This window comes from Arvicanthis niloticus, chromosome 2, assembly GCF_011762505.2.
Source record: "Arvicanthis niloticus isolate mArvNil1 chromosome 2, mArvNil1.pat.X, whole genome shotgun sequence".
NCBI classification, from domain to species: domain Eukaryota; kingdom Metazoa; phylum Chordata; class Mammalia; order Rodentia; family Muridae; genus Arvicanthis; species Arvicanthis niloticus.
In genome coordinates, this window is record NC_047659.1 from 100,364,824 (window position 1) to 100,427,861 (window position 63,038).

A 63,038-nucleotide genomic window follows, 5' to 3' on the forward strand; every position below is an offset into this window, starting at 1 on the left:
TTTAGGATTTTCTTAAATCCTAAACAACTTAAGCTTCTTTGTAGTAAGACTATAACTATCTAGTCTCCAACCCCAGCAGAGGTCTGTGAAGGATGAATAGTACCCAAGTAACCAGGAAGCACAGAGCAAGCAGCTTCCAAAACTATAGAAATGACAGAGACTGCTGGCTGCCTGGACAGTCACCCAAGATTCCTCTGTCACACTGGGACATCCATTTTTGACCTACAGGTCCAGAGCATCTGACAGACTTATCTGTGAAATAAGAATTATGAAGGACTGACTGGCCTACCTTGTCTTAGCAAAATTGGTCAATTGACTTCCCAGTGTCCTGCTTGTCTAGTTTGGACAGCATGCTGTCAGCAGTCAAGACAAGGATAGGTTGGTTTTGTTGTTTTTTTCCCCCGGTGGCAGCTTTTCCACATTTGAAGTAAGCTCCTTATGGAAGTTCTATGGTGCCCATGAACATCTTTGGAATAAAATTGCTGTGCTGCCAGGGGCTGACGTGTCTCACAGTCAGAAAACCTTATTTTAAAAAATCTTAAATGTTGTATTCTGTAGATCTCTGAAGTGTTTGGAGACCATCTTTCTATCTAAAGTATATCTAAATAGACACATGTTATTTGTTTCTGGCTACTTACTGTTTAATTTTAAAAAAACATAGACAGGAGGCTAAATAAAGCTTGTTTCTGTAATTACCTAAACTAATACCTAACAAGACTGCAAGTTTTACTATTATAGGTGATTGATTACTGACTTGCATTTCTTAATTATCTTAAATAGTTTGCAATAGTAGCTTCCGTAAGGACAGAACTTTACATTACATTTTAAAATGAGCTGCATATGTGCAATGTCTTAAACAAGAGTTGAAACACACCTACAGTATGTTACAACAAAAGTATAATTTTTTATCAATATATAATAATCCATCAAATAAAATATTTGAGACTTATAATTGCTTTTTAGTAGAAAAGTAGATTTAACAATCTACCTTTTCATGCTATTATCCCTATAACACCCCTTTTTCTTTTCATCCTCTCTCCCCATGTCCTCCTAACACTAGGTAGAAGAGAAAGAGAGGAGAAAGAGAGAAAGAGATTCCTAAATCTGATTTTCTTTACTTTGTTTCCTCCCTAACCATGACCAATAACAACTTGTGACTGACCCTCCCCCCAAACAATGAAAAATATTCATCCCATCACCCATCAAATGACCAAAACCCACCCACCCCACCTCTTGGGAATGGGGACATCATATTCTTAGAATTGCTTCCTGTTGCCTGGAGGTGATGCCATCTTTGGGGGACCCTAAGAAAATTGGGATATTGGACAAATCCTGGGAGAGCCAGCTGTATTATTTGATGCTCAGTCTCTGTAGGATGGATGGGGCAGGGCTTAAGTGAAGTCCTGGCTGGAATAGTTTGTGAGGCTGGGCCACTTTGAGGTTGTCTTGAATGCAAGTTTTGAGGAAATAGAAATTAAGACAGTCTGTGAGGCTGGATCACCTGGGCTACTTGTCTTGTCTTCATTGGTGTCTGGTCCTTTTGCTCTGAAGGCACATAAACTTTTAAAGGTAACACACACTTTTGCATTACTATGGGCATGGAATATGTAGTATGTACAATCAGCTAATGATGATTCTCTGCTCTGTGTTTGGGGAGGTGAAAGACACCAAACTTTATAAGTCCATTTGGACTGTATAAGAAAAGTGTAATATAAATCTCCATCCATGTCATATGAAAGTATGACGTGTAATAGTAAGTCATAAGTATTTTGAAGCTAACAAGATTCATGGGCTACTGCAGAGACATTCATGTCTCAGCCAGTCTCAGAGTTGATCCCATGTAGGTGGATCAGCATGCCACCTGTCTTGATATTCTTCTTCTGGTCTATTTCTCTGTGTCTGCAGCCAAATGGTCAGGCTAATCTTTATTAATTTTTAAGGAACCCATAGATTTTCATTTCCTGTGAAAATAAAGACAAATTCTCTAATCCAACTCAATATATTTCCTGACCTTTATTCTAAAGTTATCACATATATAGACTGATTTAATTTAGCAGTCCTTTCTAAAATCTAATGTTTTTCAGCATCTGTGCTTCCTGTCTTGTTGACATTAAAAAATTTAAAGTCAATAAAGCATTATTTATTCTATTTTTGGGAGATCCCATACCCTCCTTTTGTTTTATGAGCATTTCCTTTAAAGTGTAGTTAGACCTTTTTATGATTGTTTGACCTGTAGGATTATAAGATATATCTGTAGCATGTTTTATGTCATAATGTCTAAAACATTGTTGTGTTCTATTGGATAATATGCTGGAGCATCACTGGCTCCAATCTGCAAAGGCATCTCCAAGATAGATAGCTACCACCTTTAATAAATGTGCAGTCTCAGACTGGCATCTCCAAGATAGATAGCTACCACCTTTAATAAATGTGCAGTCTCAGACTGGCATCTCCAAGATAGCTACCACCTTTAATAAATGTGCAGTCTCAGACTCAGCCTTTCTAGAATTTAAGGCAGAAGCCTGTTGGAACTTTAAATAGGTATCAGTTGTATGATGTATCAATGTATGTATATACTCAAATTTCCCAAATTTGACAAAATGAAGCACCTAAGCTATTTATGGCATTGCTCTACCATTGCATCATCAAACAGAATTCGCATTTACTCCGCATACAGCATCTCTATGGGTTGCCATTCTGCAATCTTGTCACAAAGTGGCACTGCAGGGTTTAGATTTGAGTCCGCTAAAGCTATTTTTATTCAAAGGATTGTCTATCTCTTGTAACCTCACATTTAATTCCTCAGTCCTCTCCTCTCCTTATCTAAGTTTGTTTTATTTTTATTTTTCTCAAAGAGGATATATAAAATTGCAAGCATGACAGAAAATATAATTATTATATGCTGATAACTGAAACAAAATTATATGGGGTCCAAGTACCCTCTGCCATTGTATTCCCGTTTTTTTTTTTTTTTTTTTAACACACAATATTTTCTTTTTAATCTCTCTAACTCTCCCTTTCCTTTGGAGACTTTACTTATCATTTTTAAATTACATACTTCTTTCTATGACTGTCTATACTCAATTTGTTCTCTTTCTTCAGCACCCAAGCACAATTCAAAACATACATTGGCCCATCAGAGGCTCATCTGTACACAGGACTCCGGTTTCTCAGTCACTCGTGGGTTTGACTTCTGCTGCTTGCAGTCACTCCTTTTGCAGCTCCACTTAGCAAGGATGATGGCCACTGGCTCCGCCCCTGGTCATAGAGAAGGGGCAATTCCACCGCTCTGCACCCACAACAACCAACCAGAGAAACTGAGGCTTCTGTGCACTGGGGACTATTCCACTCACTTTACGGCCAGTTCAGGGCTTTGTCTTCCACCCAACTCTGGCTGCAACCATTGTCTGACTGTCCAAGCAGCAGCAGCGGCAGCAGCAGCAGCAGCAGCAGCCGCAGTCCTTAGGCTGTTGAGCATTCCCAAGGTCCAACAACTGAGCCAGTACCTCTAACCTCTGTTTACTCCGACCCACAACAGCCCCGCCTCCCACCTGAGCAGTGCAGACTGGAAGGGGCGATGACACCTCTACACCATGGGTGCTCACAAGCCCAGCAAGTCGCAAATGGGCTTTCCTGCCGTGCCATGCTTGAGAGAATTTGTGGCGGCTGTGTTTGGGGCTCCACTCTACTGGCCTCCTGAATGGCTCTGTTGCTAGGGAAACATCTCCCACACTTTCCACTGGAGATGTTTCTCAGGCCCTAAGCTTGGATATACATACCCTCATGTTGGACGCCAATTATTGCCAGACTTTTTGGACCCGCCAGCTCCTGAATAATGACACAGAGACTTATTATTATTTACGAAAGCTCCAAGCTAGCTCTAACCCGACTAATTCTCGTTCACATCCTGCCACATGGCCCTTTATTTCTCATTCAGTCCCCGGTACCTGTTCCTTCCACTTCCGTGTCACACTGGCAAATCCCCCACCTCTTGATTCTTTCCCAAAGACCTTCTCTCTGTCCAGAAGCCCCGTCTATTCGCTCCTGCCTCAGCGATTGGCCATTAGATCTTTAGTAAACCAATCAGAAGGTTAGAGAGGTGTATGTTTACAAAATACTAAGGCAGGTGATGATCCATAAAAATAACAATACCAAAATCTGGCCAGTATTTCCTTCTCTCTCTCTCTCTCTCTCTCTCTCTCTCTCTCTCTCTCTCTCTCTCTCTCTCTCTCCCTCTTTCTCTCAGTACAGAAACCAACATTTGAATAATACACAGACAAACTTCACACAGTGCACAAAAAGATTACCCCAACATAATCTTACATTCATTCTGGATGACACAGAAACTGTGAGGGTATTCCAGGGATGACATGATCTAGTTTGCATTTTCAAGAAAGTCTCCTCCTGACTGTCATATGAAAGTAGACTGGATGGAAGATGATCAGGTAAGAGTGTCATCAACTGGGACATGTAGCTCAGGGTGGCCCAGGGAGAGTGGACAGATTGAGAAAAATAAGCTTCAAGCCAGGGAATGACTGGGCAAATGAATGAGCCTTTGATGTCATCAATTTGAGTCTGGTCGTTATTTGATCACCAAGTAACAGTGGAAAAATCCATCTCCCTTTCTGGGCCTCAGTTTCCCTGTTTGTGACATAAGGTGGAGCAGCTGGTGCCAAGGTCTTCTGCAGCAGGCACAGGCAGCCCTATATTTAGGGCCTTGGCTCTGAGGCTATGATCCAGTTACTAATCCCAGCAGGCCTGAATGCCCCATGGCAGCTGCAGAAACCTGGGGATGATGCTGCAGCTCAGGCACACTTGCCTGTTGTCTGCAGAAACTGGGACAACCAGAGGACTTGAGACTTGCCTGCCCACACCACAGGCTGGGAATGGCTGGTCTGATGTCACCGTTCAACTGGAGGAAAAGTGCAGGCCACCAGCCAGGGGCTTCCTGAGCCCTTCAGGGGACTGATGTCCCAGGCAAAATGTCTTTTCAAATGGTCGAGCTTCAGCTCGGGGGCTGTGCCCAGTCTCTGTGGATGACCCTCAGTGTACTTATTCAAACTTCTCTCCTGGGCTCTTGACAAAGTAGAAATCACTACCCCTGGTTTATTGAGTAGAAAACTGAGAACCAAAAAAGTCATGGGCAGCAGAGCTAGGAGTTGAACCTGGGTTAAATAGTACTTCCATCATTCTTTGCTGCCTCTCAAGGATGTAATGGATGGGTGGAAAAGAGAAATAAAAGCTAAATATGTTTTAATAAATATAGATATTCACACCCTCCTGCTTTACCAGGGATGAGGACTTTCAAACAAAAGCTGCTTTATGCAGCTGAAGTAAAACTTGTGTGTGTGTGTGTGTGTGTGTGTGTGTGTGTGTGTGTGTGTCTGTGTGTGTGTGTCTGTGTGTGTGTGTCTATGTGTGTAGTGGATAAGCCCCCTGGTCATTGTTTACAGCTTTTTTGCCGCTCATTTATTCCTTTGAAATTGCCGCAGATTTTTTTTTTCGAGGCATATACATGCTGGGGACTGTGTGAGGCTCCAGGGAGGGAACCATAATAATTAACAGAAAATGACTTAGTTCCTGAACCCACTGGTTTGCACTGCAGTTGAAAGATGTCCTCTTTTGGATGTCATTTCTGCTCCAATCTCCACAAAGAGAAACCCAGGGGCTTTGCGAGGTGCTGTGATTTCACCAGGGGGAGAGACCTGATCAGAATTCTAACCTGGACCTTATGGTTCAAAGCAGCAGGAGCAGCTGGCCCTGCAGAAGCAGCCAGCCCTGCGTCTGGCAATTTGATTAGGGTTTAATAGAGGGATTAGTCACAAAGGAAGACATGGCTACAGGAGACCACAAAGCACTCGTCAGGACCCTCGCTCACAGTAAGAGGAAAGAGAAGTTAGTCTGCAGCTGATAGATGAGGACCCCCAACAGAACCGGGGTTTCATCTCAGGGCCTGGTGATTGCAAGATGACCCTGGATCAGTAGACTAGGAATACGGACTCCAAGTTCACAGTCCTCTGTCTTCCCATATGCTTCTAGGGCTCTCCACAGCTCAGATCATTGCCGTGATTTCTGTAGACATTTGGGTTAGATGCTGAAGAAAGAAGGGGACAAAGAGGGCCTGAGGGAAAACCACATGGTCTTCAGCCAAAGTTAAGATACTTCTGAATCAAGTGCACCTCATTGGGCCAGGGGAGGTCCAGACTCAGGATCAAGCAGGTCATAAGAAATGGGCATTGTGACTCAGCTCCCATCCTCCAGCCTGCTGGGCTGGCAGACTTGGCCTGCAGCCTGGCTTCTTCTTCTGGTAAGTCAACTTTCATCAGGATACAGCCAACCATATGACTAGCTGGCACCTTCTAGACTCTAGATTCTTACAGTAGAACTTAATAGTGATGGCAAGTCTGAAATACTCACTCTCTGGCAAGGAAAGTTCACCAAGAAAAGTGATGTTTGGTTCCTGATCGTGGTACATGTCCACACCTCCAGCTGGCAGAACCTTTGCTGCATTATCAGAGTCACTGTGAACAATCCCTCCTGCAAAGAATGCACCATCCTGCCCTTGGGGATGAGAGATCGTGAGTTGCCCACCAGTTCTCAGGCAGACACATGCCTCAGTTCTGCTCACACACCTTGTCTCATGCACTTCAAGCTCCGTGGCACTCTTCACTTCAGGCCAACAGAAATGGGAATGTGTATGCATTAATACTTGCCCATGTATGTTCCTGAATGTGTGTGGTAATCACATGATTGGTGTGTGTGTGTGTACTGTATGTAGCTGTAGAGCTGGGTGACTCTTGGTCATGTAATCTTGCATTGACACTTGTCCATGAATGTTTCTACATGTGTGTGGTGATCACATGATTGTACACCTGAGCATGTGTGTGTATATTTGTGTGTGTGTGTGTGTGTGTGTGTGTGTGTGTCTGTGTGTCTGTGGGCCTGGGTGGCTCCTGGTCATGTGATCATTCTGGATGTCCCAGAAGCTCTAAGAGTGTTCCAGGGTGAGTTAATCTAATTTGCAGTTTTGAGAGTTTCCTCCTTGTGTGAAAGTAGACTGGATGGAGGCTTATGTGACTGTCATTGGGTAAGAGTGTCAACAAGTGGGACAAGTTCAGGGTGGGCCAAGATAGTGGACAGATTGAGGGAAGTAAGCTTCAAGCCAGGGAATGACTGGTCAGATGAATGAGCCCTTGATGCGAGAAATGTAGGTCTGGTCTGTGTTTGTTCCCATCATCTGCCTCCTGTGAGACAACCAGGGCACAAACACTGATGGCTGGCTGCTCTGCTGACAGTCATGAGTATGAACTTGGCTAACATCTACCAAACAAAGAATAAAGGTGCTATCTAACTTGGAGCAGACTTCTGTGGCCTCCCACACTGCCCAGGCTGTCTCAAGGGAGCTGGGCAGACAGAAAAGTCAAAAAACAGGGAGAAGCCTTGTCAGTTTTAAGGGGACTGGTAGGGGGATAATCCAGAACAGACTGGGTGCCAGCATCCTAGAGTCAGGACTTTGATTTGTTAGAGGCTTGTTTGAGTTCATTGGGAACTAGATACCCTTCCTGAGGCAGTTGGCTATAGAGGGAGGCTAAGGGAAGTGGTGGCTTTTCCTGACAAACAGAAACCTGATTGACAAGGTTCCTGAGGAATGCTGAGTTTAGGGTTTGTTTATCCGCTAGCAATCCTTCTTGTTTGCCCAGTCAGAGTCCAGCCTGTGCTGAGCCGAGACTGTTTGTCATTCAGGACCTTGTCAGCCTCTCTGCCAGTTAGAGAGCCTGCTTTGGACCCAACAGTGCCTTCATCTGAAAAAGGGAACAATTAGTTGTAAGGGTGAAATAAATGCCTTTTATTTAGGTGAGGGCTTCGTAGAGTAAGCACCACTGTTGCAGGTGACTATTGTGACTACACACAACCTCACCCAGACCTCAGAGCACACGCCATACTGAGTTCACCCAGACATCAGAGCAGGCACCATATCGAGTAGACTACAAACTGGACTTGTTTCTCACAAAAACAAAACAAATAAACCTATGACATTTCTGTCTCCATTTCAGAGCTGAGTTTGGCTCAGAGACTTCAACCATTTTTCAAGGTCGCACAGCCTATAAATGAAGATGGGTTTGCATCCCGTTCTCAATCCAGCCTGGATCTTTACACATACTGCTGTTTCTCCAGAGCTATTTGACAATGAGGGCAACAGAGCCCCTGAGAACTCACACCAGTCTTGAATCCTGCTTGGTGGGGGGCTGGGGGTTGGGCCTTATCACAGGTATTCCTGAATCCAGTCTGCATCATTCCTGGGGCAGAACCATGGAACTATTTCTGTTCCCATTCTCGGAGAAGGAAACCGAGGCTCAGAGAGACAAAGGAACTCTCCCAAGACTATCCAATACACGAGCAGAGGCAGCACAAGCATAGTTTCCTCCAGAGAGAAAGCAGGCCTCTAGGACCCCAGCACCACCTGGCAATACCCCATTACTAAGCCCAGCAACACCCGCTCCCTACTCCCTGCTTTATGACCTGTTTATGAGCCAGAGGCCTGCCAGCTTCTATGTTGTCATGGAAACAAACCCAGCACAGACATTCTGGTGGCTCATTTTGGGCTTGTTGATTTTGTTGTTGATTTTGTTGCCTGTGCGTATATGTGTGTGCATGGAGGTGGGGCACAGGTGTGTGCAGATGCATGTGGAGCCCAGACAGAGTTTGAGTCTGGTATCTTTCTCGATCCCTTTTCACTTTATATACTGAGGTAAGATCTCTCACTGAACCAACAGCTCACATGTGGCTAGCCTAGATAACCAGCTTGCTACCCAGATCCAACAATCAGGTATTTCTACCTCCCAAGAGCTAAGATTATAGGTGGGCCATCAGTTCTGCCTGGCATTTGAATGTGATCTGTTAATCTAAATTCTGGCCCTCATACTTGTGTGGCAAGTGTTTTATCCAACAAGTCATCTCATTACCTTACGGGCTTGGCAATTTTAAGTCAGGAGCAAAACCAGGAGCCCAGTGTTGGAGCTGAGGATTAGAATATGTGCATTCCAGGGCCACACAAAGCCTGTCTGTGTCTCCATGCCCTGGTTCATTCTGTGCCAAAAGAGCTCAGGGACTGCACATCTGGGAGATCAAGGAGCTATGCAAGGTTTGGAAGACTTTGGAACATACAAGAAAATACAATGGGTCACTAAGCAGGGCTTGGAGAACCCACGGAGTTGGGCTGTGAACCCACAAGGTCCAGGACATGCAAAAACAAAAGGACAGACAATATGAAAGGTATCACAGTGGTTTATGAAGACACACAGATGCACACTCAGAAATAGTGGGTACATAGCAGCTGCAGGGGAAAATGCTTACAAGCACAAACAAATCCAGAGAGATGCCCAGGTGCCCAGGAGCACAGACATCCAAGACACATAAAGGACATTTGGATTGTTCACAGGTACTTGCTCGCTCTCTCTCTCTCTCTCTCTCTCTCTCTCTCCTCTCTCATCATACAGACACATGTTACTTACCATCTGTGTGACCCAGGCACCTTCTCCCACCTCCCTAAGCCTCAGTCTTACCCTATGTCATATGGGTATCATGGTTGTGATTCACGAGGACAGAAGAACTGTGCTGGTGCACCTCAGACACCTCTCTTTAGCCACTCATCCAATACGCACTAAGTGCCTTCTCTGTGCCAGGAAAGAAGTGCACTAGCAAGGACTCCCTCAGCTTCTAGACCTGTCTGCTTTCTTGGGGATACTCCAGCCCAGGGGTTCGGATTCTCCTGCTCTCACCCCATTCCACCAGCCAGAAAGTGAAAGTAAAATGTAAAGAAATTGTCTCCGGGAGAGGTGGGCTACTGAGATTGTGGGCTGTGTCAGGACAGACCCTGCCTTAGTGAGATAGAATAGCTTCCCAGTGCTGTCAGAATCCCTCCTGCATCCCTGGACTCGAGGCCCCAAAAGGATGCACAGCCAAAAGGAGGGCTCTAGTGCTCTATCCATAACTAGAGATCCCCAGCCTTTGTGCAGCGTGGCCACAGCCCAGGACTATGGTTGCCAGGGAACTGAATGATTTTCCAGACAACAGGCAGTGTATGAGGATGCAGCCTCCCTCACACTGCAAGTTCTCGGGTAGAGGTGCTCTGGGGTTCCACTCTGAATTTCCACCCAGGGTAGGCTGCATATTTATTGATAACTTGGCACAGGAGGGCAGAGCTGCTCGGGATCTTGCTTTCTATGGATGCTCAGCCCTGCCTACTAGGAAAAAGACACGAGGGACGATTACAGTGCTGTTATTGTCCCCAAGGTCATACCCAAGGCAGGCTCAGGGTTCAAGACAGTCCTGGAGGATCAGACACATCTCAACCAGTGACCTTGACTGAGAGACACTCCTCTGACTCCTTACCCCACACCCCACTCTCCATGAATCAAATGTCTTTGCCTGATCTAGGGAGATTGCAGGCTTCTTCCTGCCTGACTCCCAGAATTGGGGAGAACCTGAGTTAAGGATGTGAGCAGAAGTATTCTGAATAATTAAAGAGGTAGACGAGCTTCTATCTGTCACCTTGAAGGGAGCCACAGGGCTGGTCAGCAGTACTGTGCAAGGCTAGTCTCCTGATTGCACTGCATAAAACACTAAGTCAGAAAAGTGCATGAGATCCAGCACCTCTAACTTCAGGCCTACACCCAGAACACTTTGTTGGGGCTTAGATGGTGCTTACTTGATAGAGTGCTTGTCTATCACTCACAAAGCCTGTTTGACCCCTGTACCACCTAAAGTGGTATGACAAATCCTATGCATAATCCTAGCACTTGGAAGGAGGAGACAGGAGGATCAGAAATTCAAGGTCATCAGGAGGAGGCCAGCTTAGCATATATGAGACCTTGTCTCCAAACAAACACACACACACACACACACACACACACACACACACACACACACACAAAGCAAAACAAAACAAGACAAAACCATCTGTGTCCATAGCCACAGAAGTCACAATGTGGAAGCAACCTATGTCTATTGATGAAGGAACAGATAAAATATACCGTGCACACACAGGGATAGTAGTCAGCCACAAAAAAGAATGAACCTCTGCCTGTGCTACAATGTGGGTAGACCTTGAGTACATTATACTAAGTGAATAAGCCAGCCATAGAAGAACAAATACCGTGTGATTCCACTTACATGAGGTTTCTAGAATAGTCAAATCCATAGCAACAGAAGGAACGGTGGTTGCCGGGGGTTGAGAGACTGTGCTTAATGGATACAGAGTTTCATTTTTAAAAGGTAAGGGAGTTCTGAAGATGGTCCTGTAACAATGATTACACAACAGTATAAATGCACTTGTTGCAAATGGGCCATTCTAAAAGCAGCTAAAATGGTATTAGGTGATGGATACATTATATCATATTTTAGAAAACACTGCAGCTGTGCACAGTGGCACTCAGTATGTATTCTGTAAGCTATGGTTAGATGAATGGAGGGATGACCTCAGCCATGCCCAGAATATACTCATGACATTCCTGTGGTGTTGTATCTTCAAAGATGTCAGTGTGAGAAGACACCCCATGCTCACAGTATTGAGGCAAAGAGATGGGATTTCATCTTTTGCTAGCTGTGGACTGTCGTGGACTGCTCCATTCACTCCATGTTTCAGAAGACTCTTCCAGTAGAGACATAGTTGCACGGTATCTGATGATATTCAAAAGGATTTCTGAGATGACAACCTTCGGGTGCCCATGATGATTCTCTCAAACCTCCCAAAACAGGCCAGCAAGGGCACCTAGTCACAGTGAGGACGACTTCTGCCATACCTTAGACCCGTTCTGGGCTCAGAAGACACCAGAATGGACAAGCAACCCCACCTCCATGGCACTTATGCTGGTGCAGAGAGTAACAGCAAATAAGAAAACTTAAGGGACCGCTGGGGAGACAGGAATAGAGTCGTGGGGGAGGGGAGAGCAAGAGCAAGGCTAGAGAGTTACTTCAGCAGGAGACCAAGAAAGTCTTGCTGGGGAGCTACATTTAAGCAAATATCTGAAAGAGGTGTGGAAAAGAGCTGTGTGAACCCATCCATCCAGGCAAAGTACAAAGCAGGCACAAAGGCCTGGGGTGGGAACATGCCTACTGTGTTAGCATAACAGTCTGGAGACCACTGGAGCTGGAAGGCATGCTCATTGGAAGAGCAGAGCTTTAGAACAGGAAGTCACCTGCCTCGAAGTGAACTCACAGGCCTATCTTCCTAAGCCAGGGCTCTTATCAGCAAAGAGATGGACTTTTCCCAGGCAGGAAGCCACAGAGCATGAGCTGAGCATGTTAGTGTCAGGCATGGTAGGAATCGCAGAACATCTGCCCTCCTGGAGCTGCCTCTCTAATGGAGACAGTAGAGGAAAGTATGGCATCAGCTAAGCACTAGTGGACTCCTTGGAATCCGAGTGATTGTGTACACGTGGCAGTGGAGGCAAGGGGCCATCTTAGACTATGTGCACACGCGTGTATCTGTCTCTGAGTGTATATGTGCCTGGGTATATAGAATTATTATGATCTGGCTCCCATAAAGCAGTGATTTCTTAGCCAGCCCCACTGGTAAGTGTAGGTATCCTTGTCCTACCTTGTACATCCATAAGATGGTCTTTATGTTCATCGGGGGCATCATCTGCATCCAAATGTCTCAAACTGACTGAGTGTGTGTCATTGCAAATGTACACCACGATCACACAGGGTTCTGTCCAGGTAGTGTGATTCCCTGTGTAGGCTGCCACTGACCTGATATGACCTTGAGCAAACCTAACCCCCCCTTTTTTTCTCATGCACCATACCAGTAAAATGGGAATAATTTTTAAAAATCTACCTTATCAAGTTGTTACATGAAGCACTTGATCAGAGGATTACATGTGACCCAGAAATTCCAATTCTGGAATCATATCAATTAATATATGTGAAATAAATCCTGAGGACAGCAAGTGGGCCATTGTCACATGGCATTCTGTCTGTGTGTGTGGCTGCCCGGGTATCTGTCCTTCTGCCTTCTCCATTCTTTTGGGAGTTAAGTGCCTTTATTCAAGCAAACCCTGTGTCTATCATTTGTGGCCTGTCTCTGGTGATAAAATCAAATGTGGCTGGCATGGAGACAAGGGGAGGGATTGCAGGAGAACTCATGCCACAGCTTGGCCAGCTGGACTCTGACCTGATCAGTCAAGCAGCTAAATAGGCAGGCAGGCAAAAGGTTGTTCATCCTGGGGTCTGGGCCATCTCTAGCTTTGGCCATAGGAATTCCTTTCACATTCCTCTTGCATCTCAGCTGGAAGGGGGTATCCCAGAGAAGTGTTGGGTCTGTTCCACTGCTGTGTCACAGCTGCCTTTCTTGTGACAGCTGCCACTTACTGAACGAGCTGTTCTATATTGACTCTCCATCTAGTTTGCAGAGTCTTTGTGTGGACTTCCTGAGATGGGTCCTTTCATTATCCTCCCTTTAGAAATGAGCAAAGACACAAAGAGGCAAGTTGCTTATATAAGTCATACAACTGGTAAGTGGAAAGACCAGAACTCAACCATATCAAGTGTATGCCAAGCGAGTAGGCCCAATGAATGGGAGAGTTAAATGAGATGAGAGGTGGTATAAGGAGAACAAGAAGACAGAACAAACACCATGGGGACTGGTGTGGTATCCTCCTGGCAATGGCTGGGACCAGCTTGGCACCCTGCTGGAGAGGAAGGGAGTGGCAGATGGGGCCAGGTGGCAAGAACTGGAAGAGAATGGAGGTGCTTGAATTTGAGCCACAGGGAGGTGCCATGGGGATGAGCCACCTGGATCCTTTGGTGTGGATAAATTGGTGAGTTGAGTGCAGGACAGCAAATAGCTGGAAAGAGCCCAGCAGCCCAGGAGAGCCAATCATAACAAAGGCTCTGCAGTCAGTCTGCCAGAGGGCTCGGACACTTTTGGCCAGACAAGTAATCTATACTTACTGAGCCTCAATTTTCTCATCTACATTCCTGGTTTGAAAGCTTAAAATTATTGTTTCAGTGCTTGACTCATGACACTCAATAAATAGCCATGTATTATTAAACCAGAAGTTCAAACTACTGGTTTACATTAGATTATGTATGTATGCACATGGTATACGTGCATATACAATAAAAATCATGACAAAATAATTCAAAGACCTAATTGAAAATATGGACAGCATGCACAAACAGACGGGAAGTTTCAGAAGAGGAACAGCTGGCCAGCCAGGCCAACCCCATGCTAACGAGACATGATACTACAGAGGAGGAATTCTGTAGATGTGATTAGAATCAGATTGGACATAGGAGAAAAAAATCTAACAACAATGACCTGGTGATGGTTTCATAGGAAACTTCTAACCCCAGAAAGAAACAGACAGCCCTGCTGTAGCCCCAGCTTCCTGGGTGTTGCAAAGGTGGCTGCACAATGCTTAGTGGTATAGTACCTACACCACTGAGCAAACATGGTGGCACTTACACCTGTGCCAAACTTCTTTCAGCACCAAGGCTTCAACAGTGATCAGGATCGAAACTCTGTCTCCAGGAAACTGGGCCGCTGCCTATTTGCTCTGAGATGCCCCCAATTCAGCCCTCAGGAGCTCCCAGGCTAAGGGGAGAGTTTGCCTGGTAGTAAAATGGTCTGATGTATGGTGGTACAGCCAGTGAAGAACATCACAGAAGGAGACAGGGGGAGGGGGGTGGAGAGCTGAGGATGCAGTTTTAAATAAGGTGCTTGGGCAAGATCTGAATAAGAACAACAATAATCTACAGTGGGTAGTGTACAGCAAGATAGTACACAGGGAAAGTGGAGGGGCTGGGCAGTGGTGGCGCAGCCTTTAATTCCAGCACTTGGGAGGCAGAGGCAAGCGGATTTCTGACTTCAAGGCCAGCCTGGTCTACATAGTGAGTTCCAGGACAGCCAGGACTACACAGAGAAACTCTGTCTCGAAAAAACAAAAAAAAGAAAGAAAGAAAGAAAGAAAGAAAGAAAGAAAGAAAGAAAGAGAAAGAGAGAGAGAAAGAGAGAGAGAAAGAAAAAGAAAGAAAGAAAAAAGAAAGACAGACAGACAGACAGACAGACAGACAGACAGACAGAAAGAAAGAAAGAAAGAAAGAAAGAAAGAAAGAAAGAAAGAAAGAAAGAAGGAAAGAGGGGGACATTGGCAGAAGGAAGAAGGAGGAGCCTCTCATTCCAGAGTCCCTGTGACACCTCTCACTGTTGGGAATCAAGAATCCCAGTGCTAGCCACAGTTGCTGTGAAGGTTGCAGACATAGGGAGAATTTCTTTTATACAGATATTTTCTATTAAGAACGTTAAAAAAGCAACAAACCAGACTTAAGGTCTTAGCACTTATAAACTTAAGTAGAGTTCAACTCCACTTGCATACATTCTGGGAAGCTTAAAAGCTATACCCTGAATATTTATTTACAGTAAAGTTGCCCTAAATCTGTATCCCTATGGTCTACAGTTGTGCCTGGAATCCTGTCTTTACCTCATGAGCCACTGTGAGTTCATTTCTTAGCATGGACTGGAGAGATGTGACAGCTTTTAAAGGCTAAGTCTCGCCATCCTTTGAAGAGACTAACTTTACAACTCACCAAAATTCACACACACAAACACACACACACACACACACACACACACACACACACACACACACACACGACTATTATAAAGACTGTCAACTTCCCAAAGGAATACTAGACATTTGCAACACTTTTGGGTATCCCATCAAGGTGAGATGTTAACATCTTCCTGCTGAAGATACCATCTACTTTGGTAACCGGATGTAGAGAACCCAAACTGGAATTGAGCTGGAAACTCCCTTTCTCCTGGCTGCATACATAGTGCTAAAAACTGCTAAGCAGGCTGCTGAGAGGAAAATACCAATGGTCACATTCACTCTGGAATTCCTTGCCAAATACCGATTTGCCACTGGTGGAATAGTGACACGATTATATTGGGGGTAACCAGCCTGGATGCAAGGCCCAGTCCATAGGGGGAAACACAAATTGAGTTCTATAAACCTTGGCTGCGTGAGTCATGAGCCTAAAAAGGAACATGCTATTGTTGCTTCTCTAAATGGGTACATTGCTAAACTTCCTTCTACATATTTATATATTTACATATTTATATATTTATTTATATTTATACTTGTACGTCTCTTAGCTTAGGGCAGACCCCTACTTCTTCCTGAGGAACTAGTTGCTATAGGAGATGTTATTTATTTTCTTCAATGGTATATCCATTGAAGGTCTAGTTGGGAAGAAAAAAGGGTTCACAGTAAAAAGATATGGGGTGACAGGAAGTAATAAGGGAAGAATACATCACAGTACATTCCATATGTGTATGTAAAATCAAAAATAAATAAGCACATACAAATAAACAACAAGCAGATTTTTTTTTTAAAGAGCAGTAAAGCACCTTTCCCTTGAAAAGCCCACACCCATGCTTGGGGATACCTTATTCTGCCTACTGATCCCCAAGCATTAAATGCACATTTTTTAAAAAAAAAATCTCTTTTAGAAAGAGGCCATGAATTTAAAAGAGAGCAAGGTGTATTTAAGAGAGGGTTTGGAAGGAGCAAAGGGGAGGGGGAGATGATGTAATTGTATTATAAACTCAAAATATTTTTAAATTCTTTTAAAAATAAACCACAGCTCTGCTTCATACTGAGTTGTCCTGAATTCTTGTTCATGAGAGACATAGGTTTTGGCTTTTTCTGAATGGAGATCCCTAAGGTGTAACAGAACTCATGGGCTTCTGCAGCAGAGGAACTGGCTTTCCCTCCCTGCTTCCACAGACAGTGAAAAGACCATGCCAGTCAGTGGAAAGCACAGAAGAACCGGGTAGTCGGGAAGGTTGGGAATTCAGGTGACAGTGTTAGAGAAGGGAGGACTGGACCCCCAGGTGGAGCAGTTACCACGCGGGGCTCTTGGCTTTACCCATGAATGCCACAGGAGCCCATCAGTTTCCCACTGTGAACTGAAATCTGCACTAACAGGATTCTTCAAGAACAGCCTGTAGGAGGGCAGGGGCCATCAGAACCTAGGGTACCTGGAGTAAATGTGGAGGTGATAAATGGAACATTAGGGTTTAGATTTGGAGTACACTTGGAGGGACTGGCTGATAACAAGGGGGCCCTTGTTTTTAATGTTGTCCGAGCTTGGTTTCCATTGCTGTGATAAAACACCATGATCAAAAGCAGCTTGGGGAGGAAAGGGTTTATTTGGCTTACGTTTCTACATTGCAGTCATTACTGAAGTAACTGAAAAAGATCATGGAGAAATGATGCTTACTGGCTCTCTCTCCAGGCTGCTCAGCCAGTTGATGTTTGTTTGTTTTGTTTTTTAATACAAACCAGGACCACCCGCCCAGAGGTGGCATCACCTACTGTGGGCTGGACCCTTCTACATTAATCAATAAAATCCCTCCCCAGACTTACCTATAATCCAGTGTGATGGAGGCATTTTCTCAGTTGAGGTTCCCTCTTTCCAGATGTATCTTGTATCAGTTGACAAAATACTACCAACAGCGTTAGTAGAAAAGGCTAATAAACACCCCAAGGTTCTTTCAGAGAGCACCCCTACAACCTTCCTGATGCATCTTGTTGACCTTGTTGGAGGGCTGTTGTCAAGGGTCATTTCCCAGAGCCGGGTCCTGCAGGCCTTGAGCCCCCCTGTAGCTAGCCATCCCAGTTCCACAATGGCAAGATTTGAGTTGGATTTTTACTTAAAATCACCAAAGGGCATGGAAAACTCATCAGAGAAACTAGTCCTTGCAGCAACAAGCAGCTTTGTGCCCCTGTGGAGAGGACAGAGGCCAGGCCCTCCAAACCCCATCCCCACCCCAATGCCCCCTTCCTTGTCCCTCTCTATAGCTGTGGCCAGCCTGACTCCTCTCTGTAACACACACACACACACACACACACACACACACACACACACACACACACACACAACTAGCCTCCCAAAAGCAGGAGAGAAGACTTCTTAAACAGTGTAAAGATGTTTACATCTTCACTGCTTAAGCTCCACTACAACTCCCAGTTCCCAGCCCAGGGTCTAGAACCTGTATAATGACCTGTAGGTTCTGACTGGTCTGTCCCTATTCTTCATGGCCTTTTCCCCTCCCCCTCCACACTCATCCTCCACTAGACAGAAGAAGCTATGCTCAAAGCACACGCATAGAGAGATTCACATCTGTTCCTCCCAGTAGAATCCTCAACATTATTTAGTGGCTAGGTCCCACTCGCCTGCCAACTTCAGGGCCAGTGGATCCTTCCCAGGTCACACACACACACAGGCGGGGCTCCTTCTGCTTCCAAGGGCTCTTTACCGCTTCTTCCCACTCCCATTGTATTTCAAGGATGCCGACACTCCAGACAGCCACAGCCCACTGACCTTATAGATACCGCTTGGCTATTGTCCCACTTTCCCACCGAGTCTGATGGTGACTCATGACCAGAGCATTCCAAATTAATTGGAATCAAAATAACGTGAAAGAGTCAAATAGCCAGGTGAAAACTTACTCGGTTTCTTTTCTATCCACGTTGCCTGTCAGTCACATGTACCATTTGCGCTGTGTGTGTTTTCACACACTGGTATGCCAGCAGGGCAAGGCAAAGTGTCATTCATCTTTCTCTAGCAGGCCACCACAGCCTGGCGCTGAGGAAGTGCTCATAAATCCAGTCTGACCGTGGCCTGGAGACAACTGTCAGTTTGGCTCTGGCTCTGCATTCCCCACACGAGGCAACTGAGCTCCAGCAAACACCTCTGCTCAGAGCTGCAGGGAACAGGCGGCAGCCTTCTTGAGGACGGGAGCAGGCGCGTGCTCTCTGCCTTCCCCCACTTCCTCTCAATACTTCACAACAAGACTGCCCAGGCTCTCTGGAGCTTTCCGGGGATTTCTTTCTTGTCTACTTCTGAAACTGCCAACCTTACCTGCTGGCACAGGGCCTCCCACAGGAGGAAGCTAGAAGCCACTGGGGAAGCATTTGAGGAACCAAAACATTGCCCTCTGTCCTGTCTTCTCCTGGAACACGCTAAGTCTGACCTTGGTGCAGGACTGAAGCTTGCAGGACAAAGGTTAGACTGGCCAACAGTCTATCCTATGATGAGAAGGTTCTGGAACACTCTGTGGGATCTTTCTGCTGGAAGCATTACATCAGCATACCATATTCCACGTCAGCATATCAGAGCAAGTCAAGGAAGAAAGTGTTGCCTTTGTTGTGTGTCAAATTTGGCCCAATGCAACTCTTCAAAAAACGACATCATCCTCATGCAACCCGTTCTGCTGAGTTCCTGTTTACATCCCTATTGGTTATCATTCTTCTAGTTATGTGATAAATCTCAAGCTCAACTCTGAGAAAATGTTAGCTAACATTTGTAACTGAAAAAACAAATCTAAAAATCAGGTGGTGTGCCACAGTTATATTTAAATCAAGGTCTTGACTCCAGTTCTGTTTCGTCAACCATATACAGGGCCTAGACAAGGGTTTTCAACCTGTGGGTCTCGACCCCCTTGGGGGTTGACCAATCCTTTTACAAGGGTCAAGTGTCAGATATCCTGTATATCAGATACTTGTTATGAAAATACTTTTATGGTTGTGGGTTACCATACCATGCAGGACTGTATTAAAAGGTCACAGCACTAGGATGGTTGAGAACCACTGGCCTAGATCTTCAGTCCGGATTCCTCACTGGAGAAACATGGCTGCACCAGTCCCAGGTGTCAAATATTCACACTGTACATTTCTTTTCTTATTGCAGAACTTTATGAATTCCCTAGCCATGGTAACTTTGGGGCCAGAGGAATTGTTATCCGCCAACAAAATCATCCTTCTGGGACAAAATTATCTCATCTCCCACAAAGTCTGTGGCAATGTCTTCCTCTTGGTAAGCTCCTCCCTCTCACTAACTCTGCCAATTCTTTTCAGTGAAGCCCTCTTCCTTTTATTCTCCCATCTGCTTCATTCACCTTCACGAGGGCAGCCATAACTGAGCCCTGGATGTGAATCTTGATAACACCATTCTATTCATGGACAACTCATTGTTTCTGGCTTATGGAATGCAAGTAAAAAAAAAAAAATTCTGAGTAGGCTTCAAGGAAAACTTTTGTCTTCCTGACACAGAAAACAGGCTTGATGACAAGGTCATTTGCACCTTGATTTTCCTTTTTCTTCACACCCTGGTTGAGAACCAGATACACAGAGATAATAATGGACAAGACAACAAGTGTAAAAACAAATGCCCCTGTCTCAGGGAAGGCAGGAAAAGAAGACAGAACCCAAGGGTCAGACAGCATCATTAAACAGCTGCACATTCCTTGGATTGCTAGCTTTTGGAATGGGAGGAAGAAGAGGAGGAGGAGGAGGAAGAGGAGGAGGAGGAGGAGGAAAAGGAGGAGGAGGAGGAGGAAAAGGGGGAAAAAGAACCGAAGGAAAAGGAGGAGAGAGAAGAAGAAAAGAAAGGAAGGAAGGAAGGAAGGAAGGAAGGAAGGAAGGAAGGAAGGAAAAGAAACTGGAAATAACTACTTGTTTAAATCAAAGGTATTTCTGGCTGACATAAAGTCTTTTTTTTGTTGTTGTTGATTTGACAAAGTAAGATACATAAGAATTAGAGACAGCTCAAACTTCCGTGAATTCCAGTTGCATGCTGCACCAAGGATGTTTGCAAAAGAGCATACAATTCAAGCATCCCAACAAAAGAATAAGTGTTCTTACTGAGTGTAGGGCCCCAAACCCAAGACGCACGCTGCAGGAGCATGCCTCATCTGCTGGCACTGAAGGTGTTCGATGACTTATTATTGATTTAAGAGGCCTATGGTGGTGACACCCCAAAAGCACATTTCAAAATCCAGGAACAACTGCCACAGAATCTTTCCAGAGCCTTCATTTTGCCTCCTTCTCCCATCCTATAACCAAAATTCAACAAGAAAAACAAAAAAACAAAAAACAAAAGCATAAACATCACAGCCACAAATACCACAGTGAAGCCCTATGCCATCTGGACTTCCTATGCTGAGGAATGTAACATAGTCTTTAAAATGTTGTTGATAATTTTGTAATGGCATAGAGAAAAGCCACACACTCACTCACACACACACACACACACACACACACACAGAGAGAGAGAGAGAGAGAGAGAGAGAGAGAGAGAGAGAGAGAATACGAGGAGTGTGTGTTTGGGAGGGTGCAGCTGTGGTAGAGTGCTAAGTATATGAAAATATTGTAGAAAATAAATAAGTAACAAAACGCACCGTTGTGATGAGAGTACTGCTCAGTTCAGTTGATCTAAGGACTTCGCTGTGAATTTTCTCTGCTGCCCTACACGTTCCCCCTGTCTATGCTCTACTGTTGTGAGCAGAAAGAATAAAATTGACTTTTCTTTGAAGATTCCAGGTCCTTCGACTGTTTGAGATCACTGCTCTTGTCTCCTTCCAGGAGAGCAGGGAGTCAGGGCTTTATGGAGGACAGCTCCTCCTGCAAAAGAGGCCCAAATCAAAACAGCTTCAACACCAGAATATTTGACTGATTCTTAAAATTCTTTTAAAAAGCAAAAGGAGTAATAGAGAAAAGAGAGACCAACACCTTATTTTTATTTTTCCATTAATTAATTGATTTATTCACTTTATATACCAATAACTACCCCCTGCCTTGTCTCCCCTCACAGAGTTTCTCCCTCCACTCCCTCCCACAATCCTCTGAGAGGACAAAGAACCCCTTGGGAAACACACACACACACACACACACACACACACACACACACACACACACCAAGTCTCTGCAGGCCTAGGTACATCCTCTCCCTCTGCCAGCTCAGTTAGGGGAATGGATTCCACAGACAGGCAACAACTTTAAGGACAGAGCCGCTCCAGTTGTTGGGGACCCACATGAAGACTGAGCTACCTAGGTTGAGCCTACATATGCTCTTTGGTTGGTGATTCACTCTCTGAGGACTCCCAAGGGTCCAGATTAGTTGACTCTGTTGGCCGTCCTGTGAAGTTTCTATCCCCTTTGGGGCCCTCAATCCTTCCTCCAACTATTCCATAAGAATCCCTGAGCTCCATAAAATATTTGGCAGTGGTTCTCTGCATCTGTTTCAGTCAGCTTCTGGATGGAGCCTCTCAGAGGACAGTTATGCTTGGCTCCTGTCTGTCTGCAAGCATAAGAGTATCAATAGTGTCAGGGATTGGTTCTTTCCCATGGGATGGGTCTTAAGTTGGGGCAGACTTTGGTTGGCCATTTCCTCAGTCTCTTCTCTATTTTTGTCCCTGCATTTCTTGCAGACAGGACAAATTTTGGGTCAGCAGTTTTGTGGGTGGGTTGACGTCCTTATACTACTACTGGGAGTTCTGCCTGGCTACAGGAGGTGGCCTCTCCAGGTTCCAAATCCTCATTGTTATGAGTCTCAGCTAATGTAACTTCCATAGGCCCCTATGAGTCACCCCACCCCAGGTCTCTGGCATGTCCTAGAGATGCCACCCACTCCCCAAACTCCACTCCTGCCAGCTGCAAATTTCTATTCATTCTCCTGGCCCTTGTGGCCCTCTCTTATGTCTCTCCCCATACTTAATCCTGACCCCAGACCCCCATTCCTCTCCCCATCCTCTCTCCCACCCAGTTTCCTTCCTCTATCTGCATCCTTGTTTGAGCCTTCCTTCTTGTTTAGCTTCTTTGGGTTTGTGGAGTGTAGCTTGGCTATCCTGTACTTTATAGCTAATATCCACTTATAAGTGATATGTGTCATGCATGTCCTCATGCAGGATAGTTTCTATTCCATTTGCCTGAAAAGTTCATGATTTAAAAAAAAAAAATGGCTAGGTAGTATTCCACTGTGTAAATGAATTACATTTTCTGTGTCCATTCTTTAGTTGAGGGGCAACTGCATTGTTTCCAGTTTCGGTCCATTACAAATAAAGTTGCTATAAACATAGTGGAGCATGTAACCTTGTGGTGTGGTGGAGCATATTTTGGCTATATATCCAGGAGTGGTATAGCTGGCTCTTAATGTAGAACTACTTCCAATTCTCTGAGAAACCATCAGATTGATTTCTAGAGTGGTTGTACCAGCTTACAATCCCACCAGCAGTGGAGAAGTGTTCCTTTGCTCCACAACCTCGTCAGCATGTGCTGTCCTTTGAGTTTTTGATCTTAGTCATTCTGATGGGTGTAAGGTGGAAACTGATCCCATTTTCCTTTTTTTGATTTCTATTTCTCTGATGACTAAGGACACTGAATTTTTTTTTTTTTTTTTTTTTTTTTTTTTTTAGTGATTCTTGGCCATTCCATGTTTCTTTGCTGAGAATTCTGTTTATCTCTGTACTCTATTTTTAAAATTCAGTTATTGTGGGGAAAGTGGACTGTGCCACCAGACAGAAGAACTGGTAAGGTTGAGTGAGGCCAAACCCCATGAATCTCAGAATTGAGAACGGTAAGAATAGAACTACTCCCTGCCTAAGTCTACATATTCTGGAACATGAGACCATGACACCCCACTGAGAGGACCATGACAATCAGTCAAGTAGAGAAAACACCTGAAGCCGTTCCCCATGCTGATGGAACATCACTAGCATCTCAAACTGAGCCAATGGGAAGCATCTACCCCTGGATCCTACTCCTCAATGTTTATATAGTCCCTGTCCACCTGGAATAAAGTGTACAAGTTATTTCACCAAGAATTGTCTGATATTTTAGATATTAGCCCTTGGTCAGACATAGGGTTGGTAAAGTTCTTTTCCCAGTCTGTAGGCTGATGTTTTGTCCAATTGACAGTGTCCTTTGCCTTACAGAAGCTTTTCAGTTTCATGAGGTCCCATTCATCAATTGTTGATCTTAGAGGCTGAGCCATTGGACACCCTAATTTTAAATGGTGGCCTGTACTTACAGGAGCTAACAGCAGAGGAGGGACACAACATGAAATATGTAAATCTATGCAAATAGAACGCACATCCTGGCACAGTGAGAATTCTGGTCCCAGCCTCAACCAGAGCTGAGCCTAAGGAGACTATTCATGGACCACCTACTAAGTGTTCAGCTTGCAAAGTATTTGGAGCCAGGGGTGCTTTAGACTCTTGCAGCCCCTGAGGTAAAGATGAGAGTATCGTCCTACTTCAGACTTGTCAATTAAGCCTTTTTCAGACAAGAAAAAGGCCACCGCAGCTGGCTACCTCTAAAGCTGCTCATATCTAGAAGCCAGGATGAGTGGAAGAACACATGAATCTGGTAGGGTTTAGAGTCAATTCCCAGGGTGGGGTGGGGTGATGTAAGCCACTGAGTGCTTCTAAGGCCCAAATGTTTGGCGTCCCTGAAGGCCTTCAGAATGAGAAACGGCTGGTTTGCACAGATGTGGGCCTTGTCATGCCCTCTCCTAGAACACCCTCCCCACAGATACCTCCTATCTTTTAGTAAGGCCTAGAAGGCTCTTTCCCCAGGAAACACCTTGTCATGGGGACTTCAGCTGACCCTGATCCCTAACAAAACACTATTTCCTGGCCTGTTTAGTTCTCTTTGTCACACGTCACACAAGACTTCTTTGCAGTCTTCTAAACACATGTGCCTTTTGGTAAGGACAATCCCCCTCTAGCCAACCCACTCATCCTGCACTGCCATGAAAAGAGAGATTCACGGCTGATGCATCTGCCCCTGTGTTCCCCACATCTAGGATGCTCTTGGAGGTCAAAACAATTGTGTGGAATGACTGATAAATGAATGTCAACTCACGCACACACAAGACCTAGTCACACAGCCATGGATAATGACCCAGTAACAGCAGTAACCACCTGCTAAGTCACATTATTTATATAACTAACACTGTTGAACACATATTTTGACATCCGTTTTCTCGACTGTTTCTCTGGTCAACTGAGACATGATTATGCCATTACACAATTTCAAAAACCAGCCGGCTCTACTATATATAGTCAGAGTCTCAGGACTTGAATGCAGTATGCCTAATTCCACAACCTGCTTTCTAACCCATCACATGATGCCTTGAGTTGAATCTATCCAAAAGAGTGGGTACCACTTTGCCCTGTTCACTCCATGTTTCGAGGGCCTAGTTACTAACTTCTTCTGTGTTCTTAGTAAATACAGCAGTGGTTCTCTGGGAGTGGTGCCTGGACTCCCAGCATCAGCACCACTCAGGGATCTGTCAAGAGGTTGAGTCTTGAGTTCTACCACCATCTGCTTTCATCGCACCAAGACACAGTAGAATATGTACCCTCCTGAACACATGGGTACAAGCCCCCTGTACCTAAGGCACAACTATTTCTCGATGGTCTCATAGGATAAAATGGGAAGGTCACCCGGTGCTGGAGCCATCAGGAGTTTAAGCTGTCCTGATTTCTTCCCTCAAGTTAGTGGAGGATATGTTTTCAGTTGCAATTTCAGGCCTTTGATTTTGGTCTCATCTGGTAGGGAAGATCCAGCCTGTCAGAGGGAGCAGGAGTCGGAGCAGGAGAATCTATTATTAATTACCATGTAACATTGATGAAGAGCCCACGGGGCAGCACAGCTGCAGGAGCCGTGGAGAGGCTGGCTCCTGCCTGCAGGGGAAAGTGATTAGCAACATTATAAAAGGAAATATTCATCCTGGGGTGGCCCTGAGCAAACACCTCCAGGGAACAGGGAGGTTCCTCTTCTAGAACCTTCCTCCCTAAGCCAGCGCAGCTGCCTCCAGACCCAAAAAGGAGGGTGGAGGAGAGGGGAGTCTGGAGAAAAAGGGCTGGTCTCTATATTGAATCCTCCCAATGGTGGCTGCCAAGAGATTGGTAGAACACAGAGCAGCTCCAACGGCCTGACATACTCAGTTTCCTTTCTCAAGAAAGCAGTTCAAAGTGACTAGAGTTCTCACTCTTTGAGAGAAAGAGGGAGTCTGGGTCTGATGTCAAACCGCCTAATTTGTAAATATGGTTAAGACAGATTCAGGGTTGGCAACTTTCCCAGCTACTTAGCTGTGCTTCTCACCTGTAACTCTCTGGATAGCCCCGTCTCTACCTTCTGTATGAAAGGACAGGGCCTCAAACAGTCACACACACAGGCAGTTGAGATTAGCTCACCTGTGCTTCCTGAGTCTGCTTTCTCCATGGACCCATGTCGTCAAATGTTCTCCCATGTTCCATGTCTCAGAACTAAGCATGGACACGCCTCATGCAACACAGAACTTGACATTAGGACGAACACTCTGTGGCCCCACTATGCTAATCTCTAGGAAGCTTGGTGCCAAGGATCCAACCTTCTCCCAGGTCCCGGATTTGATCTCAGACATCATATTTCTTAAGCTAGCCCATGGGACTGATTAATTACATTTCATTTTGCTCCATAGAACTATTTTTTTTTTTTTTAGGTCACCAGCTAACTGGGATGCCCAAATTCCTCCTCTTCCCTGGGCCTGCATCTCTTTATCTATATGTCAAACAGGATAGTTGGGATTCAAGAGTCAAAATCCTGACCTCATTTGCTGTATGGCCAAGCCATTGACCAAGTCAGAAATAATGGCATGAAAAGATTGATTTTTAACAGCTGATGGTACCAAAACACCAGGGAACATTAGTATCTAGCTCTGCCCGATACCTCTTGTGCATCATGGTCTACGGCCTTCATCCCAGGTCTTTGAAGAAGCTGGTCTCGTAAAGGCTGTGTCAGAAGTGAAGATGGTGCTTCGGTCCTGTGACTTGGAGGTGTCTCCCAAGAAGCATAATCTGTAATCCCCCTGTCACAGCATCAGGAGGCAGAGCCAAATGTTTGCATCACGAGAATGCTACTCCTTCGTAGATTATTGAGAAGGCAAGCACTGAAACAGGAATTTCATCTAGTGCTCTCATCTGTCTGTCTGTCTGCCTATCATCTGAGTGTACATGGACACATTCTCTTTTGCCCTTCTTCCTTCTGTGGTGGCAGCAAGAAAACATTCATCAGAGGACCAATTCCCTGATTGTGGTCTTTATAGTCACCTAGAACAGTGGTTCTCAACCTTCCCAATGCTGTGACCCTTTAATACAACTCCTTGTTTTCTGGTGACCCACAACCATAAAATTATTTATTGCTAAATAAATAATTTATTTATTATTGTTGTTGCTACTTCATAACTGTAGTTTTGCTACTGTTATGAATCATAACAGTATGTAAATGTTATGTAAATATCTGACATATAGGATATCTGATATGAGACCCCCAAGGGGTTGAGAACCACTGCTCTAGAACCATAAACCAAGTCAACTTTCCTCTGGCACTGCTGAAGCTGATACTCTTGTGCACACTGTGCTAAGGTTCAGCCACTAAGCTCAATCTACATCCCTGAGTTTCTTCAGACTAGCCTTCAGTATGGAGCCCCAAACTCGCCATCCTCCTGTCTCCACTCCTGATTGCCAACATTATGGCTCCCAGCACAAAGGCTCCAAACAAGCAGCCCTATTTATCAACCACCCAGTCTGCAGGATTCTGCACAGCAGCGCAAAACAGACTAGGCTCAAGGCAGGAGCATCACACAATAAAGCCTCTGCTTTTGGGTCCACAATGTGCCCTCTCTCCTGTGGCAACAAAATGTGAGGGTTTTGGCTCCTTCTAAATTTTTTCACTTGTAATCCAGACCACACCATGTCCCTGGGGGCTGAGCAAGCTGCTCGGTTTCCCAGGAAACCACTCTGAGTCTTGAAGACTTATTAAGCACTCCACAAACTTGAGGGAGTGTTTTCATACTGATGCTGCCTGAGCTAGATTCCCCAGGGAGGTAGTGAGCTCTCCGTCCCTGCAGGTGTACAAGCCAAAGCCAAGCAAAGAATTTGGAGAGAACGCTGCAAACAAGATTCCAACATCAGAAAAGATGAGCTAACCACCCTCCCCCACCCTCTCCAAACATGCAAATAGCCATAGTTTAGAGCCAAGTGGGCTGTTCTCAGATTCCCTGATCTGCCGAGCAGCCTTGGGTAAGTTACTCAATTGCTTGTTACTCAAATTTAAGCTATTAATAGTGCTTTGCTCACTGCGTTACTGAAGGATTACATCATAAATTAATATGTGTGAAACATTTCAGCAAAATGCCTGGCACATGGTAAATCTATACCTGCTGGTTACTGCTGTCGGACTCCTCATTTTAATGCTGGAGTTAAAATGTTGTGTTGAAAACTTCACTCGATGTTGTGTGAGAAATAGACAAAGACCAGCTGCCCTGCCTAGTGGTGTAGGGATGGAATTACTGGAGCCCTATCGACTCTGTCCCCTTCCTATAACAAGGTTCAGTGTGAGGACAGTGCATTTCAGATACTGTCTTGAGGTATGCAAATGTGCCTAGTTATCCAAACCCAGTATGCTCAGATCTCCAGTTGAACAGATAGGGAAACTGAGGCATAGAAAGGAATGAGATCTTGCTGATCACCAGAAGTTAGGAGTCAAGCCCTTTCTAGAGAGCAGAAGGGCCTCCTAGTCACCCTTCCAGAAAACACCTCCCTTCCTCCTGGTGCTCCTTCTAGTACGACTTTGTGGGTATTAGCCCAGAGGGACCCCTTTCCCCAAGGCATGGCCTCCCACCACAAGAAGTAGGCTGGAAAGTCTCAGAAGGAAGTATCAGGAGAGAATGAATATAGGGAGAAGGAGGCAGGAACCAGACACAGAAGGGAGATGTCTGAGCAGAGAGACCTCAGCCCATGAGGGAGAGGTCTAGACTGGCCATTGGAAGAGAGCCTCTAACATTACCAGGGCCTCCCCTCCCAGCTCAGGTTTGTTACCCTCTACAGTAGGGTTCAGACCAGAGTTTGGGGATATATCTGAGGGCTTTCAGGCCACTGGTGGGACCAGACTCTTCTCATACAAAGGCAGTACCTAGCTTCTAATAGGGCTTGTCTAAAGCCACCAACAGGTCAGGCAGAGCGGGGCCATGCCTTAGGACACTAGGCCTTGTTTTTACCCACAGGAAAAGACTGACAGTGGTGACCACAATCACAATAACTATTGTGATCTTTCTCTATAACCTCCGTGGTTGAAGTCACAACAGTGATAACAATAGTGATTGCATCGACTTTTCTTTGATGTTCAAAACAGATCAGACATGATTCAACTTTCTTTCCGGGACCTTTTATTTTTTTATTTTTATTTTTTTCTTATTTTCATCCTGGTAAACACCTCCATTGGGGAACAACATCCTCCATTTTACAGTGGAGCAGGTGGAGACACAGAGAGGATACAGGGGCTGAGACACCACAGCTGGCACTTGGCAGAGTGGGACCGGAGCCTACACAGCTCATGTCTTGATCATATGTTATTAGAGGTAGGTGGGCTTTCTTTATAGAAGTGCAAATTATCAGCGTTCATAGACAAAGAGGATTTCCATGTTCAGGGAGTTACCATGTGTGCACAGCTGCCTTCCCATAGCTAAAAGCTCCTGTCGTAGTGGCTACAGAGAAACCAAGCATTTATTTCCCCCTCTGACTAGGAGTGGTACGTGACAGTGATGCAGCCAGTAAGATTTATGTATATTCAGGTGTTACTGTGCATTACAAAGCTCTTTTAGCTTTTTATTGTTTCACTCTTTTTTCTGCACAGAAAAGGGGCACATTTCCTGAAACCTGCGCCCCCAAACCATTTTATAACCACAAAGCACCAAGGACAGAGAAAGCAAGTTAGTTACCTGTTAGATATAGAACAAATGGCAAACAGAGCCTCAGTCCCCAGTGACATCAGTGACTACACTGGCCCCAGTAGGCCTACCTTAGACTTCCTTGCTTTACAGGGCAAATAGATTATTACCCTATAGTATTAAAATACTTATAAGTAATAAGTATTATTACTTATATAGTGATATAAGTATGATATTACTTATAGTTGCATTGTATTCATTCCTAAATTTCCCAAGAGCATGGCCTAAATAGGACCCAAGACCTTCTTAAGCCCAGAGCCCATCCCTCCATGCAATCACACTCCCATATATATGTGTGACCTCCTCCCTCTCCAGATGTACCAGCATCAGGACTTTGCTTGGACCAAGCTCAGAAAAGGCATCTATGCTGTATTCTTCAGGCCACATAGTGGCTAGCCACTAGCAGGATACACATGAACAAACTCTTGAAGAATTAAGTTTGGATCTTGTCCTAAACCCACCTGCTGTGACATATCCAGGATCCTGAGGATCCATCCCAGACACTTGGAGCAAACATCCGGCTTAGCCCACCATTTCCATTGTACTGTCCTTTCTGTGCTGACTAGACACGCTCTGAAGGATGATGTCAAGTTCATCCCAGTGCTGACAGGTGAGCAGAGCCAGCAGGGTGGGGAACAGGTGGAGTTCCGAGTGAATGTGTATTGTAGACATGAGCGTGGCCATGTCAAGGACCCAATGCCTCAAACCCAGGAGAATGGCAAAGCCTTTCCCAATTAAGGTTCAGGGAAATGGTAAAGCCTTCCCCTGCCTGTGTGCAGATGTTGTCGGTGTGTGGGAAATGTCAACAGCAGCTTCCTCCCCGTGGATGTTTACAGCCTGAGACTGGTCGGCTATAGAGACCCCCTACCAAGATTAGCTAAATCTGTCTTTTCATTCCGCTATGTACAGTAAATCCACTTCCTTGCTCAGCTGTATAAATAAGTGCACCAAGTTTCTGGGCCGCTGTTTGTGTGTCTCCATTACAGCATAGGGCCACCTGACCCAGCCTTCTGTACATGTGCCATGTGTCTGTCTTCGTCTGTCCTTTCTTCATCCCCCCACCCCAAGTCACCCCAGTCTTGAGCACAAGTCAACTCCTAAAGCCACACCAGTCACAGCACAGTAGAGTCCTTCTTCCCAGAGTTTAAAGCCTAGAGCAAATCAGACAATGAGGAAGGAACAAGAGATTCCCTTGACAGTGTCCTTCCCTTTCCAAGGCACTTCAGAGTTTGTACTGTTGATCCAAATCTCCTTACTACTCATCTAGGTGGAGAGCAAGTGGCTACTGCACAGAAGAGATGAGGGACCGAAAGGAGCTAAGACCAGATTCTTAAGGTCAGCCCCTTGACCAAAAGGCAACTCGATTTGTGCCTGGTTTATCTGGAAGCACTACCACCCGCAACCCCATCCTGCCTCTATTCACTGCATTATCCATACAGCCCGGCACCTCAATCAGGAGACCTGCTGTTCTCAGCACTACAAATTAGCTACCAGAAACAACAGCCCCTCCCAAAAACCAGAGTCAATCTGGGACACCGTGTTGCCAGCTACACAAGGCACCCTCTACATCAGCTGCTGGCACGGCTAGCTAGTTAGTTATTCATCCTCCAATGAGCAGACAAGCCCAGGGTTTCAGACATGAGTTTTGGAGCATGCTCATGTGGGGAACCTGGGTGATGAGTCCAGACCTGTCAAGAAATGTGGATATGTCTGCCCACAAAATGTTCCCGGATCCTCCCACTTCATCCTTGTCAGACACAGTGGAGAATGACAGCAGCTAAGATGTTTCAAAGACACAAAGTCCAGGCTGTGTCGGCTGTTGATAGGAAATTCCTCGCCTGGTTGCCAGTCCTCCTAGCCCAGCATCACTCAGTCTCAGCTAAATGCTGGGCAAGCTGTGAGTGTGGATGAGGGATGGGGCTGAGATAGGGGTGGGTTGGGGTGGGGATAGGGATGGGGATGAGGGTGGGGTGGGGGAATAGAGATAGGGGTGAGGGTGGGGTGGGGATTGGGATGGAGATGGGGGTGGGGTGGAGATGGGGATGGGGGTGGGGTGAGGGGATAGGGATGGGGATGGGGAGTCATTTCTTCAGAGCTCAAGGTGGAAGTCGGTGACTCAAAGAAGTCAACACATAGGGAAGAGGTCTCCTTTGCCACCACAGACAGAGCCAAGTGACTTGACTCCCTTCTATTCTTAGACAAAACATCACCCTATCTGATCAGATGCTTTAAATATGACATGGAGACTGGTTTGTTCTATAAATGTTGTGGTGGTTTGAATATGCTTGGTCCAGGGAGTGGCACTATTAGGAAGTGTGGCCTTGTTAGAGGAAGTGTGTCACTGTGGGGGTGGGCTTTGAGACCCTCCTCATAGCTGCCTGGAAGACAGTATGCTCTTGGCTTCCTTTAGATGAAGACGTAGACCTCTTAGCATCTCCTGAGCCATGCCTGCCTGGATGCCACCATGTTCCTGCATGAATGATAACGAACTGAACCTCTGAACCTGTGAGCCAGCCCCAATTAAATGTCCTTTATAAGAGTTGCCTTGATCATGCTGTCTCTTCACAGCAATGGAAACCCTAACTAAAACAGAAGTGCATTGTGCCCCTACTGGACACTGGGGACCCAATGGGAAAGAATTAAAAGTGGCCTTACACAACTGAAAGAGTCACCAATCTAAAGCACTGTCTGATAATGAACACTCAGTACAGAGTGAGAAGTGTTTCCTTTATTCTCTCACTGCATTCATTCATTACTCAAAAAACATTGACTCCTGTGCTGTGTAGACAGTAGACCCTGCTGTGGACATAGAGGACAAAACTGTGACCAAGATCAATGACAGGATACAAACAACAGGAAGGCAGGAAGACTATACACTACAGTAGTCATCCGCTGTCCCCAGGGGGTGCCTAAGAGGGCCAAACCTCATATGTGTACACTTTTTCCTGTATGTACATGTAGATGTGTACTAAAGTTTAAATTGGAGCACAGTAAAGGATCAGTAGCAACAAACACAATCACTGTAACAATGCATTGGGGAAAACCTTTAATCCATCAAGAGGAGGAAGAGCTGGTAGCTGGCTGGTACAGGCAAGAGAGAGCACAGAACCCAACAATGCACCAGCGGGAGCTGGATAACTTAGCCAGGATGGGTGCAGAAGCCGGGTGGTGGTGGCGCACGCCTTTAATCCCAGCACTTGGGAGGCAGAGGTAGGCAGACTTCTGAGTTCGAGGCCAGCCTGGTCTACAGAGTGAGTTCCAGGACAGCCAGGGCTACACAGAGAAACCCTGTCTCGAAAAACCAAAAAAAAAAAAAAAAAAAAAAAAAAAGGATGGGTGCAGAAGTGGGAAGCAGAGGTCTGCTGGACAGGTGTGGCAAAACCCTGGGTGAGGCAGAGAAAGGAGACACCCAGGATGCAGGCCTGAGGTAAGACAAAGGTGAGGAAATTCTTAGGGCAGCCCACCCTGGGATCCCAATCTTACTCTTTGGATGAAAGAGAGGAAGCAAGATTGATTCCTGAGACTTCTAGGATGGGCTCAGGAAATACTGCAAACACCAACTGCTCCCTGAAGAAGTGGGTGAATGGGGATCAAAGTGTTGTGATTTCATAAGCACACACAGCCTGCAGTGGCTGGGCTGGACCCAGACCCCAGGTCTCCTAGGTCCAGCCAGTGTCATCTTCACTAAACTGCAAGCATGGACTCTCTGAGAATAGAATTCAGAGCCCCCCTGACAGACACTGAGGGTTTCATAAGTTGGGGACCAGACTGAAGAGGGGGGGATCTCACAGCCTCTTTCCCGGAGCTATGCTTATCCTCATGGTCAGAGTCACTGGAACCGAAAGCAGCCTCCAGCAAGGCTCTGTATCTGGGAGCCATGGTTACCGCTGCTGCTTGATTGGCAGGAGTTCCAGATGCTTGCCAGTCATACCCTGATGCCTAGAGGTTGCCTGAGAAGCAGAGGCAAAGGCCAGGGGACACACCAGAGGTCACCAGTTGCCACTGGATACTACCCGCTAATCTTTCACTCCCAAGTGATTCATTTCTGCATGGCATATCAATGCAAAATCTTTTTTAGAGCTCTGAATTAAAAATAAATTTGCAAGCACGTAACCAGATGTTACATGGGGAAAAGATAAATAACTCAGCCTGTCAAGGAACTGCCTCATCTCAGTCAACCCTCTCTCTTTCACAAGGTTTTAATTTTTAATTTCACAGAGGTAACTATAGCAACCTGCAAAAATAATATATTCCATAGCAAAACAACTTTCTTGGCTCAGGCTTGGCATCTCCATGTTCCTGCATTCTCTCCTCTCTACCAACTTCATGCAGTCTGTGCCCAGCATTGATGAGAATTCTCAGCTTTGGTTTCACCTCCATTATCCATCCATCTATCCAGTCATCCCCAAGGATCCTTGCCACTCAAAGCCATGGAACCCCTAACTCTGAATATCAGGCTGCTGAACAGCAGATTCAGACTCATGAAGGATGCCATGACCTCGTTGTTCCCAAATTAGAGAACATAAGAAAGGTTGCCTGTACTTGGGGTGGGGGTGGGGTAATTTGTTCCACGATCAGTTCTAAGTGTACTGGAATGAAGGAGGAGAGGACTAAGACAAGGATCCAAGTCCAAATACAGGTAACATCAGAGCAGAGTACTTCAGCCAGGAAGGGAAGGAGACAGTGTTAGCAAACCAGTTACCAACTGGAGTCTCACTACACTGGGAGTTCTAAAGCTAGTTCCTGGCATGCTCCAGAGCTGGAGTGATGAAATGCCAAGTCCTCATCATTGATCAAAAGCTGCTCTGAGGGGACCTTAGTTCCCAGGGACTCTTGGGAGCAGAGCAGCTTCCAGTGGCCAGCAAATCCTCACAGAGATTCACATTACCCCTCTGAATCAGAAAGCAGGCCAGCTTACTACACATTATAAAGGGCTTGGCATTTCCTCATTATAATGTGACATATTAGGCTGTATGGGATTACATGGCTCTTTCTGTCATGCTGCGAAAATTGGAACTTAGGGAACCAATGTAAAAGCACCAATAATGCAGCTACTGTAATTTCTTTGGATAAAAATCTAGATTTCGTGTATAAGAAAAAAAATAAGAACAAAGTCTCACATATGAGCATATGCACACAGACCCCGGGACAGGAAAGAATAGCCAAACAGAGATGAAGACTCATAAAAAGCACTGAGCCAAGTGGCTTCCTACTGCTAAGTCTTTCTCTGGGAGAACTGTAAGCAAGTTCTACCTCTCCTCCTTAGATCCCAAAGCCAACCAAGTCATGGCTCCACCAAAGTTCACTCTGAAGAACTGGTGAGTTTGTTTGCCTTACTTACAGAGCAATGGGTGAGGGGTTACAGGCAGGAGGATAGGAGACCTTAAAGCACCTCACTGAAAGGTCTGTACCCAGCACAGATGATTCTCTCAGCTGTGTAAATGAGGTCCCCTCCTCTAGGTCTTCCCCACCTACACATTCTACCCCTTCCTGAGACCTCAAGGTCATGTGCAATTAGGTCAGAATTGCATACAGCTGGCTGGGAAAGGGACCCGGATACTGGGGTGACCATCTCATAACCCTCATCACATCCCTTTCCTGCTATGAAGGAATGTCAAGAGTCAACAAGCCCACCTATGATAATTCCTTGTGAGCAGGGTCAGCCCTTCTGAAGAGAGCAGCAGTATTGATTGGAGGATGATCCTTCACAACAATTCTGCAGAGCAGAAAGTCATCTTTTTTAATTGGGTATTTTATTTATTTACAATATAGATGTCATCCCCTTCCCCCATTTCCCCTCCCTAGAACCCCCATCCCACTCCCCTCCTCCTTTATGCTTTTATACCATTTTGATTACATGCATGTGTTAAGGTCAGTTCTATGTTGAGGGTCTAGCAATACAATAGATGCAAATTGTCAAGAAACAAGCAATACAATAAACAAGAAAAAGTAAGGCATTAAACCCAATTACATGAACACTCTCGTGATCACTGTTTCTAAAGGCTTATCAGGATGACCAAAGTATCTGAGCCTACTTCCCTGTCCTAGCCCAAGGTCATTTTCATGTCTGAAGCCTACTTCCTTGTTCTAGCCTAAAATTTAGATTCCTGTCAGAAATTACTTCTTTGTTCTAGCCTAATATTTAGGTTCCTGCCTGAGATAACTTTTTTGTTCTAGCCTAAGATTTAGATTCCTACCTGAAATTACTTTTTTGTTCTAGCCTAATGTCAGATTCCTGCCTGAAGCCTACTTCCTTGTCCTTGACCAATGTCATATTCCTGCCACCAGTCCTTTTCCTTGTCCTTGGGCCATGTCAGATTCTTACCAAGAAGCCCCAAAGGCTCTCCACCTCTCCCCCTTTCTATTTCATTAACAAGACTGAGTCTGTCTTAGGTCATTCTGACAAGAATGCCTTCTTTACCTGTCATGGAATATGCATTATCAAAAGCAATGCACTTTTGTCTTAGGTTGGTAAGGCTCTGTGCAGAATCTTACCCACAGGAAGTCATCTTGACCTGTGTGATGTAGGTAGATGCCAACAGCTAGTTGGTAAGAGCATGACATAGGTAACAAGTCCAAGGGAAAGCAGACCCAAGACTATTTTGGATCCATGATAGTAAACGACTCCTGTGGCATGGACCAATCCAGGGTAGACTACTAATCCTCCCTAGGGTAGGAGAAGAGCTGTCCCCCCAGTGTCTGATGAAAACTGAAATGTTGCAAGCAAATGTGCAGTCAATGGAGAAATGCTCTTCACATGCTTAAGTGAAGATGCAGCACCATGGTATATGGCGGGGGGGGGGGGGCGGGAAGGGGGGCGGGAAGGGGGGCGCTAAGGCATTTCTCTGGGCCTCAGTTTTCTCTTCTATAAGATGCAGAAGTCATCTTGACCTGTGTGATGTAGGCATTAAAGTGACTTACAGCACTTACTTATGGTAAGGAGGCAATTAAATGATGTGCTTTGATACCTACAAATCGCCTAATCAATATTACCTATGACTATTATATTTTTAAGTACATGGCATAGGTACTCAACCACAAGAATCAACAATGATCAAGAAGGCATGAATCTTCTCTTTGTGCTGCATGCAGCCTCATGGGCATGCTCAGATGCTCCATACAAAAATTTGGAGAAAGCCAGATAGAAACTTGTTCATTAAGTATGCCCTCAATTTTGTCTAACAATCATAAGGCTAAAAGGATGCACACCATCATATAAAGCTAGTTAGGATGAGAGCCTGCACTGAAGGTGGCTTGCATTTTTACAATGATTTTTTTGAAAAGGAAGAAAAACTAGCATATTTCTTTCTCTGACTTGCCACCCATCACAAATTCCACTAGCTTCCTTGGGAAAGATCACCGCCACCCTGGGGGGATAGTTACTTGTACCTCTGATGGTCCACTTCAGTGCACTGTTGGCAAAGGGGAGGTCTCCATCAGAGCCACATCCTGGACTGACCGAGAAGAGTGGAGGAAGGGCTGTCACAGGGGCAAGCACCTGAAGACAGCCCTGACAAGCTGAGGGCTGGGCTTACAGATGTCTGTTTTCAGCACCACAAGGATCAGCTCTGAGTGCCTGCCTGCTTGCCTGCCTGCCTAAGCCATGTTCCCCAAGCAACCCTGTCTGTAACAAGCTGGCATTTTGTTTTTCTCTGGGTTCCTGTGTCTCTGACTACTCTGAATACAAGCTGGGGAAGTTTTTTAAAAAAAAAAAAAAAAAAAAAAAAAACGATTTTCTGTTAACACTGTAAAAATGTGATTCACTTCTGTCTTCTTTTAGGAATTTTAACTGGCCTTTAATGAATATGTTAGCCACCTGTTTTTGTCATGTACTCTATCCCCCTTTACCTTCTAGGACTGTGATAGGCCAGTTGCTCTTGGAGAGTGCTCATAAGGTGCTGAACCCAAGTGCTCATAAGGCTTGATAGTGGTTGGGTTACAGACTTTTCCTGGGGAGGTGAAACGCACAGGTCTACTCATCCAAGGTATGGACCCCACAGAAGTCCATCTTAGTGAGTCAATGGGCTTGCCTGGGTTTGCTTATAAGAATACAGGTGAGGGATTACATATAGGAACAGAAATGACTCAAAGACAGCTGCATCACCAAAGCCCATTTCAGTGTGGGTGACAGTTCCCAAAGCTGAGAACCTGGAGCATACTGCACAGCCTGTAGCAGCTCAACAGGTTGGAGAGTGTCCTTTCCAGGTACCTCAGCATCTTCTAGGCATCTCTGCTGGGCTTTGTTTCTTCTAGGCAGTTTAGCTGTTCCTCTGCTTCTTCCAGGCAGCAGGGCTTGTCTGAGAGGTTTTTGTTTGTTTGTTTAGAGGTTGGGTTTTTTTTTTTTTTTTTTTTTTTTTTTTTTTTTTTTTTTTTTTTTTTTTTTGATGATTCTCAACAGTCTTTACTGTATATATACTCTCACAGGGAGGGCCCTAGTAAATCTGATCATTTTCAGGAACTTCCTGAAACTATTTTGAGTTGTTTGCTTCCAATATTAGACTTAAACAAGCTTTCCTATAGTATGTCACTTCCCCTTAGAACATCTTAAGATGTTCCCTCCAAAATGGAAGGTTTTAATCTCAGAGGACACCACTATACAACAATAGTATTATGTGCTTGAATCTCTTTGGGGGAAACTGAAACCTCCCCTACACTATAGGGGCTTTTGTCAAGACATATAAACAAGGGTGGCCATGAATTCAATGTAGAAACAACATTTTTTTTTTTTTGGCATTAAAAACAGTTGGGCATATACTTACTGTGTAGGAGAAGAAAGCCATATCTCCCACTGGACTTGATAATCTTGGAACAAGTAAGTTTGGGGCCACCTTTCTTCTAAATGCTGGAGGCTTGTAAGCAGGATAAAGGTAAGCAGAGATGTCGGATTGTTGGGTTGCTTTATGTAGTGATTCCTGAAACCACCTTTCAAGGACAAGAAAACCCCTTCAAGTCTGCTTTTTCTCAATGATAAGTTGGGTTTTGTCAACAGCTGCAAGAATGGTGATAACCACACAACCATGGACATCTACTGGGTGGAAGTTTGTGGCCATCCAGAACCCATGCCAGCTTCCCAAACACATCCTACCCTCCTTAAGATTTAGCACCACAACCATATGGTAGTGGTACACACCTTTAATCCCAGAACTCAGGAAGCAGAGGCAGGCAGTTCTTGGAGTTTGAGGTCAGACTGGACTACAGAATGATTTCCAAGATAGCCAGGGCCATACAGAGAAACCCTGTCTCAGGGGGGGGGGGACCCCACAAGATTGGAGGGGAGGGAGAAAGGAAGGGAGGCAGAGGGAGAGAGAGGTATTTAACATCACTCTCCTCTGCTAAATGCATCTAGAGCTGCTTTTTTAACTTCTGGGTCACTACCCCTTAGGGGGGTTTAAATGATAGTTTCACAGGTCATTTAAACCTTAGGTCACCTAAGACTGAGATTTACATTATGGTTCATAACAATAGCAAAATTACAGTTATGAAGTAGCAACAAAAATAATTTTATGATTCGGGTCACCACAACATGAGGAAGTGTACTAAAGGAAGGCATCTGGAAGGTTGAGAACCACTACTTTAGAGGAATCATAGGTTTCAATACCCCTATGTGTATTCCACATCACAGCCTGTGTCCTCACAGAAACCAGGTAGGTTGGCGGTGAGGTTCTTCCAAGCAGCCCTAAAGCATCCCCCATATTCTCTCATGCAGCATCTTTCTTTCTCTCTTTGGGGGATGCAGAGGATCTAGAAAAGAACCCAAGAGCCTAAAAGCTGTCAGAGGTACTAGGTAACCTTGCCCCAATCCCTGATGACCATGAGCAGTTGACCAGAGCCATTAGCCTTCTTTGCAAACAATACGGTGGTAACACCTTGAACATCTAGCCTAGAGCTCTCATCAGGAAGGAGATTCAGCTTAATGACTGCAAATATTTATTGAGCTCCTAGCCTGTGCTTGCTTAGACCTCACCCCCTATGCTTCTCTTTATCCTGCACTGCCCACGGTTGCCTCTCTCCTCATCTGTCTTCTCCATATGCTCATGAATTTCCCCAAAGACAGGTCCTTATCAGTCTTCTCCTCTGCACTGTGCTCCAGGTATCCAGTTAATTGCCAGGCATATTGTCAGTGCTTAGTAAGTGTTGATAGACTGAATTTGCAAATGACCATTTGCACAAAATTGCTGTGAGGCTTAAACATTGCTCTGATTGAGAGGGTACATGGCACACAAGAGGTCCTCAGCAAAATGTTCACAAAGAGAAAACGAGATAGGAAAGATAAATGTGGGTTGGGCAAGGCTTTCATGGGAGGGCATATTTCAGCTACGTTTATCCTACCTCGGACTCTTTAAAGAACTCATTCCTTTCTGGTCTTTCTGGATAATCACAGACTCTGCAGAGGAGCCTCCATCCAGAGGCTCTGGGATGTGGCAAGGGTGCCACAACACTTCAATAAATAACTCGTGGAAGGCTTGTGCTGTAGGAGCAGACTTCTCACCCTTGCCTGGGTGTGGGATGCCTGGTGTGCCTCTGGGGAAAGAAATCTCTCAGTTTCAAGTTTTATCTTGGGAAAGGTTAACTCTTTGTACCCTGTCCTTGTTGCAGACAGGCTATAGGGACTTAGCCCAAACCTGCCAGAAAAATGTTCCAATGGCCACTTCCTAGTAGGAAAGGAGTGTCTACATCCCATCTGCGATGGGTAGTGCTTATTGTCAGCCTGACAGGATCTAGAATCTCACAAACCTGGGGGGGGGGATCATATAGATTAAGTCAATGAGGAAAGCCCCATTCTCTAAGCTTGGATCCTAGACTGCAGAGAAAGGAGAGAGCTAGGTGAGCGTACACATCTGCTCTCTCCCTTTTCCTGACCTCAGAGGCAATGTGACCAGCTGCTTCAGGTTCTAGTGCCTTGATTTCTGCATCGTGATGGAGTACACCCCCAAACTGTGAGCCAAAGGAAAGCTTTTCTTCCTTCTGTCAGGGTCTTTTGCCACAGCAATGGGAAAAGTAACCAAGACAGAGCCCAAGTCGCATCAAACGCAGTCCACTGCTTGAGCTCTGGAGCCAAAACGTCTACAGTCCCATCCTGCCTTTAGTCATCTGTTAGTGTTGAGACCAATGACTTCTTAGCATCACTGAGCTTGACCCCTCACCTATGAAGTGGGATGTAGATATTAACCACCCTGGAGGGCTGTTAGAAAGACCACTGTTGTTTTGATAACTAATGGGATGCTTTTGTGAATGCCTGCTTTCATTTCTAATACGGTAACTTCAGTAGATAAATGGATATAAATGAAAACGCTTTGCTTTTTCCTCATTTGTTTTGTTCTCATTAACTTTTAATAGGGCATAAAAGGGCCCTAAGACCCAAATGTTGTAAACCACTCTCTCCTCAATGAAGATGATTTCTCCAACTATGTATATCCCTTAGTCCTTAAGACTTACATGACACTTGCCCAACAATGTGGACAGATGTCAGTCGCAGAGTCTAGATCATTTCTAGGAAATCCCCCATCTCCCCACTAGACTGCCTGTTGTTCTAGCTCTGCATTCTATACAAACCCGAACTGTGCAATCCTGGGCAAGTCACTTCCCCACTTTGAGCCTGCTTCCTTGTCTGTAAAATAAGGAAATTATACTATTTACCCTGTAGTTCATGCAAGAACTGGGTGTGCTAACGCATCTGTATTATTAATTCACACAATTAACACACCACAGTGTACTACAGGTGGCTGCAACAACAGAAATCCATCTTCTCCATAGCTCTGGAAGATGGAAGTTCAAAATCAAACTGTTAGCAGAATTGGTCTCTGTGGGGGTTCTCACCACCTGACTTACAGAAAGCCATCTTCTCCTTGTGGCCCCATAGGTCTTTCTTTAGTGTATGTCTGTGTCCTGATCTCTCCAAATAAAGACATCATAGTATGAATTAAGGGTCTCCCATATTACCTCATTTTAACCCACATGCCTCTTTAAAAACCCTGTCTCCAAATACAGTTGCACCCAAAAGCACCAGGATGTAGGGATGAGGAGGAGGAGGAAGTAAGAGAGAGCACAGTTCACATCATTAAAGCATCTAAAAATTCTTTCCTGAGGTCTCAACTATACTTCTTTCTTCTCCCTCAACCTAGAGCTATGGCCTGGACTTGGACCATTAGACCCTGGAAGGATCGGTCATTGGGTGCCTCAAGAGAAAAAATGACCTCAGACAAGGTTGGACAGCCCCAAAGGGGGCTCTCTGCTGACTTACTGGGATTCCACCACACACCCCACTTTAACCTGCACCTTTGTCTTCTCTGAGCCTCAGTTTGCAAAATTAGAGCAAGTGCCTTTCAGAGGAACAAATGTGGTGAACTTCAGTCTCTGCTGTCCTCTCTGTCCCTATTCACACTAATCACATACTATGTATGGGTGAGGTATTGTGCTAGGGATACTGGGAATATCCTAACTCTGCCAGAACTGATGTTATTCTGGGGTCTGGAGACAGCCAAACATGAAACAAATACACAAGTCAAACGCATAGTATGTCAACAGTGATTAAATACTGTGATAGAATGACAATTAAACCAAGGAAGGGAGTGGTCAGTGTGGCAGCAGGGGCCACTTAAAGTAAGAAAGTCAAGAAAGGCCTTTCTATAGACACATCAAGGGGAGGAGCCACATGGGTATCTCGGAGAAGTGCCTTCCGAGCAGGAGAGCCACGACATGCCCTGCACACCCACAGACGTGTTGCAAGAGGATGAGACTGGATACAGGAGAAGTGAGAGGACTGTCTCCACTCAGCCAGGATAAAATTTCCCGGGGCACTGAAAGGACCTCTCGTTTCCTCCATGCACAGTGGAAAGGCACAGAAGCATCCTGAGAGCTGGAGGAAGTGTGACCTCACTTAGATTTTACTATCAGACCAAAACCAGATGACAAAATGAGAGTGCCACAGATCCTCAGGTCATAAAGCCCCATGCTTCTGCAAACTGGCCGGATACCTAGTGCCTTACACTTACAGTCATGCTCACAGCCTAGCTTCTGGTCATTTAACCCTCAGTGTTAATTCTGTCTCCCCCAGGAGACAATCTTAGAGCCCTAGCTCGGCTGTCATCCCCCGCCCCCAACCCCCTTTCTGATAACCAAGAGGTAGTTAGAAAATAGATCTGGGAACCCAAGTACAGGGTTGAAATTTGCTCTACTTAGAGTCTTAGTAGGCCCCACTTAGGTGGGGCCCAGAATTCACCTCTGTAAACTGTGAACAATGATAACCCCAGACCCAGGGTAAGTAGAGTTCCAAATATCTGGATATGTAAAACGCAGCACGACACAGTCACGGAGTTAATGACATCAGCACTTCAGTCAGTCTGTGCTGGTGCAATCTTAAAACCAAGAAACTGTTACCACCAAGAGAAAAATCTAAGATCACATGGGTTGTTTTTCAACCAGCTATCCCACCCCCAACCCAAGTCCACTCACAGTTGAGACCAGAAGCTGAGAGGAGTCTGGGCACTCACTACCACCCAAGTTTTGCTGCCCATCTGCCTCACGTAGTTGTGACAGGAAAACATGAGCCCATAGAAAATGTGTCCTTAGGAGTGTGTGCAGAGTATCCATAGCTATGGCCCCGGCACCCATGCTATCTGGGAAGGCCACCTGGCAGATGTCCAGCAGACATGAGAATGCTCCATGAGTCGTGGCAGCATCCGTGCCAAAGACACTTATGAACTCCTGTGAGTCTCAGGATGGAGAATTCCTAGAGAAGTCCAGGATTAGAGGAGAGCTGATGGCATCCACCTTCACTGAAAGCTTTCTCTAACCACCCCACATACCCCTCCTCTTGGCCCATGGAAGCTCTGCCCACTGACTCTGCTTCTCTGGATCCCCTACCTTTTTTTTTTTTTTTTTTTTTTTTCTTGTTGCCATCTCGTATAGGACATATGTCTTGCTTACACATGGTGGCTCACAGCAGCAGATGTGGACAAGAGTTGATCACTGGTCTGTCCCATGGAATATTTGGCTTAGCAGAATCCATTGGTGGCCTCCCTTCCGCCTTGTCCCAGTCAGTCAAGGGCAAAAGGTGCTAACAGCCCTACATCCATTTGAGAACCTTCAGTATCACTTTCTAGGTGCTTTCTGGCTCCCCAGCACTAGATCCTACTCTAGGCATGTTCCTTGGGCCCCCTCGGATGGGCCTCTGAGAAACCCCTTAGAGCATCCCTCAAGTGAGCCCCTGAGAAACCCCTTGGGGCACCCAGGGGATGAGCCCCTGAGAAGCCCTTTGGAGCACCATTTTGCAGGTGAGCAAACTGAGGCACACTGGTACTTGGGATCAAGTAGGTTGGAAGTGATGGAGACAAACTTTGAATGGGGTCTGAACCCTTGCGCTTTTTCCCTGAAAAGCAGCCTAGTGATTAAAGCTGACGCCCCCTGGAGCAGCCTACAGGGTTCAAAGCTAAGCTGGTGCCTCTTCAGTTTCCTCATCCAGAAAAAAGAAGCTCAGACCCTTGAGAAGCCATCATGGGGATTAGAGGGGAGCTGATGGCATCCACCTTCACTGAAAGCTTGCTCTAATCGACCCACATACCCCTCCTCTTGGCCCAGGGAACCTCTGCCCACTGACTCTGCTTCTCTGGATCCCCTACTTTTTTTTCTTGTTGCCATCTCTTCTGGGACATATGTCTTGCTTTGAAAATGCTCTCTTTGCCAATTTCTTCCCTTTCATGCTCCCATCTGGGTCCTAAATCCTAGCTCTGCATTTACCTGCTGCATAAACCCAAGCTAAGCCGAGGCTGGACTTTTCTACCCTTGCCTTCTTAAAATCTCTCTTGGAGAACTCAAGAGTTGCATTCTATAGGCGAGGGTGTGGCCAGGGAATCTGCATTTTTAACCAGGCATTCCTATGGCTCTTGGATTGTACTCTGTGAAGTGCCTAATACCCTCAGTTTCCTCCTCTGTAAGAGGAGGGGGCAGAATCTCCTTCCCAAGGTTGCAGAAGTGAAATGATTTATCTGCAAACAAACATATCTTTTGTCCTGCCTCAGTTTTTGTATAATTGCTTTTGTCTGTCCTTCCCGGTCTGTTTCGGTTGAGTTTCTATTCATTTTCTTACTCTCCACTCATTACCTGAGGAACACCCAGCTCCAGAGTGGAAATGGAAACCCTGAGCATGGTGTAGGGTGGAGGTGGGGTTTCTGTGAGGGCTGAAGGCCCCCAAGCCGCCTAAGTGTCCCTTTTCACTCCTGGAAGCCTGCACCCAACGGTCCCTGACGATGGAGCATCCCCGCCCCTGCAGCCTCCACAGCCAGGAAGCCCAGGGAAGAGGAGGAATCTATTGTGCAGGAATGGCCTGCTGCTATGGAAACCAGCGCTCAGGAAACTCAGCAAAGATCCATTCTGGGGAGCCGGGTTGCCTTGGGGGAGGGGAAGAGGCCAAACTGTGCCTCGGACTTTGCCCTCCCATTACCCATCCTGTGATGCTGGGCAAGTCACTTAACCTCTCTGAGCCCTCCTTTCCCTCACCGGCCGGAGAGCAACAGCCCCCATTAGCGATGGATAATCCCAGCCTCCGATGACTGAATGTCGCGCTGCGGCTTTCAAGACTGAAGATGGGCCAAATTGCTGTGAGCTTTCTTTCATTACCGCAAGCTCAAAATATTCCAGTGCCAGCTTGCTGAGCGACCCTGTGCCACGGAGGACCGGCAACGATTGCAATGATTGAATTCCCTCTCGCGGAGGCAGTGGGCCCACCCTTAACACACACACTACCATACACACTCAGACGCAGCATGCACACAGGTGCTGAGCTAGGCTGCCCAAAAAAAAAAAAAAAAAAAAAAAAAAATCGCGGTTTCTGCAGAGAGCTCTCGCTCTCGGTATCACTCCATCTGCAGCGCCATGGTCAGGATCGTCTGAAGGCTTCACTAGACTGCCCACTTCAGGAGGCCTGACCTTGGGGCCTTTAGCATCTCTGTCCTGTCCCTCTTGCTCCTCCTGGTATCCTCTCTGGATTTATGAGAGCCTTCCCCGACAGGCAAAAAGTGTATCTTTTTTTTTTTCTTTTGGCCACAAATCACCCAACATCTGGACCACTTAGTTCCCTGTGAGGCTTGGAAATGCAGAGGCCAAGGGGCATAGATATTCAAAGTGATAGAAACTGGAACTACCCACCCCAAGAAGCATCATTGAAAAGGTTACCCTCTCTGTGCCTTAGCTTCCTAGCACACACCTCCCTATCTACAGTTGTATGTCACACACTTGAACTCAACACACGCAGCACATACAGATCCCACCACGTATCACAAGCTCCCATCCATCCAACGCCTGGAGTCTCCGAACCCCTGTGTAACTTAGTACCTTCTTGTGTTTCCTGATATGGTTCCCTTGCCCCCAAATCCTGCAGCACAGGTTCCTCCAGGTCTCCTGAAATGCCCTTGCTCTTAATCCCCCTTATCTCATTTACCCTCCCCACCCCCAATTTACAGAGATCTTGTGCCCAAGATCACACTGGCTCTGTGGCCAGCAAGCCTGGGTCAGAAACAGATCCTTTAGGAGACACTGAGTCAACTGCTCCAAAGAGCATCCATGTATGTGTTCCTGTGTTCCTTCTGCCAGCCAGGCTGTTTGTTTTCCTAACAAACATTATGCTCCAGGCAGACAGCTCAGTGCTGGGGACCCAGGAACGCATGAGGGCAGCTGAGATAAGGACATGCAGCCAAGGGAAGCAGGCAGATGTTAAACAAGTAATTACAAGCATGATGGATGCCACAAAAGAACAGCAGAGGAAGACCCCTAGGAGTGATACAGGAGGACACCAGGGCTTCCCGTTTGTATGATGTTTTGGTCCCCTGGGCCCTGCACAGAACCTCCTTTGTAAAGAAAGCCCGGAGGCCTGCAGACTCACTCAGTACCTTGGGGCAGAGGGGCCTCTTGAACCCATGTCTACCAAAAGACATGGAAGGGTTAGACCTGAGTTGTAGGGGTGATGTTTTGTAACCACTCATCACAGCTCAGGCAGGCCCAGCTCCCAGCCAGCCATCTGACAGAAAAGCACAGATAAGCAAACCGAGGACTAGAAACGTCAAGTGACCACTTGCTAAATATGCTTGTAGGTAGCAGCAGAAACAAGCAGTGCCCAGTGTGCTGGTCTTACCCATGATCCTTCACTCCATGAGAGCAGTTAGCAACCCAGAATTGGCAACTCTGACATCACCGTGAATGACTGTCCAGCCAGGCACTCCCAGTTACCAGCTATGTGGCCTTCAACCTTCAACCCTTTGTCTAACTTCTGAGTTGTTTCCCATCTGCTTGTATCTCTGGTGTGATGGTACTTGTGGGGATTTTACGGCTGAACCTGCTCCCTTTCTTTCTGCTCTCCACCTCCATCCCTCTTCTCACCACACTGGCCTCAAGGACTCCTCTAACTGGCAGACCTGACCCTGCTCAGCAGTTTTGTACATACTGCTCTCCGGGCCTGGCAACTTTTCCTCTTCATGCCCACAGCTCTACTTAGAGACCTCTTTGGCATCCTGGCAGAAACTGGTCCTATGCCACCACCCTGGGTGCCACTCAGCCTGTGTTTTTCTCCCTTTCACCAGCTCCTACCCCCAGCCTCTTGCAGCAGAGAGCTTTGGTTCATCCACTGTAGTTTCCCAGCCAAGACACTTGACTAAGACCACCAGGAGTTAGTAAGCCCATAGAAGCCCATGCCAGACCTCTGTGCTTCCATGGCCTATGCATACTCTTGGCAGCTCAGAAGGGGTGCCCTCCCTCCCCAGCCACGTGGTGACTCAGTTGATTCGGAGCATACCTGATCCCCAGACAGCCAGACAACACAGTCTAGGCACAGTGTATTCACAACTGTGCAAACAGGCTCTTTGAGAAGACAGCCATGCAGCCTTCCCCCTATGTAGTAGATCTCTAAAAGGGCACTACTGGATTCCATGGGCCCCTTTCTCCAGCACCCCGGAGCTGGCAGGCAACGAGAAACCAGGCCTAGGTTTGGCAAAGCCTAGCAGGGGCTCAAAGCCGAGTGCCAGGTCCCTGCCAGCTCCATTCCCCCCAAAACAGCCTCCAATTGTCCCCATGCTCCCAAGTTCCCTGAAGTCCTTCCAGAGGCCACTCTCTCATGGGTACATTCACTCTCAAAGGGACCCCAGGCAAGCTGCTTCCTGCTGGACAGGCATGGTGGTCCCAGCCTCACAGGAGTCCCAGGATTTCCATGCCCCACTGAGAACTCACAGCCCAGAGCTTGGCAAGGACAGAGAGAGAGAGAGCAGGCCACTGCTCCATTTAGCATTTGTATGCTGGTGCTGGCCCTGAACAGGAGCTAAGAATCCATCAGCCCAAAATAAAGCTCTCACTGAAAGCAATCCTAAGAAGACAGATTAGGGGAAAGGGAACCACGGAGGGCCCTCTGTCTAGTTGAGAACTCTCTATTCTCAGGCCACACCCCAATCCTCAGCTGTAGGGTTCACTGGATAGGAAAACTCAGATTGCTATGGCAAAGATTCATTTATCACCCATGGCAGTGCCCTAACTCAGGGGTGGAGCGTCTGTATCAGAATATGATACGAAAGGCTTTCTAAAAGGCTTCTTGTCCTAGGTCTATCCCTCTAGACTTGGTGAATGTACTAGTTATTGTTCTGTTGATCTAACGAAAGCAACTTAAAGATGTGGAGGGGATGGTATAGGTATTTCGGATAGCAAGTAAAGTGTATAACCTTCCATAGCAGGGAAATTGTGGTGGCTGGAGCATGAGGTGACTGGTCACATTGTATCCAGAGTTAGGAAGCAGAGGTGAAAGTTGGTACTTAGCTGTGTTCTCTCGATTCATTCTGGAACTCAAACCCACAGGATTGGTGCTGCCCACAGCTGGAATGGTTCTTCTCATCTCAATTAATCGGATATGTAAACGTCCTCATGGACGTTCCCAGAGGCTTGTCTCCTAGGTGACTCTAGAAGCTGTCCAGTTGACAGTCAGGATTCACCATCTTAGCCAATCTACCTTTTAAAACCTGGTCCCAGATGGCTCTGAGTCTGAGACTCACTTAGAGACAACTGTGACGTAGCAGAACTGACTTTTCATTTGTCAAGTAAACAGGTCCTTGTGGGACGCGGCGGTGGTGGTGTATTCGAGTGGGATCTGGAGATAAGAACCTAAAAATGAGATTCAATGTCTTCTCTGAAGTTTTCACACTCGTTTCATCCTCTCTACAACTCCATGAAGGAGACAACTCTTTCTCCACTTAGCAAATGAGAGCTGCATGAAGTTTCCCGTGGAAGACAGCAGAGGTAGGTTACGAGGCTAGGTGGAGGTCCCAGACCCTGTCCTCTTACCGTCATCTCTCCATCCTGAAGCCCACAGTCGAGTGGGAAAAAGAAGGAGCATTTTTGACATTCAGGGGGATATACTCCAAGGAAGGAACTATGCATGGGCCAGGGAAGTACAGGGAGTCCCTAGGCAATAGACAGGAACCTGATGGGGCTTTGCCGACAGCTCATCGCTTTAGAGCACTTGTTGCTCTTGCAGAGGATTTGATTCACAGTATCCACATTGTAGCTCTCGACCATTTGTAACTTGTTTCAGCCGCTCCAGTGCCCTCCTTTTGAACCCCATGGGCAGCAAGCATATATGTGAAACATATACATATTTGCAAGCAAAAACACTCATACATAAAATAATCTACCAGAAAGGAAATAGGGGGAGAAATAAAAGAAGGCAAGAAGAAAGAGAAGGAACCTGATGAAATCCTTCTTTAAATGAGGCCCCCGAGAGCTGGTCTTTGCAGATAGGTAAGGGTTAGCCGTGCAGATGTGGTAAGAACCGAACTCTCTGCAAACAGAGTAGCCATACAGAGACATACAGTGATGTTCACAGAAATGCCATGTGGTAGTTGCACAGATTCAGGGCAGATCTTGGTGAGAAAGAGGCTGAAGGGCTGGTCTGCACCCCAAGGACAACAGAGGAACCACTGAACTGTGGAGAGCACAGCCTTGTTACTAGGAAAACCACCCAGGGCACAGCCTGGCTGTGCTGGAGCGGAGACTGAAGAAAGATCCAGGTTTCAGAGGCTGGCAGAACCCCACTGAGTAGCTGAGCAGCGGCTGGTGGTGGGCACTGCTGAAGCAGAGTAGGCAGGGGATGCAGAGAAGGAAGCAGACAGATAGGTTTGGAGAAATCTTGGGAAAAAGCAGGAGTAGGTAGAGGGAGCTAGTGAGCAGGCATGCTGGGTCTGGGCCTGGGGTCGGTAGGCAGGAGCAAACCTGGTCATGATAGGTGTCCCGGTGGAAGTCAAGCAGGACCTTCAAGGCTAGGGACAACAAAGTGACCTGCTGACAGGTCCCAGCACCAGCTTTGGCCCCTAGCAAGTAGCCAAATTGCTTATCATCAAGTCCATCTTTTGTCCTCTATGTGTCTTTGAGAGTTAAGTGGGGGAGCGGCTGTCAGTTTTGCTACCCTCTAAAGATCACACAGTTAGGGGAGATATGCCCACTGCCTGGGAGAGTGACAGCATCACCTACCAGGTACATGTTCAGGGTTCTAAAGGCACACTATTTCAGGTGTATTTTGGCACTGTGGAATCCCAAAATTCCAGAAGGTTATCCTCACCCCCACATACACATAAGCCTTCCTGAGCTCCTCATGTTGTGTTTTCATATACACCCACTGACTGGGAATTATTGGAGAAGTTGAGGCTCAGTGAGACACAAAGACAGAGTGTCGGGATGCCAGTTAGGAATGGGGTATAGATATGGCCCCACACCCAAACTGGATCCCCACTTGAAGGTTGCCTAGAGGTAGGTGCCTTCCACCTCTGCCTGGCACAGTGGACGTCAAACTTGGGTGCAATCATGTGGCAACTGACTATGCTAAATGGCTGCAGTCAGTGAGCCTCCTGTGGACACTGGGTGTTTCTCTGCATCTCTGTGTAAGATACGGGGTCACTCCTTACCCAGAGTTGTGCAGCAAAGCACCTGTGACCCCCTCTTTCGATGCCCAGCAGTAATACTGGAGAACTGATAGGGGTATGAGGACAGTGAGGAAGAGGATGGAGGTCCACCCTCACTGTAACCTACAGGAGGATCAAGAGAGCCTGGGGCTAGCTTGTAATATCCTAGCTGTAGAGCTAGCCTGGCAACAAAAGATATTACTACCAGATAATGGGTAAAGTGTCTTGCTAGTTCATCAACTGTGTGTCAAAGACTGTCTCTGAGAGTGCTCCAAAGCTTTCAGAAGCCTACACCCTTGATAAGAGCTGGTGATGGTAAAAGGACCTGGCATGGAACAGAGGGGTGTCGCTGATATAGGGACTCATCCTAGACTCCCAGTCCCAATCCCAGGACAGGGACCCAAGATGTACAACCCGGGGATCGTGTGTGCCAGTGCCAGCATGTTCCCCCGATAGAGCTTTTAAAAATTAATTAATTATTAGAAATTTTAAATTTTAATATTTTTACAATCATATGCCCGTATATAACGTGTCATACCATACTCACCCTCATTATGCCACCTGCTCCTGCCTACCCCCTTTCTCTTTCTAACTGGTCCCCTCCTGCTTGCCTGTCTTCTTTGGTTGTGTGCAGGCCTTGTGGTGCAAACCAGAGTTTTTGTGTGCTCATGATTGCAATGGCTGTGCTTTATCCAAACGACGGCATTTCGCCGAACTCTCTGCCACCCCTCAGTTCTTATAATCCTTCTGCTCCGTCTTCCATGATGTTACCTCGGCTTTGGTGGGGGTGAAGCAAAGTGATGAATCATAGTTTGGGCACTGAGCCACAGAGACGAGGGCTGAAGCTGACTTCATTCTTTTGGATGTAGTGAAGTGTACTTGACTCTGCCAAACTTTCTGTAAACTGGGATAATGCTGCCATGTTGCCCATTCCTAAGGCCACACCCACAATCCCTGAACAAATTTCATCCACTCCCTGCAACGTGCCAGGTACTTTCCAGGTCCTGAGGACCCAACAGCAAGAGTTCCATTCTGAATGACATTTACATGGGGGCTGGCACATAGATAGATAGATAGATAGATAGATAGATAGATAGATAGATAGATAGGAAAAGTATCAGAAGGTGACAGGAGCTAAAAAATGTGGAACTAGGCAAGAAGCTGGGTGCGAGGAGGGGGTGTTTTACAGAATAACGATGGATTGTGACATTGGAACCGAGCCTCAAGGGACCCACAGTAGTCACAGGAAAGCCCTAAGTTGGCCTCCATGGGCTCATTTGAGGAGTAGAAAGGCTTCTGTGGCGGAAGCAAATTGTGCATGCAAGATTATACCATATAGTTGAGGAGGAGTAGAGGAGAGTCCTTTGAAGCAGTGTTGGCTATAGAATCTAGGGTTAATCTTAGGTAGGCGAAAGCAGAGAAAGGGCATGATATGATTTCTTGCTGAAAGACCTCCTGGCTTCTGGTGAATAGTAGATTGGGAGGGGCCAGGAGAAAGGCAGATGAGCTGAGGAGAAGCTCAGGCACTGGTTGATGAAGGTAGTTCAGGGTGGAAAGGTGTGGTGCAAGGCTGCATTCTAAAGGTACCGCCCACACCTGTGAATGATGCCAGACCAGAGAGAAATAGGCGCTAGGATGGCCAGGATTAAATGAGATGTGTATGGGCAACTGTTTACTTAGTATGCACCTTACATATAGAAAGTGCTTGATAACTATCACCCATTCCAGAGCACAGTGATGTTTACAAGCACTTCGGACTTTGCTGGAAAGGGTTGGGCAGTGAGGCAGCCTGGCATGTGCAGAAGCGACATGTAGGACAGGGACTTGGACCCTCTGAGATTAATGGGAACAAAACAAGCACGAGGACCAGCCTCCCAACCCTGTGAAGTTCCCCCTGGGGTCAGGGAAGGCTGTGTTCCCAGGGGTGAATTCCAAGAGCACCTCTCTCCACATCCGCTGAGAAACCAACTGTGAAGTCTGTTTCCTGACCCTGTGGACCCCTGGGGGACAATAGCAAAGACTGATATTCCTCCTTCCTGAACCTTCCTAATGCCGCACAGGACATTTGGACCTTCTCCATCTCCACTCAACAGTTCTGCAGAGTTTAGGCTTCAGAGCTGAGCCCAGCATCCCCAGGTCAGGGGGTGAGGGGACGTGGCTTGGCCATCAAGGAGCAGGGCATGACTACTGTCTCATATCCTTCTGTGAAAGAATCCACAGCCTTATGCTAGAATAAACTGGCATGGCAACCTGGACCCATCTCCATGGCATTGATGGATCCACACGAACTAGCTCTGAGTGGCCAAGCCACACAGGATAGAACCACCTTTCCTGTTGGGAAATGGCCCAGACGGAATCCCCCTTTCCCCCTTATCCAGCTAGGATATGAGTCAGGGAAGGTCCCATTAGCACTCTTCCTTTCTCCTCCTGCCCAAATGGACCTGTGGTACAAGAGGAGAGGCAGGGACATCTAGAGCTGCCCCACCTCGCTCTTGCCTGGGAGGTCATCCAGGAGCACTGAGCCCATAGGCAGTCAGTCCTCTATCAGCACCTAACGATCTATGTCTCTGCTGGCCCTAGACTTAGGATGCCAGCTTTATGCTTAATCTCAAAACAGTCCAGGACTCACTTAAAGCCAAGTTCAGATAAAAGGTAATCAGGTTCTTAAATGGCTTCCAGCAAAGGCCAGCTGTCTGGCTATTAAATATTAAGTGGTGAGAACCTGGGAACGTGCAATTGCTAATTAGACTCTGAAGCAGATGCTGCCAATGGGTTGGCCTGGCATTCACAGTTGGGATCAATGGGGGACTGCAAGTTACCATGCCGAGCTGCTGGCAATTGCCTGCATTTCCTGGGTGCCAGACTCTGGGTGACTTTACCAGACAAGAGGCAAATGGGGCAGTCCCAACTGGATGCCACAGGTAGGAAGGCTGATCCGACACAGTGTTAACTACATGTTTTTTTTTGTGCCTGCAAAGATTCTCACTCACAGATGCTCCTAGGGACAGACTGACCTGGGAAAACACCTGCAAGGGCTTATGGGACTGAGACGGCAAAGGAGAAATGAGCTGAATTTAATGGACGCAATCAATCAGTCATTCAACAAACATCTAGTCAATGCCTCCTGTGTGCTAAATGTTGAAAACTCTGGGAAATTTCGAATTAAATATGTTAAACTCTTTCTCTGATGGCACTTAGAATTAACTGGGAGCTTTTACTCCACTAATGAATAAAGGCTTGTAGCAAGAAAAGGCAACAAAGTTTCATACAAAGGAAGGACTAGACACAGCAGGGGAGGCTAGCAGCTAGAGCCTAAGCTAAAGACCTTTGATGAGTTCTGGGGATTTCAAAGCAGTGACTGGCCTCAGGGATGATTCCCGGAATTCCTGGGAAAGGACACAACCTGGTCTTTTAAGCCACCATCCAGAGGCACAATAAGGAAGGAAGATCTTGGGATGTAGCTGTTAGTAGAATATTCACCTCTCATGCAAAAGGCCCTGAGGTCTACCTTCAGTAACACAGAATTTGATGTAGTGATACACATCTGTAATCTCAGCTCCTGGGAGGTGGAGGCAGGAGAATTAAAAATTCCAGATCATTCTTGGCTATATGATGAGTTTGAAGTAAGTCTAAGCAACAGGAGAGAGAGAGAGAGAGAGAGAGAGAGAGAGAGAGAGAGAGAGAGAGAGAGAGAGAGAGAAAATGTGTCTGCCTGCTTACTGGCCATCCGTCCTTAGGTTGGGTTACTCAGCCTCCATTATGGACATATATCTACCCTTTACTGTCTATGCACCTGCAGTGGCTAAGCCACTGCACGCACGCACACACACACACACACACACACACACACACACACACACACACACACACTGGGAGCACAGGCCCCTCATGTTGGCGGGAAGCACAATCTGTGAAGGTAACATGAGTCTGCAGTCCATTCAGGTGAGAAGCCTTATTCAGTTTGCCAGCCTCAAGAATACCCCCAAACAGCTGGACTACAGCCCTGTGTGAGCCAGGGCCTGAGCCTGGTGAGCTGTCAAAGTCACTCCCTGGCCATAACTGTACTCAAAGAAAGGCTGAATCCAGGAAGAGAAAAATATAGCAGAAGATATTGAATGAAAGAAATAAAAAGAAAGAAAGAACAAGGAAAGGCACAAGACTGCTCCTAGGGACAGTGGAGGAGACAGTTTATTGTAGATAAAAGGGAGAGCAGAGCCAGAGACATCTGGGAGAGTCCAGAGTGGACATGACCAGACTGAGCTGGGTCATATGAAGAGAAGGGGGAGGAGAGGGGAGACAAGGGACTAGGAGGCCCATGGGAGAGAAGACGAAAGACCAGGTAACCAAAATGGTTGGATTAGATATGGAAGGGCAGCCAAGCCCCTGGGCTGGAGAGTTTAGGGCAGGGAGCAGGGTATACCAACCAGGAGGGCCCAGTACCAGGTAGGGACTGAGGGAGGCCTTGAGAACCTGGTGGCTGGCAGTCCTGGTTTGAAATGTTAACTAGATGCCTCAGCCATTTGTCTCTTTGAAACCTAGCAGACGCCACCATCCCCGAAAGAGTTCCGCCCTTGATTGTGGTTCTGGAAACCTAGAATTGCTCTGGCTCAAGACGCCACAATTCCACTGACCTAAGATGTCTTAGCATTCTATAATCCTGTGGTGCTTAAACTCCATGGTGATTAGGGACAGGAAAACAACATCATAGCTTTCTCTTCCTCTTGGTAAAAGCCCGTGCTTCAGGAAAAGACCTTGTAACCCACAGCACCCAAAGGCTGCAGACCTATTCTACTTCTAAATGCATAGTCTCTGTCTCTGTCTCGTCTCTGTCTCTGTCTCTCAGTCTCCCTCCCTCCTTCCTTCCCTTCCTCCCTTCCTCGTTCTTCCTCCTTCCTCTCCTCTCTCCTTCATCTTTTCCATTCCTCTGCCTGCTCTCTCCTCTCTCCCATTCCCTCTCTCTCCCTTCCTCTCTCTCTCTCCTCTCACCCCCACCCCCATCTGCTCATCTGCACACCCCCCACTGCCCCTCCCCTGAGCCCAGCAGCCACACATTTACCATCTGCATATAACCCAGTGATTAGCACCTCTAGCTGGAGGGGAGGAGGGGTGTGGACCACTTCTGGATTTAGCCAGTCAGGTAACTCTCTCTAAGTGAAGGAATGCTACAGGAGAAGCCCAGCTCCCCCAGGACAGCCTAGTAGGGAAGAAGGCAGAAGCACACATAACAAGATACATCAAAGAATGTCCCAGACATGCAGATTCACAGACACGGAAAGGCATGCAGGCTGCATACCGATATCACAGACAGCACATGGTGCATATGTGTACAATCCTCACACATGTGCAAACAACCACATACAGACACATAACCCACAGTGTCATGCAAAATCACAAAGACAGGTCCAGCACATTTGGATATTTGTAAATAGACATATGTGTGCACACTCATTTGCTAACAGATATAAATCAGCTTAGAGACATAGCTAAACACTCAGAATTACACACACACACACACACACACACACACACACACACACGACAACTGAACTGCACTGACTACAAGCCCTCTAGGTGACAGGTGGCAAAAGAGCTACTCTTTACACCTGCAAGTGGCATTCAGATTCATTCATGAGACATTATTTCACAGCCACTGTGTACAGTGGCTACCACTGGGCCCTTGGGAGACTGCAGGGTTGTGACACAGCGGTGGGGAGGTGGGGAACAGTTTAGTCAGACCCTGGAAACTCAGAAGCAGCAGGAACACAGGCAGGCCTCAGATTTCTCAGTAGTGAGTTCCTTAGCAGCTCAGCCTCTGCCTCAACCCTGTCCTGCTCAGGACAGGCCCTGCTTTCTTTGTGATGAGCACAGCAGCAGATGGGATCCAAAGCAGGATCTCAGGTGTGAAGAACAGTTGGGGCAGGATGTTAGGAGTGGAGAGCCTAGCAGAAACTAGAAGTGGAGGTGGGACTGGTACCCAAAACTCATAGTCTGGTTTGGCTGCCAAGCCAGTGGGCTGTCCGGGCGGCCTGTCTCCTCAGACAGCCTGCTAGCTCTGTTGTGCAGTGGGTGAGAAGGCTCAGAGGAGCTCAGCCTTGACCCAATATGGCAAAGTCTCTTGCCGATATACCTATTCTTGGAGCAGAGACTTTCCACTCCAAGGGCAGTGGCACTGTCCAGGCCCAGTGTGGCTATCTTTCCTCAAAGGCCACTGTCGAAGTTCAGCAGAAACTGACACAGAGGAAGTGGTGTCTTGCTCAAACTTTCCCTCAGAGTCAAGGAAGTCCTGTAGCAGGAACCGATACTCCAGCCCCCAAACAGAATGACACCAGAGGGAGGCTTGGACTCCCTGTCTGGGAAGGTAGTGAGAGCTGGACAAAAACACCTGTTCTTTGAGGCAAGCCAGGCAGGCCCATCCCTCCCTCAGGATGAAGGGATCTCAGTCCCTCTGAGAAGCAGCCAGTGCTCTTACAGACAGAGCCTCCTGCTTTCTGCTCAATACCATCCATTGACATCAGCTACTTCCTGAGGTAGGGTGTCCAGGCTCAGCTCAGGTATTTGGGAATAAAGGTGGAGTTTACATGTAGCCCTAATATGAGTGGAGAGTCACCCTAACCCATAATATGGAACATTAATCTGTCACCAGAAAATGTGAGTATATTCAAGAAAAAAAAAATGAAGAGCAGGTGAAGGAAAGAAAGAGCACGAGTTTAGATAGCGTGGCTGAGGCAGGCGTTCCTGAGGAGACTGTATTTGGGTAGAGCAGGAAGAGCTGGAACAAGCAAGGCAGCTAACTGGGGAAAGATGACTGCTGTCAAAGCCAACTGCAAGTGCAAATGTCCTTTGCAGTTGAAACATGGGGAAGCACGGCGTACCATGTGAGGCCCCTTTTAAACAAGATAAGAGTTTCTGATTTCATTTCAAAAACTGACGAGGAAGGTTTCTGATTAGTCTATGAAGAACATGGTGAACAGTCTCACATCCTTTCGAAGCCAGAGAGGATGCGAGAGAAACAGGTGTCAGAGCAAGGTGTGATATGGGCAGTGTGAAGATTGGCTTACGTGTAGGGAGGAAGAAAAAGATGTGTAGAGCAACCCCAAGGTACCTCGCCTGAGCTATGCTTTGATCAGAACCAAAATGGAGAAGGGGTTGAACTAAGTGTCTCATGTCACACTCTACTGATTTTAGTGATCTATCTCATTTCTTCTCTTTCTCCCTCTCCACACCCAACAATCCTGGTTTTCAACGTGGCTTACAGCCACTCAGGGTCACACAGCTAGGAAGGGTAGATCCAGGAACAAATGAAGGTCTCTCTGCTCCTAAGCTATGCGGGCCATCAATGGCATTAAAGCTGTGTGACATTTGTTTCTTTCACCAGATCCTGTGTGCCTTGACCTATCATCAGGCTTGGTCAGTGCTGGGACCACAGAAGGACATGTATACAATTAAGCCACCGTCTTAGTGGGCAAGGAGACCCAAGGAGACCCTGTGGACTGTCCCAATCTCTGGGCAAAGTCCAGTATTGCAGAGTAGGGGAGGTCACACTGTTCACTGTAAAGCCTATGTCCGGAGATTTCAAGTTCTGTGCCTTGGACAAGCATCATATATTCTGCCTCACTTTTCCCACCTGTGGAGTGGGAAAAAGATTGTTTCTAGGGGTCCAGATGAGAGTCTCAGGGAGCAGTCAGTACACTGGACTCATTCTGGGTTGGGGCTCACTGTGGACTTCTATGCATAGGCTCTGATTAGCAGTTTTTACCAGGTACTCAGCCCTGGAACCCAGGCCTTTTGATAGTCATAGATGTAATGAACATTCCGCCTGGGCTTGCTGTGGGGAAGGCTCAGCTCAGCACATCTGGGCTGGCTCTGGGTAGAACCAGATCCCCAGAGCCTGAGAACAGTGTTTAGGGCCTGACAACGCCTCCCACCCCTGATGAACTTAGGGAGAGAGTAGGGCAAGCTTAACTGCCTGTCTGCTTGCCTGCTGAGTGGTTCAGTCTCTGATTTTCCTGGGAAAGCACTAATTACCTCATGGCTCCCTGGGGGTGTGGTAAATGATCTGTCATAGCTCCATCTCCACCCCACCCCCCAAGCCTTGAGCACTGTTGCCTTCTCATAGACTGGCGCTCTCCTTACCTCTGCCTTCCCCCTAAGAAGACAGGACCAGAACAAACTGACCATCTACAGGGAAGCGGGGACTGGGCTCGTAACCCATTTGTGTCTTGACTCAAAGTGTGGTCCCCAGAACTGCAGCATCAGCTTCCTGGGACCCCTGTTAAGAATGCAGATTCTCAGACTACCTGACACCTCCTGACGTTGGAATGGGGTTTTGGAACCTATGTCTAACAATCTTTCTAGGGGATCTGAAGTTCACTCACACTGGAAAATCACAGACGCGGGGGCTGTGGCCAAAGAAGAGATGACTATCTATCGCTGTGGCTGCTGCAGGGCAGGCTGCGAGGTGAGTCCCTGTGACTCCACTGTGAGCTGGGACAGAGCACTTTATAAGTCCTACTGCTTGTTGTTGAAAGTCCCGAGGCTGCAGTTCCAGGGAGAACAACAGCCAATGACAAACAGTTTGGGTAGGGCCCTATCACTGCCCTCATGCACACAAGCCAAATGGAGGAGGTAACTTAGTCCTTGGCTAATCTCAGTGTGCTAAACTTTGAGCTATTGAATCTGTCCCCAGGGACAACCGCCGGGCCTCTGGGCTGAGCCAACCTGTAGGAGGCCACGAAATGCGATAAAGGTCACAATGCAGACACCACCACCGTACATGCTAAAAGGGTAAATTTAAATAGGGATGAGGATAGAGAAGATTGGGAGAGAAGCTGGGTAACAGGGTGCTCTGGCAAGACCACTCCTAGTAGAAGGGGTGGCTTCAACTTTGGCCTTTCTCTGCTGTAAAAACGATGTAGTAATTAGCACTCCTGCCAGGTATGGTATGACCATGTCACAATAAATGAGACTGCAGGGACCGGAGAGATGGTTCACCGATCAAGGCTGGTCTCCCAGAAGACCTGGGTTCAATTCCCGGTACCCACATGGCAGTTCATAACTGCTCCTAACTCCAGTTTGAGAGGATATGATGCTTTCACTAAAAATAAAGAAATTTTTTATTAAAAGAAGCCCAAAACTGCAAAGCACAGTAAATGCTGAACAAATAGACGTATTTTATTGTTGTTGAGAATTAAATTCAAGGAGCCGAAGAGATGGCTCAGTGGTTAAGAGCACTGACTGCTCTTCAGGAGGTACTGAGTTCAATTCCCAGTAACCACATGGTGGCTCACAACCATCTGTAATGGGATCTGATGCCCTCTTCTGGTGTGTCTGAAACAGCCACAGTGTACTCATATCCATAATAAATAAATCTTAAAAAATAAATAAAACAAAATAATTGAATTCAAAGTTCAAATCTTGACCAAACAGTCCTAGATAAGTCATGACCGCTCTGAGCCTCTGTTTCTACAGCTACAAAATGAGACTAAGAGCAGCCTCTTCCAGAAAGGGACTGCGGTGACACCTAGAGTAGCCTACATCAGAGCTAGTCAGTCACTCTCTGCTTCCAGCCTGCTCAGCGGCTTCCCTCCAGGAGAGCTGGCCTGTGGTTCATGTTGCCCCTGGGTCTGTGGTACTTTTATTTTTAATTGTTCTGGCTTCAGAGCTGAGGCCTCTGACTCTAAATGGCTCCTCTTGACCTGTAAAAATAGGTCCTTGGCAGCTTGAGCCTCCTGATAGGTCGCACACAAAGGCAGCCAGGCAGGCTAGCCTGCTGACGCCAGCCCGGGGCTATGGGAATCGGCAGCAAGCGTGGGCAAGGATGTATCAGTAGTACTGTGCCTCTGCAGGCCCGAGCATGCCTGGCAGAATGGCCCTGGTCAAGTCAATGTCTGTCTGACCTTGTTCCTTGCCTCTAGAAACATGGAGGGGTGTTTGGGGCCTTAAGGAGAGAACATAGATATTAGGGCCTGGCACACACTAAAAATGCATTTGTCACCCTTACACAGAAGTCAAAACCTCCTGAGATTTGTCCTGGCTATTAGTAGGCAAAAAAGAAGAAGAAGAAGAAAAAGAAGAAGAGGAGGAGGAAGAGGAGGAAGATGCAGAGGAGGAGGAGGAAGAGGAGGAGGAGGAGGAAGAAGAAGAAGAAGAAGAAGAAGAAGAAGAAGAAGAAGAAGAAGAAGAAGAAGAAGAAGAAGAAGAAGAAAAAGCCCCTAATTGCCTAAGTTGAATCTCTTGTTTCTTAGCTTTGAAGTCCCCAAATCTTTCCCTCCCCCGTTCATTCAAGCCCCCCAGCACTGCAACACACACACACACACACACACACACACACACACCAGGGAAGGGGTGAACTTAGATCTTCACTGTGCAGCCTCATATAAAAGGATTCCTTGGCTGCTGAGTGAGGAATGGACAGGAGAGAGAGGAAAGAAACAGGCACACTCCCTTCTTGCCTTTTGGAACTGCACTACCCCTCTCTAAGGGGCCCATCTCCTTGGCCCGTCTCTATTTACCCCTCCCTGGAGCACTGATACCCACTTGGCATGTGCAGCATTACAGGTTAATCTGTCGGCTCCTTGAGCACAGGGTCATGTACCTGGTTTGTTTTTCCCAGTGTCACGTTTCTGCTGCCCAGAGCACTGCCAAGCACACAGTGGACACTCGATGCATGCTGGTAAGTGCACGAACCGTGAACGAATAACATCTGGATTAAAGCACCCAGACTGGCTGTTGTGACGGCTGGTTCATATCAATTATCTGTCATAATCTGTGTGCGACCCCAGGCAGGCTGTACCTTGCCCATTTAGTTTTACACATTTGCCCACAAATCTCAGTGGACTCACAGCAACTGATGGGTGAGCACTAGTGGCTTTTATGTGGACAAATGTCAACTCCCCCACACTCAGATGTGAGAGTGAAGGGGGTAGTTTGGAAGCTCTGCTGAGCGCCTTTGCCAAAGACGCTATATATAAATAGCAGGTAGTACAATTCTTCTTCTTCGTAATCTCCCAGTTCCTAATCCCAGGCAGGTCGGTGTCTGTGTGTGTGTGCCCCAGAACTATGAACAGCACAGGGCAGGAGACTGCGTCATCTTTGATTCCAGCAGAAGGCCCTTCCTCCTCCTAACCCAGGCGGATTTTGCAGAAGGGTTTTCACAAGGCTTCAGTGGACACCATGGTCCTGTCAGACATAATTTAAAGAGCTGGAGAGTCTCCCTGCAGCTCAGCTCAGATGCTAGAACCAAGTTCTCTTTCTTGCCTAGTCCCCTGACTCCACATTCTCCTCCTTCCAGCCACCTCTTATTCCAAGTATATAGTAGCCCCTTGAGTGCATAAACCAAGCAGGGTAGGCCCTACTTGAGTCTTGCCTGCAGGGGTTCCTATTTGCATAACCAATTCTCTTGGGCTTCTGGACCACCCCCCCCCCCTGCTGGCCACATACCATTGCCCTTATCTAACCAAGCTAACACACATGTGCAGTTGTGACATACATTCTCTACAACACCTTCTCTGTTCATCCCTTCTGCTGGTCTTTCCCTGCATCTTCTCCCAGACTGCCAGTGAGTTCTTGTAATCCCCTAGGTCCAAAGAAATACAACTAATCTTCCTGCTAGGGTTGCCCTGTGGTCCCTCAAGGACTGCCACCAAACACTTCTCAAACACTGTCCTTGCCCTAGGTACATGGTAGGCTCTTCTTAAAATGCAGTGCAAATATCAGCTCATGTAACTCTCCCAATGGCAGTTCTGGGTCGCTGCTCATGTTGGCCTGGTCTGCTGTAAAGGAAGCAGAGACAGAGAAACAAGGTCTCTCTCCAAGTCTGCAGCGTCTCAGACCAGGAGTAAAGATCTGAGGCTTGGGGGCTGGTTCCTGTGCTCAACAGCTGCACCCTGCCTGCCTCTCTGGTAAGAAAAACAAAACAAACAAAAAAACAACAAAAGAAGAAAATAAAAAATAAAAAAACTAAAAAACTCCCAGGATTTTAGCCATGGGTGCAGAGGATGGTGTGAGTGTGAGTGTGTGTGTGTGTGTGTGTGTGTGTGTGCGCATATGAGTGCTCGCACGCACACGCCATTGCATAAGGAGTTTTCTACACCATTAGGCAATCCTCCTCCTCTGAGCCTAGACATCCTCTTTATTAAGCAGATGGGCCAGTAGGGCCTACCTTGCTTCATGTCCCTCAACCGCCATAGTGGGAAGCAAAATTAGCTATCTCTGAACTTCCAATTCAGAAACTCTCCAGTTAATCGAGAGTCTTGATTCTTCTTCCCTGCCTTGGTGCCCGGCCTTCTGCCAACTGACCAAGCACCTGACCTAGCTCAAGGAAACCCAGCGCTAGGGTACATTGCATCCAGAGGCTCTGTCCTTTGGGATTGGCTCTTCTTTCTCTCCTCTTCCTCATTAGGGTCACTATTTTGCAGCCCAGGTCTCTCCTAGCACAGCGCTGCCTGGGCTCTCTCCATCCCCAATCTGCTCTTCCTGATAGAAGGCCTC

General features: G+C 46.6%; 1 long non-coding RNA gene across 1 annotated transcript; it reads left to right on the forward strand.

Annotated features, from left to right (window-relative positions):
* Window positions 1-27,734: 27,734 nt before the first annotated feature.
* LOC143441423 (uncharacterized) lies at window positions 27,735-32,977 on the forward strand. Its single transcript, XR_013108800.1, has 5 exons — window positions 27,735-27,919; window positions 29,145-29,256; window positions 29,941-30,235; window positions 30,893-31,522; window positions 32,036-32,977. It is a non-coding gene; the product is annotated as an uncharacterized LOC143441423 (long non-coding RNA).
* Window positions 32,978-63,038: the final 30,061 nt, after the last annotated feature.